The sequence below is a fragment of the Haemaphysalis longicornis genome, unplaced genomic scaffold (genome assembly GCF_048455015.1).
Source record: "Haemaphysalis longicornis isolate Haplotype H1 unplaced genomic scaffold, Haemaphysalis longicornis Haplotype H1 scaffold_8, whole genome shotgun sequence".
Taxonomy (NCBI): domain Eukaryota; kingdom Metazoa; phylum Arthropoda; class Arachnida; order Ixodida; family Ixodidae; genus Haemaphysalis; species Haemaphysalis longicornis.
The window spans coordinates 24869080-24941168 of record NW_027526445.1 but is presented as its reverse complement, the minus strand read 5'-3'; positions in this window follow the sequence as shown (position 1 = coordinate 24941168).

Below are 72089 nucleotides of genomic sequence, written 5' to 3'. Positions count from 1 at the left end.
TCTGAGCAGGCGATTCATGCGACGTTTGCAACGCAGTTGTAAAGACGAGGTCTGGCTTATGCGAAGATTCGCGCCGACTAGGAACTTTGCCCTGAATTTGCTCCACATTGCGAGCAAGAGTTGCGGCCTTTTTCTTCGGGCAAGCTCCAAACGACGCTGGATGTGGGCCATTGCAGTTTGCGCATCGTGGTTGGGCGCGTGAGGTGCAGTCTCTGTATGAGTGAGGCCCAGAGCAAACTTTACATCGTATTGGCCCTCTGCAATTTTTTGCGATATGGTCATGCCTCTGGCATTTGTAACACTGCGTGGCTGCACCAATGTATTCTGTAACGGGAAAGCTATAGAAGCCAAGAAATACTCGCTAGGGAAGTGGCGTGCCCGCCTTGAATTCAAGAATGACTGATCGCCGGCGGGTTTCAGCAACGACACTGTCCTCGCTGCGCGAGTAGGAGACATGCCTGCTGGCAGATAGGACGCCTTGGTCACGTAGGTAGCTCCCAAGTTCCTCATCCGTGTATTCGAGAGGGACCGCTTGAATCCTTCCGTAGGTAGCCATGTAGGATTGTGGAACCCGAGCTTCAACCGCAATCCCAGCAAGGGTTGACACATGGAGGAGACGATTGGCCGCAGAGAGAGAAGGCACGCTGACAACTAGGCTGCCATCCTTGTTCAAGCGATGAGTTAGAACTTTTTCTTGTGCCGCGGCCACAACCTCCGCTGCGACGACGTTGGGGTTGGCTCTCCAGAGACTGCATCCTGCTTCTGTCGGTTGAAACACTACAGGGATTCCCGTGGTTCGCTTTTTCTTGTACGATACAAGAGTGTATGTCTGATCCATTTCTTCCACGTTGGCATCAGGAGCGTCAGCATCACCTGGAGTTCGGTCGATCACACGCTTTTCACCGTGTTGCTGCCGAGCATACTGCCTCAACTTGCTGTGCTTGTCCAAATTCCGAAAACCATGTACAACCAGTGTAAGAAAACGTACAAACATAAAGGTAATAAGTGCAAAACCCCGTTACCGTCTTCGTTAACACTCACTATTCCAGGTAGTACCCCGAATTCGACGCACACTAAAATTTCGCCTTCAGCAAAATGGGGTAATGAATAGCACACGGCTATAAAAAGTACCGAAACAAGTTACACTTGTACAACAACAAGTATTAAAAATTGCCTTATTTTTTTCCATGTGGAGTACTCTGAAAATAGTTTGTGCACGTTATTCAAAATCGGGGCGATATCAGCGAGCTTTGCACTGTTCTTTCAACTTACAATACGGCTAAATGTAGTCGTTACGAACAAAGCACAACACAATGAAGGATGCTCACAATAATGCATAAGACTTAAAGGCAAGGAAGCTGTACGCAACAGTAGCGTGTTTCAGGTTTTAATTGCAGAGCACTTTAGGCGCTCCCTTTGTCCTAGCTCGCTCGCTCGCTGGAAGTATGTAGAGCACCAAGGCGGCGTACCGGGGTAACGCTGTTCTTCACGGCATACCCCAAAGGCTTCGAAAATCAAGCGGTTTATATAGTCATAAGCGTTCGAAACTCGTGAAGCGCTGGCGCTTGTGATGCATCTTACCGTTGTTTAGCGCAAAGAAAACTACAGGTACATTTGACATCATACATACGTAATTACCCTGCAGCGCACGCGTTCGTTTAGTTAAGGAGTACATTTGGGTTGGTTTTTTAACGTAAAATGTGGCATTGCAACGCCGGCATGGGCGGGGAGAAAAGCAATAAGAGAACAGAACTCCCGCTGGCGCAGTTTCAGATAGGGGGCGCGGGAGCACAAGGAAGGCGGGAAATTTGAATTGCATGGGATGGTTGCAGTAAGCGGATAGCGGCGGTACAGTCCATTATGGCGAATCACTGCTTTGCACTCCTGACAGCTTTCACATTTAGTGGAACGGCTTTAGTCGCCGCAGCACGAGCGACCACAGCTGGATGTTTGTCCTACTCCATTGCACAGGGCTCTGTGCGCACGTCGCCTGCCTTGGCCACGCACACTTATGGCTGCGGCGTTGGTGTCCTTGCCTTCCTCCGCACGATGGCGGCACAGGTCCCGTACGCTTCTCCTTTCCCTCCTCCCCTATCTCTCTCCGCCATCGGGCGCTGCTCCAATCCGTGCGCTTGCAAAAGCGGGTGTGGTTTCACCTCTAGCTCTCACAATCAAAATTGGTCACCCCACGAAGACTGCCCGACGTAGCGTACTGTAGCTTCCTCTACAAAAGACAAAATAAATTTGCACCCCAACATCAAGAGCGGTCCCGGATACCTTGTTTCGCGTCGCAGACGCGTGCACGCAGAAGCCTTTTGCCACTCTGGTTTATCTCTTGCCTAGCTCGTGCTGCGGTATTCACTCAGTGATTGGCAGCTCGCTTTTCATCTATCCATTGAGGGGCTCGGAATTTCGCCCCAAAATGTTACTTAGTATCTCTTCCTAGAAGGGAGAGTGGGAGTCGGCGCGGCTCTTTGTGTTACGGAGAAGCTGAATGGAGTCGAATAGCCGAATTTCTTGGTGTCTTTTTGTTAGCCGAATATCAGGCGATCAAAACCAACTTTCCCGCGAAGCCCAGTAGCTCTACATCTAATATAGGTATTTTGAAAGTACCGGTTCTGATGTTTGCCTTTACAACAAGAAGTAGAGCTTCCTTTACTTGTCATAAATACGCAGAAGGTGAAAATAATGAACATAATTGTCGTCATCTCTAAATACATGATTTACAATTTAAACGACTAACTAGCACTGAGAATGTTTATCGTATCAGATATGGTGGGTAATACTTTCACACAAGTGTATTCATAGCAGCTAATAAGTAGCCAGCTTTTACCAGCGGAGCTGTTTATACGCTTAAGTAGTGTTCGTGCAATGCATACCTCACAAAAAGGTGCATAGAAGTGCAGATGAGCACAATTATAGACCAACAATTCTGAGGGGAAGACACGAGCAGGCAAGGATCTGGCGTGCAGGTGTGGCGAACGCGCTTCGCGGCACAGATGTTCCAGTGGGTAGGCGCGCGCCGGGAATTGGGTGGGACTACTGATAACACAAACTCTGACGTGCAGGTATTATCCAAATTTAGAGAGACCGTGTGACAGGGCGGCATCAGTGTCCGATCTGCCGATGACATGAGCAGTCCTAAGAAACCGCCCGCTTCGGCAAGGAATCTGGGAAGCCGATCGTGAGCATGTGAAGCGGTGTCACTTTTAGCTTTGGAAAAACTCGAGTTAATGCCATTGAAGATCAACAGCTCCGCTGTTTCCTCGGTCTTCGCCTCTGCCTTTTGAAGCTGGCTTTATTTTCTTGTAAGCCATTCCAATAGCATGACAAAGATACCCTGAAAAGGTCTGCGGAACTTTTGTCTGCTACGATAAAAGTGTATACCTTCCAGGCTTTATTGGACCGGTAACCAAAACATATGCTAACTGCGAAAAAGGAATCGCCAGGTTTCCTCCACTCTTTAGGATTGTGCCCGTTTTGTGTCCACCACTGGCGTTTTGTGTCCACCACTGGTTTGGGTTCGCGCCCCCACCACGTTCTCAGCGTGGAGTGGGGACGAGGGCTCTGGTGTAGTAAGCGTTGACAAATCTTTTCCTGGGGTAGCTATCCGACACGCAAGGTGAGGGCCGTTTTTTTTACACAAGTGGCCAAAACGCCTGTTCTTAGTGACTACACGATTGGCCGCAGGGCGCGTTCCGTTCACTACAGTAAACGCGCCTGCTTACTGGTTTGTGGTTGCGCAGAGAAGCCCTGGGTATAGCTCCAGTAAAGTAGTAAACACAATTCTGCGGAAGAACAGAACACCGACAAAAACGGACCGTCCCGCTCCGGACATAGACAACGGCACAGCTGTGGATTTGAAAGTAGTAGTGGGGTTAAAATATTTATGCTAGAGGGGATTATTGGAGCTCGTTTTCAGTTCGCACTGCATTCTGATGGTAGCAAAACGCGTGCTTCAATGTAAGCGGCACAAATACGAAGCGCTGATTTTGGCTGGCGTGCTGTTGGCGATTGCGCCGGGTTCGCTCGAGGTGTACGGAGTGCCCCACTATCGCTAGTTTTTCAACCAAAGCAGCTGGAAGCTCGAGGGTAGGCGGAACACGGGCCTTCAGGAATAGAGTCCAGACATTGTTCATCCTTCCATGCACTTCACATGAACGCCGATAAACGACGCCGCGCCTCCATGCCCTGACTGGTCTGGAAGCTGCAGTGGCCATAATGCATGTGCTGGCGGATTGTTGGTTAGAGCGTCGTATATGTGAAGTACGTGAGAAGCTGAAGAAGTCGACGACGAGCGGACTCGATTTGATTGGGCCGTGAATCTGGCAAGAGAAAGAGAAAACGTTTATTGTGAGAGCATTTATGGGGTTCTTGTAAGAGTGGCTCCCTCTTAATAGGAATCCATGGGCTGTCTAGCACCGGCTGCCCTCTCGGTGAGCAGGATCTGGTCCGAGAGGCAGGGGCTGGAGAGCAGTTTTTCCGACTGCACTGGAGGATTGAAATGCGGGGAAGGGGGTGCGGGCATGTTTTTTTTACAGTCTAGACACCCTGCTCAGAGCTCATAAGTCCGTCATCCTCGTCAAAAAGCCCCTGCCTGAAAAGCACCGACTCGGTGCTGACTAACGTGTTGCGTCGAAGCTTGGAAAGATGTTTAGATTGAGTTGCAGTAAATGCACAATGTTGGTATTCGGCATGGAAGACGATGTGGACGGTGCAACAGGACTCATCTCATACCCTACATAAGTGACCTTCCGCAAGACCTTGTAGGCGCCATGATAAGGCGATAGAAGCTTCTTAGAAAGGCCCAAACGTCGAGAAGGAGGCGATGCCAACAAGAGCGTTCCAAGAGTATAATGGACGCTGCGGTGCTTGAGGTCATAACGCCTTTTCTGCAAAACCTGTGAGGCCGAAAGGTGGTCACGGGCAAGAGTTTCGTAGGCATATCCGGTCGGTGGAGGGATCGATGAGGGCACCAAGGTTTCAAGCGGCTAAGTGGGCTCTCATCCATAGTGGAGATTCAAGGGTGAAAAACCAGCCGTATCGTGGCGCGAGGGCATGCAAGGAAAAGTAACGTATGGCAAGGTCAAGTCCCAATCTTTTTGATTTGCGGAGACATACATAGACAGCATGTCCGTAAGGGTGTGGTTAAAATTTTCCGTAAGTCCATTTGTCTGGGGATGGTAAGATGTGGTGAGCTTGTTGTCGTAGAACACAAACGACTCAGAACCAACGACCACTATCTACAAAAAGTGTCGTCCTCGGTCGGTGAGAAGTTGACGTGGAGCGCCATGGTTTAAAATGACTTCGTGAAGAAGGAAGTCAGTGACATCAGTCGCACACCTTGTAGGTAGGGCCCTACATTATTAGGAAAACAGGTAGCGTAGTCCGTTGCCATGGCAATACTCCTGTTTCCAGAGGTTGAGAAAGCGAAGAGACAAAATAGGTGCATCCCTACACGCTAGAACGGTCAGCTGGTCACGTCGAAGGACTCTAAGGAACGATCCGTGGCCGTTGGTAACGTTTTTCGTCATTTGGCAGGCGTCACAGACACTGACGTAGCTTGTAAAAATAATCAGCCGGTTATTCTGGAAAATAGCAGAAATTTTGGCTCCTCAGTATTAAAAAAACACTGTTTTTGGATAACTGGGTTTATAGAGAAAAAGTAAGTGGAAACAAAACGTTTTTGCCCAAACCACTTGAGTCACTTATTCAGTAAGCACCACGTTCGTAATCACCGTGGCCGTAATTTTTGCAGCGTGAGCTACACTGGCCGAGGTTGAGCAGTTTCGCGTGGTGCCTGGATGGCCGTGCTGCGCATACGCCAGGTGCCACGACGTGACACGGCGCAGATAACACTGTTCGCTGTCCGGCGTATCTCACACACCCCACGCTCCCAGCGTCTTCACCGACCCCCGTTCCGCACATGGCATCCCGGTCTATTTCATGATCAGGCGAGTGGTGGCCAAATGTGTCGCAGCCACCCTGGCGTGCGCGTGTCGAACCAAATGAGCTCTCGGGCGATTGGTGACGCTGCGCCGTAGCCGCTTAATAAATATACATGCGTCACATAATGCTTATACCGTGTGTGTGTCATTGAAGCAGCAGGAAGCATGATAATAAACTAATCCTAGACAACCAGGAAAGCTACTAATACCCAGCTGAACATTAGCTCACGTAACGTATATCCTTCTATGGAAGAGCCAAGCCACTGCTAATTTTTTTTCTATTTTAGGCTTTTCAATTATCCTGCCTTGAATATTTTATTGGCGGTTGTGAAGCTCTGTCCGGAAAGTATCTTTGCTTTCTGTCAACCTCTTTTAGCCACTCGGTGCTGGTGTTTCTTCAAGTGTTCAATCAGAATTATGTTGAAATGCCGGCTCCTGCAATGCTACCATCATTAAATGGATGAACAACATCCAATGTTGCAATCTTGAGAGTGTGAATCCCAAAAACACATTTTTTTGGAGAGCGCCTCCAAGCGCAATTGTGGAAAAAATATGCACAGCGTCTTCGCATTGCCTTGGATGAAAAATCAGTTACAGAATTATGGCCAAACAATTTCTAATACAGCTGGTTCCAGGCCTGTGTTTTGATCGGGAGCTGGGAGTTATTCAGAAAAAAATGAAAAATAAAAACCAATCACTTTCTAAAATGGGACGTGGTGAATTACTACTTGCTTACCGAAAACCGTTCTATTAGCGAGAACAACAACCTGCTAAGATAAGGGTGGGTATGGGAAATGTACCCAGGGATGTGAATTCCCCTAATTGCCAACAAAAAGAGTCGGCCTTGTTTAAAATTTCGGCTTACCCTGTGGCCTTAAGGCTGCCGATGTAGAAATATCATGTTTCATATCGTTTGCGCTTTTTCACCTAAATTCCATAGCAGCCCATCCAACCCTCCGCAGTCGTTCGTCTAATGGAATCAACACGAACGACTGAAAGATTTATATTGTCTTCGGTAAAACAAGAATATAATGTACCCCTCTTGGCTTGCACACAAAAAACAAATATAGGAATCAATACGGGGACCCGTCGTAGGTAAATACTACACGCTTCGGCAACAAAACCAATAGTTAGAATGACAGAAACCAAAAACATTTAAAAATACTCCTCAGGGAGGACAACGCGCTGCTTTACACAACACCACAGCCTTAAACCCGACCACTACTAAAGGGCGTAACCAAGAGTTGAATGATAAAACTTCAAAACAACAGCAAACTCATGGGTGGAATGCTGAGTGCACCATATAAAATAACAAACTGAAACATATATTATACCCATATAAATATTTCGAAAATATGCAAAATTTACGTTAACGTTCATAAATAAATACAGCTTCTGGCATTCTTTTTAAAAGTTGCAAAAGAGCTAAGAAATGTGCATTTTTCTCTTGATTTAAAATGCAAAAACAACCGTTGTGTTAAAAAATTACGTTACAAGATTTAAAATAACTTCCTGTCTACACTAAACGCTGTCGCCCAGAGCGATGCTTTGTATAGCGGAGGCTGTTGCGCAAAAGCCTTCAACAGTCTGGTTCACCTATCGTTAGCTTGTGCAGGGTAATCATAAAGTTATCTCTGCTTGATTTCATGTCTCCACGCGTGGCCTAAGAACATTCCTAACGAAATGTCGGTGCTGGAAAAGGGAGAAGTATACTCGGTGACAACGTCAGAACGGCACCGAAAGTTGCCGCTGTGCCTTATCACCGTAGCCGGATGTTTCTCCGCGCGGCGCAAGTAGGGCGTAACTGGGAATATTTTGAACATGGCGTGAGCCGTTCCCGTGATTTTTTGGACTTAAAAGGCTTATGAACGAGTCCGGTGACGACAAACAAACTGCGTGAGACAAGGCAGACGATATTGCGCATTCATAGCAAATCCCTTTCAAACTTCGCGGGCACTGATCCAGCGCTTTGGCGGAGTGATACACTACATGAGGTGGTGCCGTTCTTGAGTTGTAACCGAGTATAGCAGTTGTGTGCTTTGGTGTGCAGAATCGGGATTGGGCTCGAATAAATGAATTTCTTTGGGTTCCTCTTCAGCCCAATATGGAGCTGGAGAAACCAATTTCTGCGTGATGCCCACTAGGTCTTAATCTATTTTAGGCATATTGGAATAATTGATACTGAATTTTGAACTACTAACGCAAGCCGAGGTTCATTAACGAGTCATAGGTACCATGAAGGTGTAAAGAATTACAAATTACTGTCAGCTGTAAATACATGTGGCTGAACGGGAGGCTATACTTACCAATAACTAACGCAACCCATGTTTTATCGGCACGAGTCCAAAACAAATGATGTGACGCTTTGCTGCCCAACCGACGACCCAGCCGTGAGAATTCTTTCTCTGCAAATGTTGTGAAGAATAGATTCACTGGAATAAATGATTCGGATAACACGTAGACGGATTTTTACTCATTCGAGCAGCATCGTGAATGTACCGTGAGAAAGGCAGGCCAAGGTTTGTCTGCAATGCTAAACATGTAGCCCTATCAAGTTTTACTACCTCACTAACCAAAACGAATGCCTATTGCAAGAAAACTTCCGGGCTTTGTTTCCTGCACTTGTTAGGACTGCGCCCTAGGCAATATCGTTTTGGTTTTTGCACTGGTGTTACTTGGCTAGCCACCTCGTTCTGAGCGTTAATTCTGCATCTAGCCATCACCATCATCATCATCCTAATGATATGCACGGCCACCCCAGCGCAAATGACTCTCCCATAGATCCCCAATTACAACGTCCCCTGACAACTGCGACCAATTTATCCCGGAGAATTGCTCAATCTCATCTGCTCATCTAACTTTCAGCCACTCCCTGCCACGCTTGCCATTTCTAGGGATCCGCAGTGTTACCCTTAATGACCAACTCTCATCTTGCCTTCGCATTACATGGCCTGCCTACACCCATTTCTTAATTTCTACTAATTCGTCCATAACACGCGTTTGTTCCATGGCCAACTCTGCACTCTTCTTGTGCGGTAATGTTACACTTATCATCTTCTTTATTTCTTCATTCGTTACTTGCCGCATGTCCATTTCATCTGAACAACTTTCTCATAAGGTATTACCTGGCTTGTCGCGGCTACTATACAGATCTCTATAGAACTCTTCGGCAGTATAATTATGCGGCCCTACTTGTGATGACATTGCCTTGCTTGTCTTTTAGTACCTAGATGGAAATACCTGGAGGGGAACTTACAATACCATAAATTTCGTTTTTTTAGTTGGCCGCTGGGGCTTTTCCATTTTCATTTCGTGTTTTTTTATTTGCGTAAGAACGCTTATAATAATATCTGTTTATTTTCACCGAAAAATCCTTGAGAATTCCGAATATCTACTGCAATGTTTCTCTCTGGACTTCTGTACACCTGATTGTCTGCTACTTTTGGGTTTTGTCCACTCCTTTCGTGTTTCGTGTTGCGTACGGTCTGCTTTCTTTACTGAGTTTACAGCCTCGTGAAACTGCCAAGGCCATTCATCGTAGCTGTATGTTTTTACCTGACTTGAACCTTCAGTTGAGTCCGAGCCCAATGGCCGCGTTCCTTTCGCAATCGATGAGTAATTTCGCCAAAATATCTCCCACGTATTCCTAATCGAAAATCTGACCCTAAACTTCCTTCTTTCCGAATACCCATGATAAACATGTGCCCCCTATTGAACTCCTTGAATTTCCGATCTGGTTTAATCCGACGTAATCGTATGATACCCTACTTACGTCCTGAGTGCTCCTCTAAAAGCAAAGCGAAGCAGCCCCTGTTCAACAGAGCACGAGCGTTAAATGTTTTGTTCCAAGCTTTACCGCATAGACCCTAGCCCCTTATGCGGTTTCGTTTACCTGACCACATCGTTTGTTAGGTGTTGTACAAGAGGTTGGGAGTGATGATCATATTGTGTCTTTGCTCATTGGCAGGCTATGGCGGTATACTACAAATGTGTGCCCGGGTTTTGTTTAGGGAGATAGCGCTATTTGTTTGATTGAGCCTTCAAGTAGGGATGTATCTACTCCGTATATTCGCAGTGCATCCCTGCTTGTATGTTTTACACAACCAGGCAGCCCTGCAAACATGAAGACGTACTATCGACCCTCATTATCATGGCTGGCCTTACAAAGCATTGCATCAATCACCGATATGCTAAAATGCTCACATTGTAGCCACTCTCAAAGGTATAGCGATCGGGACATTATTCGCAGCAATACACCCTTTCAGTTCCTCATGAAGCAGGAGGAAATGTCGGAGGTAGCGCAAGCAGCTTCCATAAAGTGAAAAGATGCATAACCCGGATTGCCGTGACAATTAGTCTATATTTTCTTTGAGAAAAAACACGTTTTTAAAGGGACACCGAAGTGGGTCTGTTTAGGTTCTATTTTTTTTTCACCGGGCAGACCGGCTGAAATAAATACCTTTTTCATTTGTTATCCGGGCAATAACGATATATTTATTTTACAAAGCCTGATAGAAGAAAAACTACCATGCGCGCTCTGTGGCGACCGCACCAACTAACACCGTTGACCTCAACACAACAAGCTACCTGATTGACGATGTCTAAGATCAGAATTCAAACTAGTTTCGGGTTCGGTTATGTAGAACTACATCCTTGGCATCCGAAATTAGCGTTGGATAGGCATTCGTGGTATCTCAGTAGTCCGCATGCAGCGCTTCTGCGGTGTTGTCAGCTGTAAAATGCGTCATATCATCATCATCATCACCAGCCTATCTACGCCCACTGCAGGGCAAAGGCCTCTCCCATTATTCTCCAATTGCCTCGGTCCTGTGCAAACTGTAACCAATTTATTCCTGCAAACTTCTTGATCTCATCTGCCCATCTAACTTTCTGCCGCCCCCTGCAACACTTGCCTTCTCTGGGGATCCACTCTGTTACCCTTAATGACCAGCGGTTATCTTGCCTTCGCATTACATGCCCTGCCCACGTCCATTTCTTCTTCTTAATTTCTACTAATATGTCTGTAACTCTAGTTTGCTCCCTGACCCACTCCGCTCTCTTCTTGTCCCTTAATGTTACACCTATCATTTTCCGCTCCATTGCCCGCTGAGTCGTTCTCAATTTAAGTTGAACCCTCTTAGTGAGCCTCCAAGTTTCTACCCCGTGGGTGAGTGTGTCATATACCCAAGTCAAATGCGTCATATAGGCAAGCCTAAAAGCTCTTTTTGGAATTGTAACAATCACTAGCCGAGGCGTGTTCAGCGGATGAACGCCTTCCGCATAACTGCACATGCTCAAATGCGATGTGCTTTCCCCCCTCTCTGGAAGTTGCCTAGCTCGCGTCTTTATACTATGCGTGTTCGCTCCAGGCCAAGCCTCAGATGATTTGGCACAGTGTCCACCAGAAGTCACTGCTTATCGCAACACAGCCAACGAGAACTCGCCAGCGCGTCAGTCTGCACGCGTTGTGCGCACATGCTCGTGGAGAAATAAACGTAACAGCGCAAGAATGGCGAATTCAGTTTAAAAATATTTCCCCCCATCAAATACTCAATTTAAAAAACGTGCGTCATTAGGGATTCGAATTTGCGAATTGCCTAAAATATATATAGAGGTCAAGATCGCTTGGTGATTAGCTAGGGTGGCCAGGGGCGGAATTATAAAGTATACATGTATAGCCTCTTTAGATTTTTACTTAGTGTTAGCATTTAAAGCAGCTTACATCACTATTTTGGTGTATCGATTGTGCAGTGTCCCCAAATTCACAATATATCTCATGTCTAGCTATTGCCTTGCTTAAGCGGAAAAGCGTTCGCGGGTGGGTGGTCTTGCTGCTTATCGCTGGTCTAGTTTCCTAATAGCAATAAGTGCTTTGGAAACCTTCGTTCTATGTTGTACGGAAAAAAGTGCAACTGATTTTAATCCGTAGTACTTATATTAACTTCCATGACTCTCGTCCTGCGTTGAAATAGCCTTAGAGCTTTTTACTAGGTTACCTGTCAATGAAGCGTCGCATGGGCGCTTGTGTGGAGCTACTTTAACAAAATTTATTCGAACGTTTTCATGGAAATCGGCCATTTTCTTCATTGAAAAACTACGGTCCCTGGTCGAAATGTCAACAAAAATATTGTTCATACATTGTATAAACTAACAAACAAAAGGCACATTCTTCATTGCACAATCGCATTGTGCCGCGGTTTCAAATGAGCGAAAGAGTTGCGATGACCCCCCGGCTGGCTATATGGTGGGTGGGCTGATTCTGTCGGAGTGTAGTCGAGCCGTGCATAGCGCCTCAAACCAAGTTATCTTGTTTTGACGTCACAAGAAACATCTTAGGAAACAAGCAAGGATGATAGAGAGGGGTGTACAGTATTTTCTAATTGGTTTTTCTACTGAATAAAGTCCCGTAAACGCATCGAGAGTGAGTGAAACGTGGCCTCGAAAATACAAACAACAATTTCCGGTAGTAATCCCAGAATGTTAACAAATTATTTCAATTTCCCTGTAACGCCTACTATGTAATACCTATTTCAGATAAGCCCGCGCGCCAACGCGCCCTTCCCCCTCCCTGCTTGCCTTCCTTGTAGAAGGGAACTCAAAACGTAGGAAAGAGGTAATTTCGGAACCTAAATATTACCTATGCAACATGACCTAGCCATGTATTCAGGCCGCATCTTTCCTCACATACAGGATAATCGGGTCCTTACGCAGGTCACCCGATTTTCATTCCAGGTAATGAGCTTGAGTGTATGCACCCACTTTCTTCCTCGTTGTGAGTAGAAGGAAATAGAGAAATTATTTATGTTGTTAGCACTCTATGAAACATGTCAATAAGCTGCGACGGTACAACCCTTCCTGAATTATTTCATGTTTTTTTTTCATAGAAGAAGGGGCTTCTTGCCACAGCTGGCATAAATGAGCATTGAAAATTGAAACTTATCTTTTTCAGAAATGCAGGAGGTATCACAAGAGTTTGATGGTTAGAGTAGCTCGGCATACTTTTAATTCTAATGACTTTATTGTTCCATAACAATTGAATAAGTACATTTTAGTGTGGGAGTCATAACTGCTATTTTCAAATTTCAATTAAGGGAGCGCTGAACTCAGTAATTTCTCTGTAGCTTTGACGCAGGGAAGCAGTTTCGAATTTCGCGCAAAATCCTGCCTAATAAATGTAGCAACGAGCAGAACATAAAACAATTTGCACAAAAAAACTATACTATGATTTATCTTACGGTAAGGGGATGATTAAAACCGCAGTGTTAACACATGCTGCTCCCGTTGTAAACATTCCGAGAGACAGTGCAATACACGCTATATAACAGAGATAGGACAACGTGTATATAAACGTATTGAATTATGCCCAAGGTTGTTCACATGAAACACCGAGTAGGTCGCTTCTCAGCGCATGCAACGGAGTCAAATAGCCGCAGAGTGTTAAGAACCCCCAGTACTACACTGTGAATGATTGAAAGCCCTTCATTGGATTTTCTTGCGGAAAGCGGCTTACGTTTCTTACTTTTGACTTGCAAAAAATCTCAGGGCACTTATTCTGTCAAAAGAAGATTACGAACAATCTGTTCACGTCACCTCCGCACCCCGCATGGCTACACCCGTTATTTTGTTTCTGGCCTCCCTTGGAGCACATGGCGCAATTACCACCCCAATTTTGGTGTGCAACTTTGAAGTACCTAAAGTCATGATCACCCAGGAATGTACACTTTCAGTATAAATTTTCTAGTTCATGGCTCGCGTGACCGGAGCAAGCGCGCGGCATAGCAGGGGCGCTGCGGTCGCCGCTGCCAGCTGGTTGCACTGCTAAAGAGATTGTGGAGGACGTTCTTTCTTGTTTTCGTTATGTAGCAGGCGCGTAAAACATGTGCAATGGGCTAAAATGTATCAGCGCACTGCGCAGCGCACAGCACAGGCACGGCGTAGCATTTGGCGCCGTTGAGGACTCAGGATAAATTTGGAACCAGGCTGTTTTATGAACAGCCGTGCACGGTCGAAGCGTTTTAATTTAGTTTTATTTCAGGTGGGAACGTTTTTTGCGGAGCCTGGGCAGTTGATTTTTGAAGGTATTTTTTTACTGGCATGAAATATCCATCGCCGGATCTACCTTTTTTGTGCATGCACATCCCCAACATACTATGAAACAAGTAATGCAGAGCTTATCCGGTCATGTTCTAGAGGCGCGTATATTATCGGCTAGCCTACCTAGCCTACCTAGATACTTACTAGCTTACCTAGCCTACCTACTAGACCTAGCCTACTAGACCTAGCCTACCTAGAAATCGGCTAGCCTACCTAGATACTTAGGCTACCTGGCTAGGATGCCTTCAGAATAAAATTCAACCCGGAACTCCAGTGTTATATACAATAAAAGCGAAATTCCAGTTGGAGGAAACACGCAGGCGATAATTTTGAAAATGTAGCAAAGACTAAAATCCCCATTGTATCCTTTTAGTTTGCGGGCTGTGGAGTTGCCTGTTCCAAATCTAGTCAGATAAGCAATGCATATTTTTGTGAGGTAAAACAAATCCCTGTAAGCACTACAAAACTTTTTGTGACAATCTACTCATCTAGAAAGTGAGAAATTTAAACTCCAGTTGGAGCCTCTTCTGACAACACACGATTTTATAATATGTCATACGTCGTGAGTAATGACGAAGAAAAATTCCACAATCTTCCCATAGGGGAACCCTGAGTAGTATGCGAAGCAGCCATGGGGCTGATTGAAGTTCCCATTAGTTTTCAGCTCGATCGCGGCGTTGCGGGAGGAGAATGGGGGAAGCACAAAGCGCGCGCGCGTCATGTAAACCGCGGAGCTTCAGTGGCGCGCCAGTATGCAGCGGCTACCGTCGCGTCTCTAACCCTAAGCTGATTCGCATTATCGCTCGCGGAGCCGCTGGTGTTGCCATTCGTTGCGCAATCCTGGAGAAGAGAGGAGCTTCGGAGAGGAGAGGAGGAATGCCGGCTAGGAGAGTAGCGTCTGAGAGGAGAGGAGGAATGCCTCGCAGTCTACTCAGGGTTCCCCTACGGGAAGATGACGACGGTGGCAGAACGCGAGCTATCTCGTGAAGGATTCTTTGGTTGGCCAATCCCTAGAGGCATCCTGTCACAATATCATCAGCGGTGCCTGGCCAGGCATGCGCAGTGGGGGTGTCGTACTCGGGGTTCTCCTACGTGAAGATGACGATGGTGGTTGAACGCGAAGCTATCTCGTGATAGATTCTTTGGTTGGCTAATCCCTAGGGGCATCCTGCTACAATCAAGCGGTGCCTGGCAGGCATGCGCAGGGGGTCGACTGACGTTACCATTAGTTTTCACTTCGTTCGTTTCCGTTGACGTTCAGCTTCGCGTGCCTTCGTTCTATCAGTAGCTTCTCGATGTAGTTTGAACGAGTAAAGGGCATAAGGCGCCTTCATAGCACATGTCCCCGTATCGGTTTGTAGCGCAGTGGGAAGAGCACCACGTACCTCTTGCTGCGGCCAGAGAGTCGTGGGATCAAAACCGGGGCCACCGAACAATTTCTTTTTATAGTCGACTGCGCTGACGTCAGCCCAAATGCTGACAGGGCTTAAGAGACGCGCATGCGCAGTAGAGTGCGACGGCGGATAACGACAAAGATGGAGGGAGGGACACAGCCCAGAACATGAGATGCTTCGCAACTAAAAGTAACTTGGTAAAGTAAGTGTCTCATCAAAATGATCACTTTCTTCATTTGCAGTCGTAGTAATTGAGCGAAAGGTATTTTCTACCTCTAAATATGATTTCCGAAAATGAATTTATTTCGTGCAGTGATTTGCGAGCATGATAAGGCCCTAACTCTTTGAGAGCAGTCGACTGAGGAAATAAAATAATTACAACCACGCGAAATCAACAAGCACGCATAATGAAATGATATTGGTTGGGTATTACAATTATACTGAGTGAGAATTATTCCAGCATGCTGAAACTTTTGTGCTCCCGGCACGTTTTATTTGGCATATTGTTCAGGTAAATGTTTTCTGTCCGTACTGCGGTCATTTCCAATTTGGTTTTGTTCTCCATCTAGTGTCTTTAAAATCTGACGTAATAGCTAGTGCCTTCTCGGAAGGGGAAATCTTCAATGCGCGGCTAGCAGTAATAGTGACACACCGCGGCCGTTCCATGGCGACACCGTCGAAGAAGTCGAGGACTGGCTCGATCATTTCGATCGGGTCGCTGCGTTCAATGAGTGGGATCCTGCAGTCACTGCGTTCAATGAGCACCTAAGCTCAGAAGCGTTTACTGCTCAGTCAGATAGTTAACACAGACGTGGTACGAAAACCACTAGCCTACATTTACAAGCTTGTTGGAGTTTCGGCGGCAATTGCTCGAAGACTTCAAAAATAGCGAGCAGAAGGAAAATGCCGAAATTGCTCTACAGTCCAGGGCGCAAAATCGACACGAGAGCGTCTCTATGTTCATCGAGGACATGACTCTCTTGTTTCGGCGATCGGAACCTGGTATGAGTAAAGCAAAGAACGTGCGCCACCTGATGCGCGGTATGAAGGAACAGTTATTCGCTATCCTTGTAGCAGCCCGCCAACCACGGTTCCTGACATCGTTCTGGAAGCCACCTCAATGGAGCGGGCCCTGAAGCAGCGCACCATGCAGTAGGGGCATCAAGCCAGTGTGGCCGCCTACGCTTCAGAGGTCAATGAGGAACACGCTCTGCGGCAGTTCGTGAGGAGCGTCTTTCGTGAACAAATGCGGGTTCTGCATCAGGGGTGACTTTCGGACAACATCTGCTTCATTTATCGACGTCGTTCGAGACGAAGTTCAGCGAGCAATGGAACCCACGGCACCTGCCGATGTTGCAAGCGCTGTTCGAGCGTGCACAGATGTGCATCCTATGCCGGCTCCCACAGTAGAACGTAACATTTACACGGACGTGCTACGCACGCCGACCTCGCCACAACGCCAGGTTTTGTCAACTGTGCCACAGCCGTTCGGACGCCTATTGAACCCGGCCACATGGTATGAACCAACACGTCTCGAACGGAAAGCGACCGTGTTGCGCACATTAGACAATCGGCCCCTGTGCTACCGTTGCGGTGAAATGCCTGTCTACAGTCACTCAACTATCCACAGTAATTCACTCTATTGCTTCCACACTAGATAAGCGCGGCCAGGCTGTCGTCATGTTTCTTGATTTGAGCAAGGCCTTCGATTGCGTTCCACGTGACAAAATAATTATTATGCTACGTGTAATAGGGATTCCTCCTTTCATTGTGGCATGGGTTTCTTAATGTCTCACTAACCGTAAGCAGTATGTGAGTTTTAATGACCACTTTTCTGATGCCCTCGCAGTTTCATCTGGTGTTACACAGGCTAGCGTACTTGGGCCCCTACTTTTTCTTATCTATTATAATGATATTGTTGATGCTGTTGCTGAACCGGTAAAAAACGTCTTTTCACCGATGATTGCATTCTGTTTAATAACATCCACTCTCTAGATGACCAGACCGCCCTAAATTCTTCTCTTAACAGTATTCTTTCGTGGGGCACGCAATGGGGTATGAGAATTAATTACGAGAAATCAGTTTTTTTAGAATTACCAATAAAACTCATCCCTCAAGTTCTCCTACCTAATTTCAAACAATCCCTTAGCTGAGGTTCATGAATACAAGTACCTCGGTGTTACAATTACTAACAACTTAAGCTGGAATACTCATATCAGGAACATTTGCGCTTCAGCGTTCCGTAAGTTAGGTCAACTGAGGCATAAACTTAAAGATGCTCCCTCTCATGTTAAATACCTGGCCTACACAACCCTCATAAGACCTAAAGTAGAATATGCTTGCACAGTTTAGGATCCCCACACCAAAGTTAACATTAGCAATCTCGAGAAAATCCAAAGAGCTGTGCGTTTCATCTATTCCAAATATATCCGCCTTGATTCCGTATCTCAACTAATGAACACAAATAACATCCACACTCTTGATCTAAGTAGCAAATTTTTTTGTTTGAAGTTTCTGCACCAACTGGTTATTAAAAAGCTGGGATCAGATAGTTGTTTGTATGTGAAACCACTCGCAACCCGATCCCATCACACCCATGACAAATCTCTAACCTTATTTTTTGCTAGGACTAACATTTTCAAATTTTCATTTTTTCCCGGAACTTTCGAAGAATGGAATTCGTTACCCGTTTCCGCACTTTCTACTGCTGAATCCCTCGAAGCCTATTTTTGCCCAAATGCCAGTGTGCTGAGCTGATGCGTCAACGTTGTTAAAGACATTTTTTTATCTTTATACCTTGTATTGTTAATTACAATTGCGACTCAAGTATTCTTGTATTTTGTACGTTTCTTGTCCACTCCTGCTTGGGCTGCCAAGCCTGCAGTATTTAATAAATAAAATAAATAAATAAAAAGAAGGCGACGTGTTCCGTCACTGCCCTTACAACCACCTGGGACTTCGCGGGTTCTCGCCAAACGCACCTCGACCGCGCTACGGGGAACGACCCCGAGAAATAGAGGAGTACCTTACCGCCCACGAACTGACGTCAACTTCGCCCGCTACTCATTAGCCCCGAGCCTACCAGTCGCACGTACTCATCACCAAGCCATCCCGACTCTCCTCGATCTGGCGGAAACCGGTCTCCGAGCCCACACCGGGGAAACTAAACCCAGCGACCTCCGGGGGGGAGGAGCAGGCCGCTGCGCAAAAAGATCAAGAACCTCAACCGACGCAACTACATCCGCATGACGACATCCAAAACCGAACATTTTTTTAAGCAAACGAACTTCTTCCTGCCGACAATCCGGTGCTTGCCGACCACCACCCCGTAACTGCTCTCGTCGATACCTTCGCTGACTATTCTGTTAATATATGGTCCCTCGCGTCGAAGCTGCATAACGTAACGACGCCATGGTGTGGACGGCCAATCCACACAGCTGGTGGCAACCTTGTTGCGGTGACTGGTGTGTGCACCGCCTGAATTCAAATATAAAATTCAACTCTCCCGCATGTTTGCCGTGCTGCGGGAGTGTTCGAAACAACTAATACAGGGTTTGTAATTTCTCCTAGAATACGGGGCCGTTATCGACATGCGGGATCTTTTGCTTACATTTTCGAACCCTGTGTCAGTCGACGACGAGATGGACCTGTCCAGGCCTGCGCTGCGTATTGGTGACGAGATTGCTAATGTACCTCTCTGAAGCAGTGTGTTCGTTACGGTTGAGTGAGAGAAATCACCTGTAATTTGCGTTATCGCCGAATACAATGTTCCTTGCTGCTCGACCGTCAGGTCTTCGCAGCCTGTGGCCTCGTCGGCATGAGCAACCGACGAACAGAAATACTGCTTACGAACTTCAGCCTGAAACACCAGCATATATCACACAGAGGAGCAGTTCCATACCTGGACGCAGTTAGCGGCGAAGAAAGGAGTTTGTTCCAGGAGTCTTTTCCACGCAGAAGGAATCGGAGAAGTTTGCCAAAATTGACGTAAACCATGACCTGCCGATGTCGCAACCGTAACAGCTTCGCGATGTTCTAGACTCGTTTAGTGACTGCTTTACTGTAAAGTCTAATGTACGACAAACAACCATCGCTAAGCATCGCATCATCACCGACGAAGGCGAGCGACCCATTCACCCACACCCTTACCGAGTTTCAACGAAAGAACTCGAGACTATTCATGGCCAAGTGAAATATTCTCCGATACGACGCCATCCAGCCGTCGACAAGTCCTTAGGCCTCTCCGGTCATCCTTGTTGAGAAGAAAGGCGGCACTCTTCGTTTTTGCGTAGACTACCGCAAGTTTAACAAAGTGACGAAGAAAGACGACTACCCTTTGCCGCGTATTGATGACTCGTTGGATCGGTTTCGCCATGCTAGACTTTTAGCATATTTTGATTCGCGCAGCTGGTATTGGCAAATTGAAGCACATGAACGAGACCACGAAAAAACAGATTTCGTTAGTCCAGATGGCCTCTATGAATTTAAAGTACTGCCGTTTGGTTTGTGCTCTGCTCTCACCACTTTCCAGCGGCTGATGGACACTGTTCTACCTGGACTAAAGTGGCAGACGTGCGTTGTATATTTGGACGACGTGGTAGTGTTCTAGAACGTTCGAAGAGCACCTACTGCGTCTGAGAGCTGTTCTTGAGGGCATCCCGTCCTCCCAACTGTCGTTAAAACCAGAGAAGTGCCACTGTGGGCACTAAAAACCTGACGTTCTTGGGCCCCCTGGGCAGCTTCCAAGGCGTCAGCCCTGACCCCTACAAGACGGCTGCTGTCGCCGCTTCCCCACCACCAAAAGAGAAAAACACCGTACGCCGTTTTCTCGGCCTCTGCGCATACTCTCGGCGCTTTGTAGAGAACGTTTCCAACATAGCGGAGCCGTTAACTCGCCTAACAAAGAATGACGTGCAGTTTAGTTGGGGCCCAAAAGAGTGTGCAGCGTTCGGCGAACTGAAAAGTCGGTTGCAGAGTCCACCTGCGCTCGTCCACTTTGACGAGGACGCTGACACTGAAATGCATAACGATGCAAGCAACATCGGGTTAGGTGCAGTAATTGTACAGTGCAAAGATGGTGTAGATGGGTTATCGCTTATGCAAGCTGTACTCTGTCACGCGCCGAAGCCAGGTACTCTGTAGCCGAGAAGGAATGCTTGGCTATCATTTGGGCCGTCACCAAATTTAGACCATATGTATATGGACGACAGTTCAAGGTGGCTACTGACCATCAGACGCTGTGCTGGTTTGCCAACCTGAAAGACCTCCTGGACGACTCGCTGCCTGGTGTCTCAGGCTACAGGAGTTTGACGTGAGTTTTCTTTACAACTCCGGCCGTAAACACAGCGACTCAGATTGCCTCTCCCGAGCCCAAATTGATAAAATCTCTACCGAAGAAGACGATGATGGCGCCTTTATTGGAGCCGTCACTCGTGACCTCATCCAAGACCAACAAAAGAACACCGAGCTTCACAAGTCATCGAATACCTCGAGGATTGTGACTCTCAGCTACCCAGATCTTTCGCATGCGGCCGTACATCATTTTTTCTACGTAACAACATACTGTATAAAAAATTTCGATCACACAAAAACAACATTCTTGCTCGTTCCACCAATAAAACTACGAACGGAAATTCTGCAGGCCTGTTACGATGAAATGTCTTCCAGACATCTCGGCTTCGCCCGTACCTTAGCTCGTATACGTCTACGGTATTACTGCCCGAAGCTTGCGGTTGATGTCAAGCAGTAAGTACAAACTTGCCGAGACTGCCAGAGGCGGGAAACTCCGCCCGAAAAACCCGCCGGGCCAGCCCAACCAGTTGACACTCCAAAAAGGTACCGTTTTAGCAGATCGGTATGGATCTTCTGGGGCATTTTCCTTTGTTATCCTCTGGCAACAGATGGATCGTCGTCGTTACGGACTACCTAACGCGTTACTTTGAAACAAAGGCCTTTCCCCGAAGCACAGCCACACAAGTCACCAAGTTCATTATCGAGAACATCGTGCTTCCTCCCGGTTATCACGGACGTGGGAGCTATGTTCACAGCACAACTTCTTAAAGTAGTGTTACATATCAGCTGAACCAGCCACCGGAGGACAACCGCCTACCAACCGCATGCGAGTGGACTAATGGAGCGGCTAAACAAGACTATTGATGACATGCTCTCTATGTGCGTTGACGTCGACAACCGGTACTCCGATGCCATACTACCATATGTCACCTTCGCGTACAATACGGCGGTGCAGGAAACAACACGGCTTACCCCGTTTCGCTTGGTGCATGGTCGAGACGCACTGGCAATGTTGGACTCCATTCTTTTACCTGATGAGAGCACTGTCGTCACCACAGACGGCGAAGAAGTCGCACAGCGTGCAGGGACGACAGGGCTCACCAGCGCATTCGATACCAGCAAGTAAACGATGCCCGGAAGTTTAATGCGCGTCACAGCAAGGTTACATATCGACCAGGAGACCTCGTGGGGGTGTGGAGCCCTGTTCACCGGAAGGGTTACTCCAAAAAATTGATGCGTCGCTACTTTGGAACTTACAAGGTTCTGCGCCAGACAAGCGACATGAAGTTTGAAGTTCTTCCTGAGGGCACCGTACATTCTCCTCGCACCACGTCCCAGGCTGACGTCGTTCACGTAGCACGAATGAAGCCGTACTACACCCGCTTGACTGAATCGTGAACGGCTGTGTTTGCCGTGCGACTCTCTGGACCATCAATCGGCACAATGCATGGGGATGATGCATTCTTAGGGGAGGGGGTAATGCCGCATGCCTGGGACATTCTCCCTGTTTGGGTAAGTTCCTCTTTCGGAAACTTGAGGGTGAGAAGAACAGGCTAAGGTGCTTGGAACCAAAACTCTTTCCAACTGGTTTAAATTATCTTTTCTAAGCGTCTCGTAATTAGTTAAGAATTACAGTTATTGTAAGCGTCCCTTGTTGATTGGCCGATCCCCTGATTGGGTATGTGGCATATCTAAAGGCGCAGCAACCACAACACCATCATCAGCTACCACGGCAGCTCTGGTTGTGCGTCAGCTTCGGTGTCGTCTGTAGGTCTTTTAAACACAGCAAATACTGCTTTTCTACCTTTATTTGTGACGATATCTACAAATGAATTATTCAGCAGTGAGCAAGCACCTGCGGCTGTTTCGTGTAACTGCTGCCCTTCAAGCCAACCGAGCGTTCTCGTAGCAATTTTTGCGGTAGTTGTTGCTGCTTTACCCATCTCCATGAAATGACAGTATTCGGCCCTGGTGTCGTTTATTTAAGATATTACCAAAATTTCTAATTGCGCGTCGAAAACAAAAGCAAAACAGCCAGTTCATGGGACGTATTTCTTCAAGGATGCCTCTTCCGATACGTATCGACGTTCCTACTTTTTCTCTACAGCTGAACGCTGCGAAGAGGACGGCGTTGTAGTGATGACCAGGCTTACGTAGGAAGGACCCCAAGGCCCGAATTCCTAGTTTGATGGCATTTGCTGTGTATCTCAAAATACTTGGATTCAGAATTTTCTTCTGAGTGTGGGCACAAGGCTAGTCAAAGTATAAGAAAACAAGAAAAACACGTAGTTCGCTGGAAATAAACTATAAGTACAGTGGAACAACGATAATACGGCTTTCAAGAGATCCCGAGGAAGTGTCGTATGACGGGCGTGCTGGTAACTGCCGGCCTGATAAACGTTCTAAAGCGACAGATGATCTAAAAACGCATATAAACTGCTTTATTTAGCGCGGCATTGCCATACATGGTGGAGACTCCTTTTGACCGGTCCAGTGCCATCGCTATTGGGTCAAAGTGCAGAACACATAGCTGTTATTATTTCCAACAGCACCCACCAATGCAGGACCCACCAACAGGAGGCACACGCAAGGAGGTCGGTTCTGGAATCATATTATCTATTGATAATATGATTCAGACTTGCCGAGTGAACCATGCTGCAGCGAAAATTATAACCCGGCCTTGCTACAGATGCTCTACTCTACTCTAGAAAGAAAGGAGCTGAGTGACAACGCGGCTTTGCAAGACAACGCGGGGGACGTATCACTGATAAACAGAGTGGAGGGATGTAGGGCATTGTGAAACGAAGAAACTTGGATCGAGCGGGCGGGGGAAGTGGCGGTTCGGTCGTCGCGTTGGTATTGCGCCGTATGTGTTTTCGCTTTCGTTGGCAGCTCGACGGTATCTTGAAATTCACGATCCGTATTTCACCGGAACTTCGACGTATTGGGGTCTGGGCGTTGGCTTACTGCTGCCGCGTGGAGCTGTCGCAGTTAACTCCCGCTCGTCAGTACCCGCCTGGTTGCTTGCGTCTGTTCAGCGAGTGGTCTGGCCCACCGGTGGACATTTGCATATCAAGCAGCGTCAAACGGGGGTTAAGAATAGAGATGGTCGGGACGAGGCGTTGAAGCGGTGTAAAATATCGGAAAACCTCCGCTCCAGGGTCCGTCGTATGAAGCTGACCGCGTGCACCCGACCTTCATATCATCGGGGTTTTTAACGCATTGTTTCTATGGGTAGTTTTCCGGGACCGCAGTGATCCGTCCTAAGAACCCTGTCGTGGTAAGTCCGGAGGATGTATCACCGGGGTTTCACTGTACCTGTTTACGTGTTTAAATATAATGCCCGTGAATCGCTAATTGCTCGCACAACAAGGATAATTTTTCTGTGTAATCTCATTCGTCCCAGAAAATTATGGAAACCAACAATTAACTGTTTTAGTATAAAAAATTATATTGCTGATACGTTTAATAGTCCTGAACGAAGAGCGGCAAATCTGTAAAGAAAAGTTTGGAATCAGAAGTGGGGTCCACGTTTTGCGCGCACCGTGGGCAAGGTTTCACACTCAGTAGGTTTTACCAAAGAGCAATACTTATCCAAGCTGTTCTAGTAAGCGAAGGTACAAGATTCGCGATGCTATTACCGCATGACATGGAGCTGACACAGAGTTTTGAATACAGGTGCGAATGTATTTATGGTTAAATACAGATCCAAAAAACGAAATTCGGCGTAATCTTAGAGTCGCACAAGCGGCAAATTATCTTATATTTTTGTTGTTAAAGGTGTGAGAAACGAGAGTTACGTAAGAGTGCTGTAGCTCTAATTATCAATTCCTATCAACTTCTACTGGCAATTGGATACAAAATTACCTGAGTAACCGCTCACAACTCGTCCAAGTCAACAAAGATATGTTTGCGCCTACTCAAGTCACGTCTGGTGTCCGGCAGGGCTGCGTTATGGCTCCAGGCTTGTTTCTAATATTCATTAGTGCCAACATGGATGCCAACTAATTCATTAATGCCATTAATATTCATTAATGCCTACAAACATAAATACCAACATCAGGCTCTTCACACACGACTGCAGTCTTTATAGGGAGATAAACTTAGCCGAAGATCACAAAGTGTTAAATATAGCCTTGAGAAGAGTGTCACAATGGTCTAGAGACTGGCAGGTGGCGCTAAACGTGAAAAAAGTGTGGTTTTAACCTTTAGGAGAAAGAAACAGCCATCTACCTTTACATACAATATAAGTGATATCCCCCTGGCTAGAGTTAAAGAGCACAAATACCCAGGCCTAATCATTACTCACGACTTTAGGTGGGACACCCACGTAAAGCAAGTCGCGTCCTCCGCCTACGGGTGGCTCATCTCCCTCAAAAGACGCATCGGTTGCGCCCCATCACATATCAAGTTGTTAGCATATCAAACTATTGTCCCATCGGTCCTTGAATACGCGAGCGCCATCTGGTTTCCGTATACCAACCAAGTTCAAACTAAAATAGAACGTATTCAAAGAAAAGCAATTAGATTCATCTTTAATAAATATAAGAGAACCGACTCTCACTAGGAACTACAATGGAACGCAAGCATACCCACTCTTCAAAATCGAGCGCTAGCCGTTAAACTAAAACTTACGTACCAATTTATCCACAACCAGCTAAATATCGACCCTTCCTAATATTTCTCCCTTTCAAAATCCAGAGATACACGTCAGACGCACTTATTAACTCTAACTGAACACCAATTTCGCACCGACTGCCATAAGGGAGTGGAACAGCCTTGATGCATTGATGACTTGCAGTTCATCACTCCATCAATCTTTGGAATTAGTAGAAATACACTTAAACCCAACAAAACAAGTTAGATGCGCCTGTTTTGAACTGCTTCCTGAGCTTACTGTGGCAACGTTTTTATACTTTTTACGTATTTGACACGTTTTTACACGTTTTTATGAAAGCTTTGTTGTTGAACTCAGCTACCTCATGTGAAATGTGTTAATGTTCGCCTACTGCTCGTATTCTGCATAACCTGGTTTAAACAACTCAAGGGTGTTCTGTAACAATGCTGGATGCAGTTTCTTTTGTTTGACTAACTGATGTATGTATTTGACTGTGTTGCCTTTCTGCGATAATCCTAATTGGATTGGCAGTATGTACAAATAAATAAATTCCTCCAACAACGGCTATGACTGGATAGACAAAAAATTCTTTTATATTTTTACTACACTGTGAAATATTAATAAAAAGTAATTAACATTCCACGTAATGATCAATTTACGGGAGTTTTCAATTATGATTTATTCCAGTTATCTGAGTTTCCAATCATCATTTGTTGCAAACGGTTTATTGAAGCAATTGTTATAGTCAGTTTCTGTATTCGTACAGCTCGTGTTGATGCCTGTGAATTGAGAGAGTGTGAGAATTCCGTTGCTTTTACATCTTCACTGTGAACTAGCATGTCAGATACAATTGCATGGAACTGCCAGCAATGATGGAGTAGTCTGAGCGGCCAATTGTCCTACAATTAATTGTGGGGAAGCTTAATAAAAAGTGGCTGCTGTTTTGTGCAGAGCGAAAAACTTTGGTTTTTGTCCAGACCTCTTTTTTCGCTCAAGCCCATCAAAAATGCCGAGAATACTAGCCACGTATAATATTTCGCTTTAACAGAGGCAGGCACAAGCGCTGATAATTCGAAAGAACATAAACACCGAGATACAACGAAAAGCACTGTTGGCGGGCTGAGCCACCAGATGGGGGATTTTACAGATTCGTACATTCGGTAATATGCACCATTTGGTGGCGCAGCCCGCCACGAGATCTTTTCGTTGTATCTCGGTGTGTATGTTGTTTCAAATTATCAGCGCCTGTGACTGCCTCTGTTAAAGCGAAATATTATACGTGGCTAGTATTCTGGGCATTTTCGGCATGAATGTTCCAACAATTTAAACACGATATTTTTTCTTGGGCAATGTAAATAAAAAAAATGCTCGCGCAAATCTACCCTTTTAATGTGGTTGGAAAGAAAAGCTCTAAACAGCAACCACAACGACTACTCATGAAACGTCACTTAAATTCACTAACGTCGCTCCGCAAATACTGAAACCAGAGATAAGTTAAATTCTCTTAATCACACCCTTTATTACTTCAAAGAGATATTCGTGGTAACCTTAACTAGATGCATGATGCATGAACGGTGGTTGGTTAAGTTGCATTGATGTAGCACATGAGCGCAGTCATTTATGTATATAAATTAAGGGACGCTCAGATTTGGTCTTGAAGGGTCTAACGTCTCCGTCTCTGCCGCTGCGGACGGAGGCGACGAGATTGGCCTTCGAGGTGACGGAGTAGGAGTAGGAGGAGAAGCAGGACGAGGAGGAGAAGGAGGAGGAGGAGGAAATACTCCTATTCAGATCTCTGTAGGGCACTGAGTGAGGCCCAGGGGAGTGGTGCCTTCTTCACTGGAGCCCATATGCTTCCCGCACCGCCTGAGCTCTGACCACCAACTGAAGCTGGGTGGGCAGAAAGGGGCTGGACAGCAGCATGTTTCATTGCTCTTGTTGGGTAGTTTATGGAGAGAGAGGAGAGTGCTCAGGGCTAACGTCGAACACCCCGATTATGTGGCGGAGGGTTCCTACTTCTCAGCAAAATTTACATAAGGCGTCGTAGGGATTCGGGTGTATTAAGTGAAGATGCGTCGGATGTGGGAAGGAGCCAGATTGTATGAGACGTGGGATAGTTAGGTGTTCTCTGGAAAGGTCAAGGCAAGGCGAGGTTGGGTCTGTCTCTGAAGGCGATATTGCTGGGTTATGTCCCTGATCGAGACAAGCGGGTGGCTGTCGTGGTGCAGCCCCATTGTAGGGTGCGTAAAAGCGCAGGCTTTTTGGTGGGCGTATTCGTTGGCCTCCATAAAAGCGTGAGCGGGTGTCCAGATGAGCTGAATGGAATCGTATGGGGAGTGGTTTATTAGCACACGCATTTCAGTTCGGGACACCCAACTCGAATTGTATATCCAGTCAGCTTGTTGGGAAGCGGTGACTACCTTCCAAACTCCTGGTTGAGTGAGAACCAAGGCGATGGCTGCCTCTTTTGCTGCCGTCATGTCTTGGGTCTTGAGTGAGGCACACGCAAGGAGGTTGGTTCTGGAAGTAGCCACGATGATGGTGTACTGCTGCAGTCGATGTTGTGAGGCGTCTGTGTAGATAACTGCAGGATCGCCACCGAGGGTGCTGTTGAGCGCTTGAGCCTGTGCATATAGGCGACCCTCTTCGTTTGAGGTGTTCATATTTCTATGCAAAGGGAGAATCTTTACTTGTCGCCAAGAGTCCGGGAGTACATCAAGCGAGGTGACATTGTGTGCTGCCCAGCCAATCTGGTGAAGGATGCGGGGTTCTGCTGCAGTTTTGCTCATTCGTAGCTTCTGGTGAGACAGATGGCGCTCTACCAGCTCGGCCACCGTGTGGTGGAGCCGTGTGCTAAGCAGCCTCGCTGTGGACGCACTCATAGGAAGACCAATGACCTGCTCAACCGCCTTTCTAATCATTATATAAAGCATGTTGATGTCTTCCTTGCTGAGAAGAAGACAGGAGGTTGACGTAAGTGATTCTCGAGGGGACGAAAGCTTGAAATAATCGATTGGTATCGGATTTCTGGAAGCCCACTCCTTGGTGGCACCTCGCCTGATCAGGTGTATGATTTATTGATGCGGTGTTTGCGGCGCTACAAGGATACGTCACTCTTGGGGTTAGCCTGGAGAAGTAAGCCCAGGATCTTGAAGCTGGGGCTTGGAGTGATGGCCTGGCCATCAATCAGTATTTGAATGTGTTCCTTGATGTGTCGTTTGGCGTGAGGGCGGTCGACAAGGAGCTGTAATTTTTGATGTGAACACTTGAGGCCACAGGCTTTTTAGCACTGGTGTACTAGAGGCGAGATGCCATGCGTTGGTGGAAGGTTCCTTCAATTTTTGTAACCCCTAGCACACGCGCTAACGCGCACAGGGCCGCTAGACATGCCGTGGGCGGAGCGCATAGCAGCACTAGAGGTCGTGTAATGGTATCATGTGGCATTCAGCGTGAAGGCAGGGGGTAAACCCGTGGATGCGCTTGGTGAGTGCACCTCCGGTCTTCCCCGTCCCCGCGTGGGCTCGTAGATAAATCAGTAAGACAACGGGCTCTCACTTTGTTACTCTATTATTTCCAGGTTCAAGTCCTGGCGGTACCAGCATATTCTTTTTTTTGTAGACGGGAGTTTTATGTTGACCCCAACGGTCGCGAAATAATTTTTCGGGGGTAGAGGTCACAAGCTTTGCTTTAAAACGTTGGCCTGTTTCTCTCGCTACGCCTCCATTGAGCCATCGGGTCAAACATGACACATATTCAGAAGCGAGCTAGAAGTTTCCAACATGTTAAACACGATAGTTTTTCTAGGGCTGTCTAACCCGGAAAACGTTGCCCTCTTTGTCTCTGTACCCCTCCCTTGAGCCACCGGGTCAAACCTGACACGTATTTAGAAGCGAGCGAAAAGTCTATATAGGCCAAGCCATTTCAAAACCACTGAATCTGGTAACCTCGAAACGTCCTCCAAATCTCCTCAGCACCTTCTCATACTTGTCAACCTTGTTGAGAAAGAAACGATAAGGAGGCGTGTTTAGGGCTAAACATTAATGCGTAAGTGGTATTAGTAGTGTACGTGCAATCAAAGATAAATGTACGCTGCATATTTCTGGTAGCAAATTACCATTTGTGTTGAGATGACTTTTTACTCAAAAAGTATAACATTAGTTCGCCCCAGAGCCTAAACATTGCGGCAGGTATCAAAGTGAACACTAACTAGTGGTTTCACTAGGTGGCGCACATGGAGTGGAACGCGGGAAAATCGCTTTAACTTGAGGAAGCCTCCACTGCGCCCATCATTGGAAGCGCGAGACGGATGGGAGTAACGTTTAGTGGTGGGCGGGCGACAGAGGTGAGGCGTGTACATGGCAGGGACGGAACAATACTATTGTCTTTCAAAGAAATTTGTAGGACCGTGAACGGACAGTTGGCAATTTTTTCTGCATTATATTTCCCTGTCATTTACCACTCATGCATTTTTGAGATGTGACCATAATCCGAAGCATAATACTGCGCAGCAGTAACTGTGTAATCCCCCCCCTAGTTTTCAATACGGTGAACCAGCTTTACTCGGGGAACTTCGGTGTTTCTTCTCGCCAAAGCCAGCTCCGTTTCCCAACAATTATTTCTTTAACCCCCACCGATGCCTCTTCCACAATGTCGGCATCAGCTTACAACGGTGCCAGCGCCGGTATCAGATGGTTGCAGAGAATCAACAGGAGCGCGAACGGTCCTAAAGAAGACCAAATAGCACTACCTCCGAACATGTAACCTCCGTGTTGCCGCCCCAAATTCGATCTAGCTGAATAGCGGTGAAAACCCCCCTTTGAAATAACAGCTTGTCCAGTTGGAACGCCTACGCGAGCCTATAATTCTTCGTCAGCTTGAAAGGCTTCCCGAGTGACATTTTCGCTAGTGTATTTCACGCCTAAGTATGCGCCAATCAGTGGTTACTATTTAAGCATGCATTGATGGGGGTGAGAAGGAGGCGGCATGCACGGACAGCCGAGCTTCATTCTGAAGGTCACCAAATAAAATGAAGTTACATCGAATGTAAGCCGAATAAAACAAGGCACCAGGCTTGGGACTAAAGCATGCACATTACTGCATTTGTGGCACTCGCCGAAGCATGTTCAAAGCTGACTCGTAGACGTCGTCTTTGGCGACATCGCTGTCGTGTTTGTTGTTAGGCTCTTCCCACAGCGCACTGTCCCCACTTCCGTCCCGCGCTTTCGAGACGCTGCAGTTATGGAAGGCCCACACAATTAGCTCGGCCGGAATTTTGCCCCATTATTCAGTTATCTTAGTTTGCTACTTGGCTGAGTGAAGCGCGCTTGATTCACTTGGTATGTGTGAGTTGGTGGTATTGCAGCGTCAACCAGTCATTGTAACACTTCCACAGCCTGTCCCTAAATGGCTTGTTGATGGCGACGTCAAGCACTTGTAGCTGGCTTATCATACTCTTTATATTACCACAATGTCTGTACCACCTTCTGAAAGCACAGAGTTAACAGCTGTCAGGTAACCACGGCAGGAGGGACTCCTTAAACAGTAAAGCCCACGGCGTTTCCAGTCTTCACCAAATCTTTGATGATTGCTCTACTCATCCACCCATTATCATGATCTCACTCGATAACGTTTTTAGGATAAACATTCCCAGCTGGAAAACTTCCCCTTAAAATAATGGAGGGGAGCTTGCACCCATCAGCTGTGCAACATAACGCCACCGTGGTGCGTGGGTTCTCGTCGCCCGCAGTTTTCACTTTCAGTTGTTTAGCGCCCTTCTCCTTTACTGTGTAGGCCCAAGCCATGTGAATATACATTGGTGTCACATCGGGGTTACTGATCTGTCCCACTCTTTCCGGCTGCGTCATAACAACAAAGGGCTAGATAGCGGCTAGCCTCTCTTTAATGTTAGGAGCTAGGTTTTGTCCCACAGACGACCGCCGTCATAGGCTGAACCTGACCTGCTTCATTAAACGAGTTACCGAGCTCTTGCTTACGTTGAGCTGAGTCCATTCGACACCTCGAATGTTTTTAATGTCCCCTCCCTCCACCGGTATTATCTTCATCGTGTCAGGCATTCCACCTTCTCTTGCTGCCAGATAAAGTCGGCGAGATCCATCTCCACCCTGTGGTGGCGACCTTTTTGAGGTGTTGGGAAGGTCATTTGCTTGGCAGCGCAGTTGAAAAGTTCGTTCCACTGAGTCCGCCATCGGTGCACATTCTCCTCATGCATGCTGAGGTCATGCTGTGCTTGGAGGGCTGAACTTCGTTTTGCCTTCGGAACTACCTGCCGCTTCAAAACCCCAGTGTAGTGTCAGCGCTTGGTGGGTGCCATTGGGCGGTGAACAGAGGTGTTTCTCGAGGTCACTCGGCAATGTGCACAACAAAGCACGCAACATTGACAGCTGTGTCCACAACGTTTGAATTAGCGAAATTAATCCTTTAAACCTGCAAGCTGCAAGCCTGTGGCTGCAAGATGGTGTTGAATGTAAAAGAAATAAAGGAAAGTCGCAGTCTTAAATCTAAGACCACCCCCGACTTTACTAAACCTTTTAAAAAACTACCGTTCGACGTTCGAGTGAGTAGGGTAATATTTGTCCATAGTATACCATATTAGTGTAAGAAAAAGGTTTTGGCAGTGTCATTTCAGTCTGCTGGTATGCTTTTTTATGGTGCGTTTAGTTTTGTGCCTCTCTGCGTATTTAACCCATTTGAAGTCTGGAAAATTTATCCACTTTCCAGCTACTCAACTTCAAACAAATTTTGCCAGTTTATGGCGCTGCGATGAAACACTCGCCGCACAACACCTTAGTGACTGTGACAGCGTGGTGGGCCATTTTTTCAGCTGTATTGTATAAATCCTGTGAAAGGGAGCATCGGGTACAACCTTTCCAGAGTGAGAAGTATAATTGTTTATGGCAGCATGCGGTGGGGCTCAGTTAACAAATATTATATGCTCAGGAATTCTTCCTATTCACATTGTATTCAGTGCCAAGGACCAGTGGACAATGTCGACGGTGAAGATTTTTTCGAGGATGGAAAGTTGCTTTCTAGTAAGGGACATGGAGCAAGTGAAACAAGCTTCGTTACTTTATTAACCTGAGAAAAGTGTATTGGTGACGTTTAAACTTGTTTCGTTCAACTGATTGTGTGTTAACTGGCCATGGACTCACAGTGGTCCTCTCGGCATGTGCAATGTTCTCTCAACCAAGTTGACTGGTGACAGATTCGGCAAAAATTCAACCACGCTTTTATGAATGCTCACGAAATTGAAGTCCCTTGGCTGCCAAGTCACTGCAGAGTCGTCGCCAACATTTTAGCTCGTGGAGCTCTGTGGATAGGTGATGACAGTGAATGCTCTTAGTCAGCTGGAGAGTTATCCCACTCCTGCTCCTGTTCCTCGAGGCTGTAAATTATTTAGGCGGCGATCGACCATTCAATTTGCCGTTCAATATCTGGTGGGCTCAGGGGCGCTCCCAGAGGGGGGTTTTAGCGGTTCGAACCCCTCCCAAAATCTTTTCCAGGTAGCACGTAAGCAATACTTGATGTTACTTTCAGCAAAACAACCCCCTTCCCAAAATCCATAACCCCACACCCCGAAAAAAATTTGTCGCTACGGCCCTGAGTGGGCTGATAGGCACCCATAACAGTGAACAAACGTAGCAGAAAAGTTTCGTGTCTGTACTCTTTTAAGGTAAGCTTGGAAGTTAGATGTGTTTATTTGGAGGCAGGAGTACATCACATTCTCTTGCTGCAGAGACTGATCTTGAGTAAACTACTGATGTAGCACAATGGCGACTAAAAACCTTTTAGTGCCGTAAAGAAGCAAATGTCATATTGTTTAAGCTTGTTAGCTCAAAATATGTAACTTAAAATTAGTTACTCCAAAATAATTTCCATGTCCCAATTCGACACTGCATTTCAGTGGGGGAAAACGCCCGATAATTCGAATGGGACGGTATTCACACGAGTCAGTTCGAACTAGCAGCCCCTGGCTTACACTGCTGTTTGGATATGTAAACATTGGCCCATAGTGAATACAATGCATTGGAAAACCAAACAACATTTACTAGACACCCAGTAAAATGAGTGAGAAGCACAAGCAGGTGTGCCCATAGTGCTAAGTTCTGGCTGAGCCAGCGCACCAGCAGTCTGGTTTATGCCGTAGCATGTTTTTACTTCCACAGCAGCTGCTGCCATTGGTCTTCTCGAGCTGCTGCACGATCAGCTACAGTTGCAGAATAGGCTGGAAAAAGGTGAACTTTCATTCCTAGCGCCCGCTTTCCAATTCGAACTGCACTTAACGTGAACTATATTTTGTTCCCCTTTAGGTACAAATTAACGAGCGTCTACTGTATTTCGTGATCATCATCATCAGCCCGGTTTTGTCCACTGCAGGACAATGGCCTTTCTCCAAGGCCTCCAGCCCGTTATTTGCACCTAACGTAATGCAGCACTGTTGCATTCTTCATTTAATCTAAACTTTATAGCAAAGCTGGTCTATATGCTCTTGTTACTACACCAAATTGTTGCAGTAATTTTAGGTACTTCTTACCATGGTGTCTGCCTTGTGTTTTATTCGACTTACTCTTAAAATTTTGAGGATGTCTTTACGTAAACTGTTTTTGGATCTCACTGAGTATTCTGTTTGTGTTGCTTTTTGTGTAGGAAAGTTCGGCTCGCACCCTACCTGCAGTTTTCTAATGATGCTGTTGGCGTAGATGCATATGACCAGCTTTGTTTTCTCGCTCCCTTACTGTTTACATGACTGTGGGGATTTTTTTAGCATTGTTTGGATATATAATCTGAAATACCCCAGGATGACCAGCATTTTTTAGGGTTTTTTTATCATGCTTCAGGACTTGCAAGTACCGAGATATTTGGCAGGACCTTAGATATAATCACATTTTGTACGGTCAGTTGTGCGGTTGCCTTGTCAAGCTATAAAATCAAGCTATAAATTTTAAAAAATCTCAAAAGTAGTGCTAGTTACGCTTTGTTTTAATTTATTACCTTATATACCTTTGTGTGCAATGACAATTTTTTAAATATTTTATATGGTCATCACCCAAAAATAAATTTGTGTTAAGATCGTCGCAACCATTTTTTTTCTTGCATCATAATTTCTACCTTTCATAGGGTATGAGTGTACGATTGTAGCAATCGAGCATGTATTAATTTTTTTCTTTAAAACCGTAAATATGCTGTAGGTAACGCACCGGTTGATTATTACTGACGCTTTATTTTTGTATAAATTAAACAAGGGTCTTCGGGTGTAGTTCGGTGTATCTGCATAGTACGTTTATTTCCACAGTCTTGTGAAATTCACATGGTTTTGTGCAATTTGCATATTTGTATGAAATTTACATGCATTTCTGTGTCTCATGAATTTTCTACTGCTCGCCTAGTATAAGGGGATCTCCCAATCAAGCCGAGCCACGGCATTTTATTGCGCCCCCAGCATCGAGAACTGTTGTGGTTGTTGATGTTTGAATAAAGATTTGATTTAACCGAAGAAAAGAAGAGAAACCAAGTAGTTCATTCCAAGCTTTCATAAATCGATCGTTCCACTTCGAAATACCATCCCAATTGTTAACCTTTCATTAAAACTCGTTATTGGTGATTAACATACTGCTTTTTTGAAGTAAAGGCCCCAAAACGTTTTGTGAGCGCAAAAAGAAAAGAAATACTTTGCTATACTCAAAACCCATTTGGGGGGCAAAAACCTCCCTTTGGGTTTCTAAAAGACTCCCAAAAAAGCATTAAAATGCTCTCATCAGCTCCCTGAACCTCGGTAAAACACCACTAAAAAGAATAAAATGCTCCCCTGAAAACCTTCTAAAACATCCAACAAGTTATACAAATGCTCCCGAAGGGAGCAAACAGACTCCTAGCCAACCACCTGAAAATTCCATTAAAATCACTAAAAATGCCATGGAGGAAGTAAAAAAATACTCAATTTTAACCTCAATAAATTCCGCCCTAGCATTTCTTCGACACTATCTAAATACCACCTTCCTATCTCCTAAAACACCCTGTCTTGAGGAGGTCCTCTAGCCCATGTTCTAAAAAAACTCCTAGAAGGAGGATCACTAGAGGACAGGTGATTTATAACTTCTAGGGAGTATAAGGGAGGTTGTATTTTTTGGAGTGATTTTGCTGGATATTTATTTCGCGCTCAGTAGTGCGGACATGTATCGGCGATGACTGCCGTAATTTTGCACTGAAGCAAAACATACGCACCTGAATGTTTGCCTGCGGCAAGTAGTTGGCACCACCGACAGTACGAGAGGCACATAAAACTTACAGCTAAAGATTGCCGCAGGTAAAAATTGTGCATCTTCCTGTGGAGAACCCTGATGAGGATGCGAATCATCATGAGGGTTCCCTGTGGCTCCATTGTGCTGCCGTTATGTTGAGTGGTCTGGTGTTTAATAGCGCCAGAGGGAATTCCGCGCCTGGGTCCACACTGGTGGCAAAGGCACGCAAGTACTGTTGTGTGACCGTGAGTAGGCGCTGGTTCTCGAGGCACCGAAACTCGTCAATCATCTTCTTGTAGGTGTTGTCGTCGCTGTGGTAGAATCGGTATTCTCCGTCAGCGTTGATGAGGTCAACGTTGATGAGGTCAATGTTGTTGACGTTGTTGCAACGGCTCAGAGCAACCTACACGCCCTCCTTTTCGCAGCTTTGTCTTCTTCTCCTCCTTCTTCTTCTTCAGGGGTTCCCCTACTAGAAGATGACAACGGTGGTTAACGCGAAGCTTTCTCGTGATGGATTAGCAACGTACGCGCCCTCCTTTTCGCAGCTTTGTCTTGTTCTGCTTGTTCTTCTTCAGCGGTTCCCCTACAGGAAGATGACGACGGTGGTTGAACCGGATGCTATCTCGTGATAGATTCTTTGGTTGGCCAGTCCATAGGGGCATCCTGCCACAATCATCATCAGAGGCGCTGCGGACGGGGCACAGACAAGTGACGTGCTCTCCAGCAAGAGATGCTTTTCATCCAAGCGTTGGTGAGATAAAGGTTGTTGAGTGGGTGCACCGGCTGAAAGCAACGTACACGCCCTCCTGTTCGCAGCTTTGTCTTCTTCTCCTTCTTCTTATTCAGCGGTTTCATACGGGAAGATGACGATGGTTGTTAAACGCGAAGCTATCTTGTGATGAATTTTTTCGTTGGCCAATTCCTAGGGGCTCCCGCTACAATCATCATCAGAGGAGCTGCGGAGGGGGACGGACAAGTGCATCCCCCCGAGCAAGAGATTCTCTGCATCTAAAACATCATGTTTGATACGCTTGCGGCTTTTACCCTAAGTTCCGGTGCAGCACATCCAACAATCCGTCGATTACAATAGACATGTACGACCGAAAGTTTTCTTTCGTCTTTGGTAACACATGGGTAGGTTGTGCTCATCTTTGGTTACAGCCGAAAAATAAATATCCTTATAACCAATACATTGTCTCACCGTAAGTAAAATAACAATAGTCACAAAAAATAAAACTAGTTCGATGCGTCTTTGGTAACACATGGGTAGGTTGTGCTCATCTTTGGTTACAGCCGAAAAATAAATATCCTTATAACCAATACATTGTCTCACCGTAAGTAAAATAACAATAGTCACAAAAAATAAAACTAGTTCGATGCACCATTTTACTGCATTCAAGCAATCAACGAAATGCATGAGCTAAAACGAATAATGATGAACGTAACTGAATACAAAGTTGAATGAAGTACAAATTCTATACAATATGGTTTTACCAATTACAAAACTTATGCTATGTTACATAATTTTTAAACAACGTTTGCGTATTGTTTAAATGCAGTAATATTGCTAATAAGCTGCGCATTGGTCTTTTATTTGACAATGCAAAAAACAATTTTTGTTGCAAAACTATTACACCAAAGGCCAAAAAAATTGAAACTGCTACCACTAGCGTAGTACCGGGAGTGACGATTCGCGTTTGCGACGTGGATACTCGAGGTCTTTTGACAGCTTTATCAGGGGTCTTGTGTGTGCTGTTGAAGTCGCTCATTGATCGGCATCTCAACTATAATGTATCCCCAGCTTGACGTGCAAACTTCCGTCTTCTGTTCGGAAAAGGTGCAGTATGAGGTGCTGGGTCGTTCTTTGTGCTACAGAGAAGCTGAATGGCAATTCGGAATGCGGCATTTCTTGGTGTCTCTCTGTAAGCCCAATATCGTGCGAGGAAAACCAGCTTGTTCGCAAAGACCAGTATCTCTTATTCTATTGTAGGTAAATTGGAAGAAGTGATACTGAATTGTGCGACGACAACAGTCAGTCCAGTTTTATTTAGTCGTCATAAGCACCGCAAGGTTAGAAGAAATAGATATTACCGTCGGCCGTAAATACATTGGCGTGGACAGGAGGTGTATAGTTACAAATAATTCATGTAACCCATGTTGTATAGGCGCTAAACCGACAGAAATAGTATGACGTTTTATTGCTCAAACAACGACACTGCCGCGAGAACTCTTTCGCTGCCAATATTGAGTATAATATTATACTTCGAATAATTAATTCAGAAATTGCAGCTGGCTTTTTCAGTCGTTCCAGCAGCATACCACCGTGAAGGCACCGTGACGACGGCAGTCCAAAGTTTGTCTGCTATGGTAAAAGTATGGACCTCCCAAATTTTACTCGCTCTCTAACAAAAATATAAGCGAAATGCAAAAAACAAACTTCTGGGCTTTTTCGTTGGGACTGCGCCCTAATCAATCTCATTTTGTACCATTCACTCGTTGACCGCGCTCGCCACCCAGCTATGAGCGTGGATTGGGGCCAACGGCTGGCATATAATAAGCGTTGCGAAATCTCCCCATCGAGAAGGTATCCGCGCATTATTGTGCTTCGGAAGACAAGGTGGGAGGAGTATTTCAAACCAGCGGTTAAAACGCCAGCGATTATAGGCAGCGGTCGCTGCTCAGAGGGCGTGACGAATACCGTACACCCAGCGCCGCCGCGCGGAAGCATGAGCTAACTTTGGGTCGGGGACAGCCAGATGGCCGGTGCGCGTTCATAAATTCAGCACCTCTCGGTTATTTGTTTCTGCGATTCTGCGATTAATTTTGGAAGGCGTCTCGTGCTTGAAAGCTGTTCTTGCAAATAGTTTCTCTATGTCTCAAGTGCATCTGTGATATTTACGGTCAATTACGGGGCTGGACTACTACTGGCGGCCTCGCATGCGCGAGAAGAGACAGAGATTGTACAATCCCGCGCGCGCGTGTGTGCCGTGAAAGAAATTGATGGAACAGACATCTTTGCGAAGTCTCATTCTCAGCAAGGAAAGCTTATTTACACCGTCAATTAAGGTCAGTAACAACTTCTTTTTGTTTTAGAGCCTAATAAAGTGAACCCAGCGTATACGACGATCCACGACGGAAGCGTGCTTGTGTTGTTTCCTCTGTTCGCGCAACCACACTGCAGTTACTTTTCTAGTTGCCCTTCTTCAGCACGGTTGGTGTTGTCACTAATTTACAACGCATTCCAAAGGTTATTAGCTGATGACAACATAAATGCAGTTCCACACAGTTGGAAAACTGCTGCGGAGGTTCGGTTGCCTTTACGAAGATTCCGTTTAGTTTAGGCTTCTATCTTGCGAGTAATGTTAGAGTCGTCTTAGTAGCTAATTGTGATACAGTTTGTTCATGCCATTCAGAATTCTCAAAAAAAGCATTTCCTCCTCCTGCGCATCCTCTGCGTAAACAATACTAACCTCAACGTTCAGGGTACGCAAAATGCATTAAAGAAGTCAGCGCGAGTGAATGCAACCTTGCCTTTCATAGCTTGGCACGCTCTCGGCTGGAATGCGTGGCCGGAGTTTGTACACTTCAGAGAACAAAGTATGGGAGTAATCGCGGTGCGTGTTGACCATCTTGACAATGCTTTGACATCACCCGCGGAGTGCTGTGAATGCATATTCTTGTGCCGCCTTTTGGTATCCATTCGGTGCCGTTAATGTCGCTAAAAAAAGGTTACTGCTGATAAAACAATAGTGGCGGAAGCCGTAATACTACGACGGCATTCGATTCATCGCAGCGCGCGATGTGTATAGAACCCTGAAAGCAAACGTTTTAGTTTTACGGCCCTTCGTGTCTGCGCTGCGGCTAAAGAGTAATAGTACTCATAATTTTACTCCTTGCAGTGACAAAAAATGTCATGGCTTTCTTACTGCTGAAATCAATTTCTGGCGACGCCTATTCTACAGGGCTCCAATAGAAGCCTGTACAGAACGATGGCAGGCTGCCTTTTGGGATTGTAGCAGTCCTTCACGAAGGAGTAGCGGCGTGGCCACTAATTCTTTCCTGCAGCATTTTGATCATTTCGGACCCTGCAACTTGCAATTACAACTATGTTTCTTAAAAACCTTCCGCCACACAACGTCGAACCGCACGCAGCGCGCGTGTTTTTACGTGCGCTGAACGGCCGGTCGCGACATCCACCCACCCACATTTGCTAAGCGACGGCGAGAGATGGCACTGCAGTCACGCGCAAACTTCATTGTCCAGTGCCTATAGACTACCAGTGAGCACTGTCAGATGCGGAGTGATAATTAACGGTACTTATGAGGGAACGCATTTTTCGCAGCTGGTTGGTATGTATCCAGGCAAAACCGATTATTATTTGTATTCGTATTAGCGAGAACGCTGGTACTTTTTACGTTTTTTGCCTCACATAAGCCTGAGCTGTCCTCTGCGCTGTTGAGCGTTGACGTGCGGCGATCACGCGGAAAGTTCTTTTTAAGCGAAGCGAATAGATGCGTGGCCAATTTTCTGAACTAGTGGCATAGACGACGATCGGTCAACTCCATTGAGCCGAGAAGAAGAATTAAAATAAAGTCACTGGCCTATCCTATGTTCTGAATGCCGCAAGTGACTGCTGTTTTTTATAACCCTGGATATCAGACTTTTCTGAGTTCGAGAGGACAGCGTGTTAGGCCGCACTCCGACAGCTTCGGGGGAAGAAAGGGGGTTTTGGTGGACGGAATGTTCCCATAAGAGATGGTACGTACTATTGTGTCTATAGGAGGTATGGAAATTGTCAGGGTATGGGAGAATATGTGATGAAGTATAGGGAACTGAAATGTGTTGGCGCCTTCAGGATACGCCGTAGTGGGGCGTCGCAAGTGTTCTGCAAGAGATGAGAAGGTGCGTAATGGCGGCGGCTCTGACAGTAGTGGTGCAGTATATCGGTGTAGCTAATGAGAATGGAAAGGCTGGAGGGGGGTGCTGCCGAGCGGCGTACCCCAATGGGAATACCCGGCATGACCTGGGGTGCATACGATTTGAATGAGGGGAGGGTCGTGAGGAAGGAGGTGAAAGGCAAGGTGTAGGAAAGTTTCGGAAAGCTTGCTGCGAGTCCGTAAGTATCGTTGCATTGCCGGTAGGGGCTGTGCTTGCGGCGAGACTGTATGGCTATCTCTTATGCGGTAGTGGTGTTGGTATCAACTGTGAGGATGGATGCCAAGATGTATGCTTGGCAGTTGAGGGGAGCCATCGATTGGACTAGTTTCTCTATGAGAAGAATGCATACTTGTCTTGGGCCTATGTTGTAAGTAGGGTGCATATGGCGCGGAACAGTTGAGGCCTCGATGTGGGGGTTCTTATTAAGATACATAAAAATTTCCTTGACAGTTACACTAAACGGAGCTACATAAATCAGTATTCTAGAAGGCTGATATTTATTGCGTTATTTTTGGTTTAACTTGGAAATATTGAGGCCACATGAAACGTTTTTTTTTGTCCAGTCGACAGTTGAGTAGTGGTTCGCTGTGAGAAATGATAAATAATTATGGCTGTTCTTACTGATTTTAGTACAATGGTGTGACTGGCTTTAAAAACGATCCGAAAAATCACATCTAGCGTTTTTTACTTCTTAGTTTTATGAGAAATTAAAATATATTTGAGGATTTTTGTTGTGCCTTCCACATGAATGAGGTTGCCAATTTCAGGGAATCTCGTTATAGCCTTGCATTCGCTGTGTCGGAAGCCCATATTTCACGTTTCTGGCACTCCCGCATTGCACAATATTAGTAACGTACTCCATTTACAATGAATTAACCGTGCTGCCGGTACCGATAATTTTGTACCTGCGGTCTCCGCAGTCAAGGGTGTATTTTGGTCCTATCTGCTACATGCCAAGTTTTAACTGAAGAAATTGTTTTTTTTTTGTAATATTGTGCCATTCTGGCTCCCTTTCATAGTAAATGCATTGGCTCCCTAAAAATATTCTTTCTAGTTCTTAGAAACAGAACGTTTATTCCCACTACAAATTCGGTCTACCTTTACTTGGGACAAATATGTTATCCGAAAGGCTCAGCATGCTAGATTCGAGGAAATTTTAAGCGTCGAGAAGCTCGGCCAGAAGCTTCGCTCATGCGTTTTGGCAAACCTCTCCCCCGAAGGTAAGTGACACTACTCGCAGCAGAGGCAAATAAGTGTTTTACGTGCGTCGGAATGTCCATAAAGACTACGATCACTATCTGCGCGACCACAGTCATGACTCTGCTCATGTATACTTAGGGTTGGCCAATATCATGTCACAGTTTGAAGAGCAAGCAAAAATATATGCTCTACTAAAGTACATAGGTAATGGTAGTTTTAATAACAAACGTCAGTCCTTTGAGATGCAGAACAGCTCATACATGTTAATAAAGTGGCTATTCTCTGCATGCCGATTTGACAAACGTTCATGCGACAATGTGTGGGGCCTACTGAAGCATACAGCTACTTTGCAGTAGTTGCGTTGACGTTATGGCGGAGGCACATTTGAAATCAAATAAATCTAGTTTCAGAACCCATGACCGGGACAATCGCTGGTCAAAGATTTTCAGTACCAGCAGCGTGGTTACTTGCTTGTAAATAAGGTTAATTACTAATATAGTGCGATTACGCAGTGCCGGACAAGTAAATTATTGGTTTCTGACACATTTAAAGCGGGGCTATAAAGTAATATCATAAAAATGGTTACCATACCCTTGCAGAAGGTACAAGCATAAAACCTAAAAATACGTTTACTGCCTTTCACCAGCAACAAATTTAAAATGATTAAATATGAAATCTCTGATCGAGTTTCTTTAACCAGTGTATTTATTATTGTAAAAGCTATAAAAAAGCCGTAATGATTAATCTTCGATCACTGGGAACTGCTATTCGACTGTTGATTGGATTTGGACAATAAATGTGTTTAATTTCGCCTCAATCTAAGAGGGATGATCCTTAGGAAGTAGTAATTTTTGTGTCCGGAGATAAAAAAATACCAATACCAAGAAATTTCCGAGCGCGCACACTTGAGCGCGGGCACTTCAGTAACCGCCTGGCGGTTAGCAAAACCAAGAAATGTCTATCGCTCGTGTGTGCGTGCCTCGCTACGACCTCCAGGGTCCCTGGAGCACCTTTGTCAAGCCAAGCACACTGACTTAGGTAGTTAGGCCAAGTTCGCGTCGATCACCTGGCAGTTAAACAAAACCACAAAAATGCGAGCGTTCGTGTGTGCGCGCCTCACGGCGACCGCCCAGCCTCATCGGCGCACGTTTGCAAGCCAAGCATACCCACTTGGGATATTTGCCAAAACTTGTAAAAAAAGAAAAACTCTAGCCTCCACCGTGAGTGGCAAAACTCGCTGGGAACGAGAAAAAGAGGTCATAGCGTAGGTTCGTGCACGGGGCTGTCCAATCATTATTAATTCAAAAAAACGGAGGAATCTCACACAGATGGCAACAATTACGAGGTAAAGGTTACTGCAGCAGCAGCCTCAGCGAAGGTTTTCGGCTGCAGTCGGGGTCTTAAACTCTTTTTTTCGCGAGAGTTTGGCTTACAGCCTTACAACATCACATTGGTTTCACACAGACACGTCAGCAGAGACCGGTACAGAGGGCCCCGTATTCACCATTGTACATCAGGCTCCATCCTGTACACCAGGATGGAGCTCTGTGTCCCGGAGGTATTGCAGGCGAGAGGTGTGAAGGGCAGGGCAGGTCCATAGAAGGGGGTTCGTGTCGGCTTCAGACGCAGGGACCGTACAAAAGAGACAGGTGTCCGCAAACTGTGCGTGATAACGGGCAGGCCAAGCGTGGGTCACTGCTGGGGATAAGGCCACACCAACTCGAAGCCTCCGCAGCAGGACGTCTTCGCTGCGAGCGAGCCCACTGGGGAGGTCAGTTCCACGCGGGGGAAATTACGCACGCGTGGCGAGGCAGAGGTTCTCCTTTTCCACAAGCAGTTCTAAGGGCGGACACCGGAAGAAGTGGTAGCGGTCGTAGAAGGTCTACACGGCGACAAGCGCGATCTTTCCGCTATGTGCGCAGGAAGCATGTCCCCGCCAACCCACAAAACACACACGGGTAATGGGTATGTGTTCAGGATTGCGTGAATATGTGCCGACCCGTGGTGCTACGCGCAACGCGACATAGATCACGTATCGCTGTCATTGAGTCTGTGTAAATGTCCAGTTTCACGCCGGTAGTTACTCTCGATGCAAGTCCTTGGAGACTATCTCGAATAGCAGTAATTCGGCCAACAGGCTGGGTAGGGGGCGGAGGGTCTCGTAGGCGCAGCATTGGTTTCAGGTTGGCTGAGAGCGACAACCAAGGCTGTGGTTACGAGGGAGCGGTGTGCACCGGCGTCCATGAAAGCCTGCATGACTCGTGGCCGCGTCGCCGGCGCCCAGTGACTGACATGAAGGAGGGCTGCATCCGGATGTTGATGAAGGCCATAGATTCGGACATGTAGCGTTGCCCGAGGCTTGTTGTCGGTTACCTAATAGTAGAGCCAGGGCGGTCTAGCCGCAGAAAAGGCTGGCATCGTATCAGGCACCTGGCCCATATATGCAGCGAGAGCTGCTGCCTCTGGTACATATCCACGCTTTAGCAGGTGAGCGGAACGACGCCGATGAATAATCTCATCTAGCGTGTTTAGCTGGGCTTCGCCTTGTAGGGGTGGAATTGGTGTTTTGCGAGGGAGGCCAGTAATTTTGCGTATGCTGGTCCTGTTGATGGCCTCAAGCCGAACCCAGTCCGCTTGTTTCATGTTCTGGTACTGGGCCTGATGCACAAGCTGTGGCTGTAGTACGGCACGCACTAGGAGACAGGCAATTGTCTAGCAGGCCCTGCCAGACTTCTGAGCCATGCGGCGAACGAGGTGGAGCATCTGTCCGGCTTTCTGTAAAGAAAATAGGACCCACTAAGCTGCTGACCCTGATGCCGATATTTCCAGTCCAAGGACCCGAAGACGGTCAACTGTGGGTATGTCTTTGCCATTAAGTTGCTGTGAAATGGGAGATGCCGTAAGAAGGTTGCGGCCCAAAGCGTTGGCCACAGGAACCAAGGCAGCCTTCTCTTGCGACAGTGAGGCCCGCATACTCGGAGCATCTCTGGCAGTAGGTTAGTTCTTCCTGGAGGCACTCGGCTTGTCGTGACAGGTCTGGATGCAATGACCACACCGTAATTTTATCCGCGTACATGAGTAACTATACATCGGGGTTACAAGCAGGGTGCCAAGCTAGCGGTAACATGATGATGTTGAAAAGAAGCGAGACAGAACAGACCCTTGTGGTACGCCCCGTACTGGTGTAAAGTGAACGAAACTTGCTCCGTTGATGCGAAAAGAAAAAGCACGCTGTTGAAGGAAGCATCAGACGAAATCGCAGACTTTGTCTGGAAGGTGGAGGCCATTTAAAAATTGTAGGATGGCAGCGTGACTAACGTTGTCATACGCCTTGCATACGTCAATGGCGAGCACAGATCCCACACGGCGGGATCGGGCTCCAACTAAAACCAGAGATGAGAGATATTCCAACCCATCCTCAGTACCAAGATAGGGCCCGAATCCAATTTGAGCCGGGTGATTCCATTGGAAGGTGTCAAACCACCACTGAATCCGTGTTGCAAGCATTCGCTCTCACAACGTGCACAGCGTCGATGCCAGGGCTATGGGGCGCAAGTTCTGAAGTGCATGGGGTGGTTTCACTGGCTTCAGAATGGGAACAGCAGGTAGTTGGCCGGAGAGCAATACCTTATTAACCGAGTCCAAAAGCAGAACGAGGGCTGGCTCACCACGGTACTTGTACACCTTTTAAGTTATGCCGTCGGGACCCGGAGCGGTCCGCTGTTTAGCGTGATCGATCGCTGCCAGGAATTCAGCCATTGTGAATGGCGCATGAGTTCCCCAAACGGCTTCATGAGTAGGCCGTAATTCAACATCGTTAGGCAAGGGCAACGGAGACGGCATGGCCGCGGGCACAACGTCAAATGTAGGAAACAAGGCCCGAGCAACGTCGGGCGAGTTGTGCCGGATCCTTGCTTGACGCAATACAAGTGCTAGCAGCGGCATCCGAAGGCCGACTGCGCGATTCCAAGGCACGAAACGTGGGCCAGACAGGCGCCATTGAGGGAGATGGGCCTAGAGAGGCGCACTAGTTAAGCCAGCGCTGCTTTGACAGTCTTTTTTCGTGTCGTCTGGCAGCAGCGGTAAGGCGCTGATACTAAAGACTGGCTGGTATGGATGAAGGATGCCGTGCAGAAGTTACTTCAGCTTGCTTGCGCTGACCCCAAATCTGCAGGAGCCGAAGATCAGACTTTGGACGGGACTCCTCCACCCACGTGTGTTGAGAGGTGTCCATGAGGACACGCCGACAAAGTGCGGTGGGGTCCGAGAATGGCGCCGAGGATGAATTCAGTGTGGAACGGAAGGTGTCTCAGTTCACCGCCGTGCAACGGCGACAAAGGGGACCTGTCGACTCTTGAATAAGTCCCCGACGAATGGGGTGATGGTCGCTTCCCCAGCAGTCAGCTTCAGGATGCCAGGATACCGTTTGTGCACTCAGCCACCACAAGTCCCGTGAGTAGAGGGCATCCGTACGTGGGTACACCGGCGTGGTGGGCTACTAATGCCATTCAAATGTGTAAAGCTGGCTTCGGTGAAGTCCTCTAAGACTACCCGACCACACTCACGTGAAGAGGGATATCCTTAGTCACAGTGCTCAGCATTGAAGTCCCCGCCACAACAATGGGACACCCAGGGTTACCTCGCGTAGTTGGGTAAGCCAACCCAACCTCAGGCGGGGAGCACGACCACTATAAGGGTGCACGTAGCACGACACCGGTATTACCGCACAACGCGGGAGCTGCACTTTTACCTTTACCGCTTCCTGCCGGTCTGTACACCACAAGTTTAGAGGGATAGCGTTTTTAAAAAACCGAGATAGACCATAAACGGCCGCCTTGCCCGGAGGAGTAGAGCTTGAGCTGCAACGCCGATCAGGAAGGGAGGGCTCAGAATGTGCCGTAAATTGAAGGAAGCAGGGCAGGGAGTTCGTCTCCTGAAGCGAGAAAGCTCAGGCATGGAGCTTCCCCAGACGTAGCCTTTCACGGATTTCTCTAATTTTTCTAGAGAGACCCCGAGAGTTCCACTTAACCATATATTGGTGTGATTCAGGAGGGTAACGGACTGTTTAGCGACGTTGGGTGGCTAGTACGGAAGCCAGTGTATGTTGCTGATGCACCACAAACTGGAGGAGCTCCTTGGTGGTCAGAGTCGAGGGGGCAGGCTGTGAGGGAAGGTCAGTCGTAGACCGGGCGTGCTGATGAGCCTTGGAGAATGCACTAGGCAGACGTAGTGGGTCTTCAGTGGATTGATGCAAGTTCTGCCGCCGGCGTGTTAAGACCTTCGCGTGTTGAGTTTCTTCATTTCAACTTCGATCAAAGCCAGCTGTTGGTCTACGGCCACAAGCACATCATCCGCAGGAGACTGGGGCATCTCAGAGACAGCGTTCCGGTGACTGCGCAAACCACGAACAGCGTATCGATATGTTGGCTGCGAGGGAGTCTCCGTAGCTTCCACCTCCTTTGAGGTTGTGTGTGGCTGGGAACGAGCACGCTATGCACATCGCTTCGCATGCGTAGCCTTGCTCTTGGTAGGGCAGACTTTATCTGTAGTCTCATGGTCGTCAGAGCGACAAAGACCACACCTAAACTTTGGCTGTTGAGGTAGAGTAGTTTCGATCTGATTGGGATCCGGTGTTGGGCACGGACATGAAGAGCTCATGTGGCCACGGCGAAAGCAACATTGCAGTGCACTACCCCTGCTTGGAAGGGACGGAGCCTGAAGACCAACCATTGAAAAAAGCCGGTTTGGGGGCTCCAGCGGCCCCCGTAACGTCACGAGGCAGCTGCTGCCGGACCCCATATACCGCACGAGAAACACTTCATGTGTGTCACATCTGATGTCGCGAAGGTAGTCCGGATCCTCCCCGGGGTTAACGCCAATGACAACATAACGGTGGATGTCAGTTCTAGATACCAGGTACGCTAGCCCTTTGAGAATTGTGTCTGCAGAAAGAGATATGTGCTGTTAGGAGCACAACTTAGCCACTGCATTTAGAGATGTCACCCACACTGACGCAGTGTTCGTAGCTTGGGGATAAGCGTATCCAGTAAATCCAGTTGTCCCAAAGCAGTCATCAAGCAATTTCTGGAAAGCCTTCATCGGTAGACTCAGGTTGTTGAAATTCTACCGAGGCTTGATGGCAACTTTGTACCTGGCTTATGGCAAGGAGCTCTGCTGGGTAGGGTTCGTGGGAGCTTTCGCGAGAGTTGGAGTATAAGCAGTGTTCTCGGTGTTGCCAGCGGCACAAGCCCACTTTGCAGTAGGCGGCGCAGTCCCTCCTTCTTTAACACCAGTGTGTGGCTCGGCTGCAGATGGCTTCGTGGACGGGTCGGCAGTTACCTCCATCAGTGAAGGAAAGACGTCAGGGGTTCGAACAGCAACATCAGTCGGAGAAGACGCTCCTGGCAGCTGTGTTGTTTTGGTCGGTGGTATCTAGGCCAGCCCATCTGCCATGGCAGGGCCGGGTCTTGGTTGCAAGGAGCTCAGATGCTGCTGGGCTAAGCCTAGCGGCCGAGGGTAGAGATCCGAGCTTGTGGACGACCCCGCGGGGTCATCCTTCCACTTTCCGCTGTGCCATATCGGTGCCAGGAATACTACCGGAATGCTAGAAACAAGCAGGAGTGATGAAACAAAGGAATGGAGCCCGTGGAGACTAATACAAGCAGTAGCCGGAGAACAGCAAATGCTCCACGGTCTTGAATATAGTGATGGTCATGAAGGTCATGGAGCCCGTTGTGGCTAAAACAAGCAGTAGCCGGAGAACACCAACCGCTCCACGGTCTTGAGCTGTAGTGATGGTCGTGAAGATCGCTTACAGCCTCGCTACGTTCACGTTTCACGCATAAGTGCAAGCTTCCTTCATTTTTTCCTACTCAAAACTAAAATATTGTAATACAATTTTGTTTTCAAGAATATTGATTTATCAAGTGCCTTTTCGTGCTAGTATCTAGAATTTTGATATACATCGTCTTTCAGAAAGTAAGTCGAAGGGCGACCATTTTTAGAGAATTTCTTTTTTTGGCGTATTTGACGAAGCAGTATTTGGAAGAGTTTGTTTCCTGGACGAAGGAACAGGGTACGAAGGTCTGAGCAGCTCCTGGCACACAAAGCACACAATGTACTTTTAAGGCGATGGACAAATAAAAACAATAATTTAAAAGTGCGCCTTTGAATGACGTTGATTTCGCTAATAATTTTGAGAAATTTATTTTCAAAAACTAAGACTTCTGAAGTCAATAACTCTGAATACATTTCGAAAATTTGCAAATATTTTGCCGATAATTGATAAAGATATACAACAATTTACGCGGTCGCCAAAGGTGCTCGCCATGCATTGTGGAAAGTAGACCTGCCCGATAGCGTCGTAAATATTTTTTGATAAACAAACTCCGGTGTTTCTGACTAAACTTTTTTCAGTTATATGGTAAGGATGCAGTATTCTACAGAAGATTAAAACATCATCACAAACGAAAAAGGTAATGGCAACACCCATTGGCTGTTCTTATCTGGACACACACAGAGGTTGCTGCCATGCAGCCTGAAAATTGTGCACCATAAAACACCGCAGTTGGTATAATCATTTGAGGTAAACTCTACAGAATACCTCATTCGTCGCAACGATGATTTGGCAGATCGAGAGGGTCTTTATCTCAATAGTTAGCCATTGGAGACCTAGAAAAATTGTAGATCCTTAATCAAGGGCTGCTGGTTCTCCATTGTCCTTGTCACAGCCAAACGCCACACGCGGGTAGCGAAGTTTCTGATGCTTCGCGTACCCGAATCAATGTCTTTTTTTATTTTGAACAGAGTGTTTCTTCAATCTTCTGGTCAATTTGCCACGTGAAAGGTTCATAGGCTGGTGCTATGCTGTCTATGGTTGTCGGCTCCGAATCGTACGAAGGAGTTTTCGAAACTGGTTGTTGGTTTACTTGTCTTCTCAGCAGGTGCGGGAGTATTTGGTTTTGTTTGGTGTATGGAGAGGGCCTGTACGTGGCGTATATTTAAGTCCGAGATTTGAAGCCAACACCTGATTGGGTGCGTGAATCTCGATGTCAGCTGTCACTGGGCGTGAATGAGTGTGAAGCCAAGCATTATTTTGCGTACCATATTTGCAGCATTGGTCTACTGTATGCGGCAAGAGGTAACGGTTTTTTGACGGTATGGATGCCATATTTTTCTAGGACGTTTTACGAAGATCGCAATAACAATAACATTGGCATTACAGCTTCCTCTATATAATGTGCATTGATTACAATGCACAGTGCACCATTCTCCTGTATGTCATTACTTTTTTGAAGTTTTTGAGTGCCTCGACTGGAATATTCCTATAGAGCTAGTTGACCACTGATGCCATCTCCTAAACACAGGCTCGGGAACATTGCGCTAGTAGACTTTTCCAACAATACAGCTCTGGTTCTCTTTTTACTGTTGGTGAGTGCCTGAATTGCAATATACTCTACCTGTGTGCTTTGTGTTCTTGACAGAAGCTTCATTCAATCTCAACGCAATGCTGTTTTTCGGTGTGTATGTGTATATAGGTTCGCATGAGTTTGAAATTCAGAGTTAATTGGTCTTCAGAAAGGATTGGGTTGATCGCCAAATGGGGTGACTATAATGAATGGTCCTCAGAAGAATATGTGCACTAGTGAATGCATCAAGAGGAGAAACTTGCGCACCACCCAAGTGCGTCTACGCTACTACGCTTCTTCGGGAAAGACATCGGGAAACTACTACGATTCTTCGGGAAAGACATCATGTGGCGGTACCGCCCGAATCACTTTGTCTTGTATCCAGGGATTCTGATCCATGTATCATGCGCGTGTAAAGACATATCGCCTCTTGTTCATGTCCTGGTCAGCGCATGAGCAAGGGAAGACATGGTGACGTCAATTACCCTCGGTGATAGAATATGTCTCCTGGATACGCCTTGCACAACACTGTTCATAGATTTCTCATAAAAGTACGGTAAACAACAGCTAATTCCTGTTGGTGATAAGTATCCATTAGGCAAAGAAACACCTCTGAATCTAGAGTTTCAGCAGGCGGCACACTCATGGTAACACCAGTGCTACGGTGATAAACCTTTCTACGCGAGTACAACCCGCCGCCGTACTTGAACTTCACGCCAAAAGTTCCGTACCCGCCTTTATGGATACAATGTGTAGAACCAGCTTACAGAAACACTAACGTAGAAAGACATATACAGTTATAGAGCAGTTACCTTTAGCGACGTTGATGTTTCGGCATCAAGAGTTACCGATCTCTCTTACAGTAAATTTACGTGGCTTGTCATGTGGGGAAAAACAAAAGAACGATCGCAACAACAAAAGAAACAACAATACGCACGAGCGAATCTGCAACCCATTTCTTTTACTGATAGTCAAGTCATAAGTTCATATTTTTTTATCAAAATAAATGAGTTCGTAGTCTACACTGGTGCGCCTTCTTTTTTTTGTATTGCGATGATGTTTGTGCTATCATCCGACAATGCTCAGAAGGCGTACCTGGCATTCAGCTTATTGGAGCTGTTTTGTGTATTTGTGTGCTCCAAAAGAATGCCCAAGATAAAATTATTTCCTACGTTCAATAATATGTGGTTGATCAAATATAAAACACACGGCTTATAATATGATGTGGGAAGCTGCCAAAACTAGGAACACTTAGGTGACACACCACAGACGAGACAAAACTAATGAAATCTCCAGGAATCCGATATGCCTTCCTTTTGCTGGCGGAATTGCTGCTATACGTCCTCATAATAAGAATTACAATCTAAAAAACACTAAATATTCTGTAACGCGTGCAATGTTGTACCGCTGGGGCCCTATTCTCAGGCAGATTTTATATACTAGAGTAGCGAACTGATGTTGGACAGAATTTAAAGTTTGCCAGTTTGATTCCTGGGTGCAATTTCAGGGTTGTGCAGGAGAATAAACAATGTTAGGTGGCAATGTACGCCATGCACGTAAAATAAGGGATTTGGCAGCTGTATATACACTGATGAACATGTGACCAGGAAAATATTAAGAAAGTAGTTTAAGAAAAAAAATATATGTGAAAGTGATTTATGAGATGGCCTTTATATTCTATAGAGAACAATAAATATAACACCAATTATGCTATATAGGAGAAGTTGCAGACAACGGCTGCAATGCAAGGTTAGCTTGTCAGCAGCTTCGAATGAAACAAACTTGTCCGGGTCCTCGTTTCCATAAGGAAAATCTTTCCAGTCTAGTGATTACAATGTATCCAGTTTTGTGTTACAAGCGAAGCCATGACCACGTTACTCTTTTGTCGCACAAGCTAGATTGTTTTTTTTTTAACTTAAGCAGCACGGCAATACATTTCACTGAATAATTTTTATTTGCTGTGCAGGGCTAATGATGTTCTTTGTTTATGTACCATCCGGAGTGCCATAGAAAGGAATTAACGTTTATAGGACAGCGTTGCCCTGCTCCAAGTGCGTTCTGAGCAGAACGTAGACCCTATCAAGTGGAACCTTTCGCAACTGTTGCGGCTTGATTTCTTGAGATGCCGCCAGAAGCTGAAGTAGCGCAGCTGACAGCAGGCGACGGAGTGAATTTTTTCCTGCCTTGGATGTAGTGTTTGTTTTCGTAAAAATCAAGAATCTATGATTTTTATAAACGAACACTAAAAATATCACTTATGTATTAATGTTCGGTCCTATATTTGTATAATGTCTTGTTCTTGTTCAGCAATGTTGACATGTAGTCCATTAACACCGGATTTGAAAGTTTAGTTTGGGGTGTGAGTATATAATAATACTGCGCAGGGTGGCTGAATGTAGTTACAGACAGCCAGACAGGCAAACCGACAGACAGACAGACAGACAGACAGACAGACAGACAGACAGACAGACAGACAGACAGACAGACAGACAGACAGACAGACAGACAGACAAACAGAAATTTCTGGGTTTAAATAGCCCGAGAAAGACTATCGTCTTCTATAACAAAAAGAACAGAAATCTTGTACGCAGCCTTTATGTTTATCTGAGACTTCCGGTACGACCTAACAATGCAGGTGTGCTGCTCTGCTCTCCGCAGTAACTTTTTGCGCAAATTGGAGGGCGTGAAAATCCCCAAACCTTAACTCCCAACCAACGTTCTCTGATGATCTGCAAATTCCTATCTTCCAGATGAAAAAGTTTGGCGAAGAAGAATAATACTGCGAGCACCCTACGTGCATCCTGAACTGCTTCGCTTCCTTGCGACTCTAACTTCGGGGGCAAGAAACGACCAACCTTGTAATTTCCATTCGTGCGAAACCTGACGCGAAAGTACGGGTTCAATAATTGTCGACGAAGTGTTGACACGACATCTGCCGCAAAAGTTGTAAGGTTACAAAACGTGGAGCGTAAATTTCGTACTGTATCCTCCCCACACGTCCTCTTCATATTCCGTTCAAAATTAAAGGCATCATGCGTCTACAATGAAAACAGAACTGCAGGAACATACTTTGGCATGACTCAGTGTTATTCTTTTCTTGTAAAAAGCGGCTAGTCGTAGCTCCACATTTTTTCCAGGAGTGTTGTTGCCAAGTCCTCTTTCAGGCTTAGCCATGACTGAATGTGCCCGCATGAACGCCGATGCATCGTTTAGGTATGGGATACCTGGCGCACTTTGTATTCTAAAAAATACTGGTACATAGATTTCAATCCCATGGGTGTGGTTATGACTAGCCATTTTAGAAATTAAGGGATAAAAGTAAATTTGGAATAAATAATCTTTCATGGTATTTACATGCAATCCCCTGTTTATCGGGGGGTGCGCGGATGCTTGAAGAAAAGATTCAGTAATGGCATAAGAAAATCTTAATCGAAATCACAATAGAAACGAAGACATCGCCTGTAATTTTATTTAGCCAAGCTGTGGGTTTATAAGCTCATCTGAAATTGGCGTAACAGTAATGAGGTAGATGTGCATAATTACCCCTGACACGTTCTCAGGACTGATTCGGAGGAGCAAATTGAAGTTACACGTAAAAATAAGACGGGATGGAATACACACAAGAACACTACCCCGTAATGAAAGGTTCTGAACGCTATCCCTAAACAGATCAAATTTAGCTCCGGTGTCACATACAGGCCAAAACTTCGTATTTTACGAAGCATCTTTATTAAGAGCTAAGGAGAACTGAAAGGTCTATATAAAGAATGAGGCTGATAAGTGTAACTTTTATTGATTGGAATCGTGCGTAATGACGAAGAAAGAAGTTGGTGTACGTGACACCCAGTAATGTCGTCGAAATAGGTTGGTCTTCTGACGTTCTGCCGCTTAACTCCTTGTCCTCTCGCTGTTACCCCTCATGTTGCGCCCCGTCTTTTTTGCTCCTGCCGTGATGAATGCGCTGACTGAATGATGATAAATGCAATGAATGCTAAATTCAAATAAAATCTTGCACGTTCGCACTACGTCCGCGCTGTCTGTTGAGATAGCACGCGTTTATCTCCAAGCTCTTCTGCACCGTTTTGATCGAGTCGATTGTTTTCAATGCAGAGCTGCTGAAGCTTTAGGTTGCGCCGTCTGGCGATCGGATAACCTTGTACCACGTAAGGGGATCGCAAAAAACAAGAAAAATTCCGAGTGCCCGTGAGCATAGAGTTTCATACTAATGAAACTAGAGGGGACACTGGCGCTGCAATCGTTCAACCCCCATGGAGCTGATTGTGTGACGTAGCCTCGTGATTTTCGAACTTGGCTTAACTTGAGGCTTGACGATTGTTATATGTACTAGGCTTCGTACTTTTCCGCTCCGTCAGTTTCGGTTTCGGCGTCGAAAGCGTCGGTGGGTCATTCCGGAGCAGAATTGCTGTTGGCGTTCGATTCCAGCGGCTGCGGTGCGCAAGTACTGCACGGCTGGAATGAATGGATACGGGAAGCACTCCGCGCCGGGTAGTGCGTTCCATCCTAGCCACGTTCATGACTACGCTTGCGATTATAACACGAGCACGGTAGCGCCGAAGACAAATAAAAATCTTTTATCAGCAGTATTTTTTAATGTTGCGGGAGCGTCCACCAGCGGGTCGGTCGGCACCTTATCGTGGGAGAAAGCGGCGAAACAAGTGAGGGTAGGCCGCTTGCATAGGACGATTCCGCCAGTGCAACCGTCGTCTGCTAGGCTGTTCCCGCAAGCACAACACAGCCGACACAGTCCCTTTCCGTTGCTAATCAGCTGCGTGTATTCACCGGTGTAACCAAGGCTCACGCGCAATCACTGTGACCGCCCGCAACCATGGACGCATATGGGGTGTTTGAAGCTGAAGGTAAAAACAATGTAATGAAATGAATACTCTGTATATGCAGTGCAGTATCAGACAGGGGAAGAAAATGTACCTCTGCAACGGTAGAATGGCTTTACCTATCGCAACAGAACGTGGCCAAATGATTGTCTGGGGCCTACCAGTACTTTTGGGCCGTAAACTATGGCTTACATAGCTATGTACTGGTGAAGCCATATGAGGCGATCACCGGCATGCATGCTTGCTATTCAATGAAGTCGCTGTGAGTCTACATTGGTCACAGTGTTCCCCATCCAGTGGCAGGTGTTGCTGTAGCAACTGTTTGCGTTAGTGGAACCCTGGCTCAGCGCCTGGAGACAGGCATATTGAGCACAGAGAAAAAGTTGGCGACTGCACTAGGCGAGTACTGTGTGAATTTATTGTGCCAACAGCAAAGTGCAGAATTTCGTTTCACTCATTTATAAAAAAGCCCTCACCACAGTCATACTCTGTAACACTAATAAAAAAAGCACAGCATTGCTTAATACATCAAAAGCAAGAGTGCAAGCTTACCTTGAGGAAGTTGTTTTGAACTTTTGAAGGCTGGTAAACAGCAAACATGCAAACTATGCAGCGAAAATGAGTGAAGGCATAAGCATGTCGCATCAATGTATTTATTGTCCCATCCAAGAGACAGCATTGCTTAATACAACAAAAGCAAGAGTGCAAGCTTACCTTGAGGAAGTTGTTTTAAAAATTTGAAGGCTGGTGAACAGCAAACACGCAAATATGCAGTGAAAATGAGTGAAGGCATAAGCATGTCGCATCAATGTATTTATTGTCCCATCCAAGAGCCACTGTGAAGATATTGGTACCAGGATTTAGTTTGTAGCTACCTACCAGCCTTGCCATTTTCGCAGCCAGCATACTGATGTACGCAGGCTGCTTTATGCAGGAATCAACAAAATGGTTACTGTATATGGCGAACAAATGCGACGTTAGGTTACGGTAAAAAGATTGCATGAAAGGAACCCTAGAAAAGCTTATAGCTGTAGAGCAGAAGTGTTTCGATCAGCATCTGCCAGCACAGTAGAAGCAGGGCAACAATATCTGATCAACGAACAAAACAAGGGTCCTTAAACAGCGTACACTCGGCATGACAATATACAGCTACAGTGAACAGCAGTGGGTGGATACAATCTGCAACTTGATAACAGCCAGGAGTAGGTGAGGCAGCCTTCTAACCCACTGATCAGAACCTTTTGAGCCGTACTAACAACAATGCAAGATGGGAAAGGGTAGCTTAACATTTTTCAATCCATTATTTGGACATACATCACAGGTGCATAGACAAAACACTGCAGCCACAACGTATAATGTAAGTTTTAACTGGCATTCACGGGGTGAAAGCTTATCCCCTACGTCACACCTTCATGGATATGTTGCTGGAGGAAGTGGCCGAGCCACAAAAAGTTTGTGAAAGGTGCACAATAGAACCTGGCTTCAATGGAGATTTACATGGGCAGTGAGGACGTGCCAGCTCTCTCACAGTCATTGGCACCACGCACATTCCTGCTCAGCAGGGTCCCTCAAGTGAATTACACTTTGGAACACAGTGGGCTAAAATACCACGCAGAATACTTCCACTTCATTCTTTTTATTCAATAAGCACGTACACAAGTCTTCAAATGGCTGCTCATAGTAGTTAAATGAAGTTGGTTTCATGCTGTGCCAAGGCTATCGCCAATGAAGCCACTGCTATAAGTCACATTTATGCATACAATGGATGGTTTCGAACAACTAATTTTCTTGCACCCGAGAAAAATAGTTTGAATCTTGAGTGCCTAACAAGCAAGATTCAAAGAACATCTTCCATGCACTACAAGGCTATTTCCTCACCACTTGTTTTTCTCTTTATTGTGCAGCTGAATGTACAGGATTGTTTTTACTATTCACATATCGTAGGCTGCAATCAACCTCTCCCCAAGCCCTTTTGCTTTTTCAACGGTGGCCCTTGCTAGAATTTTTGTGTTTTTGGCAGCTTGGCGGCATGCCTGCCTTGTCTTGCGCTGCTGATGACCCATCCAATGATCCTGACTTGGAAACTGGTTGCATGCCTGGTGCACCTTCTTGTGTTGCCTGCTGGTCGGCTCCTTGTACTGCTGACACAGCTGGGACCTGTATCGAACTGGATGGTATCATTGAAGGTTTTGCAAGGCTTTTGTACAGATATTTAGAGCACAAGTATGTACTCTTAAAATCCAGCACACTAGCATGCTTATTTACAAAAAGGATTCCAGCAACATAACATATTCAATGATTCTGGCTTTCTCATAAAAACCCACAGTTACGATCAGCTGCGCGCTGCCGTGTTGACACTGAAGTAATTACTTAAACCAAAGAGAAGGCACATACAATGAACTCACAGGACGCCAACACTGTTTTCAGAGGTCGTGCTTTAGAGAGAGAGAGAGAGAAAAAAAACTTTATTTCTGGTCAGATTAAGTCCTATGCGTCGTACTCTTCCGCAAGAAGAATCATGGCTCGCTGGTCAACGAGGGCCGCCGACGCCAACCACACTCGCCAGTTCGGGGGAGGGGGGTTAGGGTAATGAGGTGACAGCTGGGCAGCGGGGCAGGAGAAAAGGATGTGCTCGACATTTGCGTACGTAGCGGGACAGTTGGGACAGTATGGGTCGGAGCTATAGCCGTAGTGGTAAAGACGTGCCGGAGTGGTGAGGGTGTTCAGCTGGATTGCCCGAAGGGTGTGCACTTGTGCAATGGATAGGGTAATGTGTGGTGGCATAAGAGTCTGTAGCGAGTGCCGGAGGTGTTGGTAGTGCTCTTTGAGGGTTTTCTTGTAGAAATATATGCCTCGTCCACAATGGGAGGAAAAGGCCAAGGGATCACCGGCGCCCGGTTAGTAATCTCGCGGGCCAGCTGGTGAGCCAGCTGATTGCCAATAATCCCTGAGTGGCCGGGCACCCACACCACAGCGACCGAGGCAGGGGAGAGGAGCGAGAGAGTTTCAGAGAGGTCGTCATGCAGATCTTCGGCAATTCGGTTGTCGCGAAGAGCTCGAATAGCCGCCATGGAGTCGGAGCATATGCGGTAGCGGGGGGAAGGGGGTAGGGAAGTTAGTTCTCTAGTTGCATGAACGATCGCCGCGAGTTCGAGACCTAAGGGAGAAGTCGGATGGGAGTAAGGGCCTGCTGTGGAGGTTATTGGGGTGTCTTAACAATACATGACTTTAGCAGTTGGATTATTCAAGACTGAACAACCACACAGAATGAGTAAATGTTTTGAACTTATTGTGGAACAGCTACGGAACAACGAATGCATGAAGGCAGCTTGTGTATTGTGGAAATGGTACCCCAGAGGCACTATTTAGTTGCTATTTAGGCAAGCACCGTCTGATCAGCAACATTTACGCTTTTTGACACCTTCGCACGTAATTTCAAACTGTTCCTGCGCTTCGGCACGCTTGTATAGAGGCACTGGAAAAAATAGAGAGCCTTCAATTTCACACGTGTACCTGGTTATATCTGGGCGTGAGACCTCGGTTAGACAGGTGATGATTGGTACTTGTGGGTGTGTAATGTACACACACGGTGCTTAGATATATCAGTGCGCGTTATTGGTCATCTAATAGAAACATTCTACACGGGAATTTTCACAAAATTAGGAACTCCCGTAAAATGCAGCCCACTGCTCCAGAACGCCCTGCATGCCTGCCGCTCTTAGCAAGACGAGGCCGTCTTCTGGAAGGTTAACACGAATGAAGTACGAGAATTTTTTCGCTGTGTGGCGTGATAAGATACCCTGTTTCCTACGTTTGTCGCTCTCAACATATAAAATTAACATTTGGTCACAGAAACAGCTCTACAGTGCGTCAAGACATCAAGAATACACGAATAGTACAACAAAGAAAGAACCCGACTAACAATCCGGTCAATAAAACATCGTCTGCGTGTTAGCGACGAAGAGAGGTGATATGGTCGAGTTCCGTGGTCGAGTTGGCCTTTATGGCTTGTTTAAGGCACCAAAGCAAACGATCAGCTGTTACTCAGCGTCCTTTCACGATTTTGTCAGCATGCCGACCGCACGTCGGGTAAGGCGACAACAGTTACACTTATGAGTGGAAATGAACAACAACCGTGTATACTTACTTGGGGTTACTCGTAGTCTTCCAGAACGAAATTTAACGCTGTACAGCGGCCCTTCAGCAGACACATGCCACCGCCGACTCGCAAGCAAAAAAAAAAAAACGAAAAAAAAATACGCTTCGCCGAAGAGTCACCGGCTCCGCTAAACTCAGCCGCGTATGCCGTTCAGAAATCACTTCCCCTCTTATAAAAGAGTACTTCTAAACCTTGATTAAAACTTAACGTATAGTACAAGTTGTTTATGCGACTAATAATTTATACTGTAATAAACATTAGTTGTAGCTTTTCAATTTAAAAAATAGATATTTCGAGTCAAGTCGAGATGTTGGCATAGTCAAGCCAAGTTCGAAAATCACACGTCTATCTGGCATGGCCGCCCTCATGGGGGTTGAAGCAGACGATCAACGGCTCGCATAGACACTAGCGCCAGTGTCCCCTCTAGTGTATATTAGTATGAAACTCTATGCCCGTGAGCGCGCGCCTCGTGAGGAGTGCCCAGCGTTGCCCAGCTTGATCTGGGGCAACAGTCCACCCACCAGCCGTGGCGTGGCCTCTTGCGTGCTGTACTCATGAGCAGTTCTGGTGCATTCGCACCTCAAGTGGGAAGCACAGCCCATGAGTTCACGCTAGGGACGCCTTATTCGCGAAGCCGGTAGGCACCGGTTCTAGCGCGTGCTAACGTGGTACACGTTGGTTGAAATGTGAAAGATGTGAAAAACGATCTGGTCCCGCCAGTCACGCAGAACTTTCAGTGACACGTACGGATATTCATCTGAGGGGCACAAGGCGTGCCTTAGTCGGCGGGAGAGGGCACCGGCTCTGCTGTTTCCAAAGCCTTGCACCACTAGTGCAATCTGCGGCATTTTGTTTTTCATTACGTTTGGTTAACCAGAACCCGAATTGAACTTTTAAAAGGGCGTTGGTCCTGTTGGTTAGGTATCTGTTTTTGGGACAGGTGGAGTTCTTGTGCAGTGAAGCAAAAAATACACCCCGATTTCTTCACTACGGCAGTAAGTTGAAACCAGTGACAGAACGGTAGGCATACCAAAATTTTAGCTGAAGGTCGCCGAAGGAAAACCGCAATGTATCATATCGCTGCGGCTTTTCACCTGTGTCCAATTGCAGCGCAACTCACATTACTTTGTCGTCCATTGCAAGGCACATGTACAGTCGGCAAAAGGTTTGTTTATAACGCTCGAGTAGGCGTGCTCTGGGCTGCACGGGTGACCCCTAGTGATAACGCCTGGTTTGAGATAGGTAGGATGATGGTGTGCGCGGCCCGTATCAGAGCGATGGCTGCGTTCCTCCTCGCAGTTCCCGTCGCCTTGGCTTCCACACTTACTTTGAGCGTAATATGCGGTGCATGCCGGTGCTTCCGGGCCGGGAAACAAAAGCGGAGATCACCCGCCTTAGCGCGCTCTGTGCGAGCTTTTCTTTGCTTTAGCTTTGGCGCACAGCTACTAAGTGGGTCATCGTTCTGCCAATAGGCTGCATATGTACCGCACGCACCCCTGTCCGGTTTTGGTTCTCGGCTTTGCACGTCAGTGCGAACGAGCTAACACCACAATACTTAATGGAATGTGTGATCGATCACGGATCGTTATCTAGTCACTCCAGAACACTAGCATCGATGCGTTATCGGCGATTGTTAATTGTTTTCTCGCCTACAAAAAAAAAACACTGTAAATTTCGTCAAGCGCCTCGAAAATAGGCGTTGCACATAATTAAACGCAACCAGCGCTGTTCTAACAAAAGCTAATCTTCGCTATTGTTTCCCGGCCGGGCGAAGCAGGCAGCGCTTTCCACTGTGAAAGAAAGTAGGGACGGCAAAGCGACGGGCACAGCGTAAAGGGAAACAGCTATCACGCTTGTGCGGGTCGCGCATGCTCACGCTCTACCGGTCTGATACCAGGCGTTATCACTATACTCGGTTACAACTGAAGAACGGCACCACCTCATGTAGTGTATCTCTCCGCCAAAGCGCCGGACCCATGACGTCAGTGCGCGCGCGTTTTGAAAGGGGTTTGCTATGAATGCGTCATATCATCTTCCTTGTCTCACGCAGTTTGTTTGTCGTCACTGGAGCCGTTTATAAGCATATTAAGTACGAAAAAATCACGGGAACGGCTCACGCCATGTTCAAAATATTCCCAGTAACGCCCTACTTGCGCCGCCCGGAGAAACATTAAGCTACTTGTGATAAGGCACAGCGGCAACTTCCGGTGCCGTTCTTAAGTTGTCACCCATGTATAGATGTTTCCAGCGCAGTCCGGAGGGTGACAACAACATCTACAACTAGGGCAGTACGGAAAGTGACAATTTGTTTTACGTACGCCACAACGTACGTACTTATGGCAGATTTGTTTATCTAGTGTCCAGCGATTGGCAGATTGCTTTTCATGTGTCCACGGCGTTGCCTGGGAATTTCCCGAAATGTCCCTAAATTGGACTCGCCTAGCTGAATTTCTTTGCGACCCTCCGCCAGCCCAATACGTGATGGAAAATGTACGGTCCCGCGATTCCCAGCAGCGTCTACTCTATTGTACATATCAAAAAAAGTATCGCTGAATATTGCTCCTAATGAATGACTAAATAAATAAATAAATGAAGCCGAGTTTCATTTATTTTTCATAGGTACCATCAAGGTGTAAAGAATTAGAAACTACTTCCGGCTGTAAATACACGTACGTGAACTGGAGGGGTATACTTGAAATGACTTATGTAACTTATATTTTATCAGCACGATCCCCAAACAAATCATGTGACGTTTACTGCTCAAACTGCAACCAAGCCGCGAAAAATTTTTCAAAGCAAGTTTTGTGCAAATACTGTCACTCCTATGATTAATTCAGACAACCAGTAACCGGATTTGTAAGCCATTTCTGCAGGATCAAGAAGGTACTACGAAAAGGGAAGCCCAACGTTCGTCTGCTTTGGGAAGAGTGTACACCTTTGACGTTTTTCTAGCTCACTAACCAAAACATGTGCAAAGCACAAAAAAACAAACGTCAGGGCTTTGCTTTATGTACTTGTTTTGACCGCGCCCTAGTCAATCTCGTTTTCTTTCTTGGAGTCGTTTGACTTCGCTCCCCAGAATGTGCTTAGCGTGGATTGGGGGCGAAGCTGATGTTTACGAAGCGTTGCCAAATCTCCTTCTCGGGCAGGTGGTCGAGTATCAATTCGCACCGGAACTCATGGTGGGAGCAGTATTTTTACAACAGCGGTTAAAACGCTAGCGCTTACAGACTACCCGTGGTGACTGTCAGTTATAAAGCGCTAATAATGGGTACATATGAGCGAACGCATTTCTAGAGTCTGGTTTGTTTAACAATGAACAACCGGGTCAAACTTTATTCGCCTATAAAAAACGCAGGGACTTTCGGTTACGTAGTCTGCCTCACATAGCTGAAGGGTCGTCTGCGCTGCACAGCGTTGACATGCAGGGATCGCGTCATAAGTTCAATTTCAGTGAAGCGAATATTTGCGTGGACAGCTTTCTTGCACACTAGCAACAGGTAGAAGAGTTTAGGGGCAGAAAACTTTGTTGAGACGGCAAAACTAAAGTAAAAAAAATGAATGACCTCTTATAAGTTCACGGAGGTCCTCGTGACTGCACTTGCTATATGAGGCGTTCCTAAGTCTGAGGTGAGAGCGGGTCAGCCCCCACTCCTAATGCTCTGGGTGGGAGGGAAAAGAAAGGGGTTTTGGGTGATGGTGGTATGTCCACAGGAGATGGTACGTCATATGGCGAGTACAGCAGCTTAGGATGTTGAAAGGGTATCGAAGCGTATTATATTATATGAATGATAGGGTGTTGAAATATGTTTGCCTCTAGAGCCTACGCCATAGTCGGGCGTCGCACGTACTGAGCAAGAGGTGCGAAGGTGCGTAATGGCGGCGGCTCTGCGGGTAGTGGTGCAGTGTATCGCTATATGGCTCTTGCGCTGCCCAGAGGATGCGGGGAAACCAGCTTCCGGAAAGAACTTCCGGGTAGTACAAAGCTACGGGGGTCCCATGGCATCCCGTGTTGACACAAGCAAAATGAGCTTGATACTGCCAATTGTTTTGCTACACTGCCTCCAGTCCATCCCCGACGCGTCCTATCTCGCCCGGCGATTAACTTGGCATTAGAGGAATAAAGCTTTCCAGCCCTAAATATGTTTATAGCGTCGACGAAAGTGCTGGGACGGTGACGGCGCTCTGCCACTCGCAGATTCACCGATCGATGGTCGCATGAAATGAAATTTGAAGTGAAAGCTTTTTGTTTATACTAATACGCTTTGAGACAAGGACTTTCAACAGCAGCCGATTAAACCAGAAGGGTAACGTAATCGGCGATGATCGCGCGTAAAAGCGAACGAGTATCGCCGACCGCAGGCTCGTCCCCTCCGGTGAGCCGCACTTTTGCATACCTGCGCATTTATGCGTGCATTTGCAATACACACTGCTGGTTTGCATCACCGTTACGTAAGTTCTGGCAATTTAAGTTTTGTATTCAAAGGAGTCACGCTAGCATATCGGGAGTAGTCCCGCTAGCATATCGGGACTATGAGTGCAAAAATGCATTGGCGAGTTTGTCTAGGAGGCGAATGCGTGCCTGTCTCGGACTGATGTTTTAGTTAGGGTGCATGTGGGGCGGAATATCTGAGACCTTCATGTGGGTGCGGATATGGGGGGCATTCGTTCTCACACGTCCGATGAAGTAAAAACGGAACCACCGAGGTTTGACAAAGCGGTGCGTTCCGTGGGGGGGCGTCTCCCTTATTTACACGGGCTGAATTTCGCTGCTTGTAAGAGTACAGACAGCGAACTGTGGAGGCCTAATCGGAGTAGGTGTGTGGTAGGCGGAAATGCAGGGAGCCCAAGAGAAATGATTGATGACCGTGAGAGATAAAAAAACGGCCACATTCGCAGTTGAGATGCGAAGCCTGAGATAACAGCAAAGCTGTGATCTTCACGTGCTTTAACTTAGCTTTTCTTAGGTCCGCCCCCTTTTTAAGGGCACAGGCTAAGCACTATACTTCCCGTGCATTTTTGGCCATGTTGAAGTACATTTGTCTGGACATCTAATAAAGGTATCTACATAACGTATATATCATTTTCTTTCACATTTTGTATTCTTTTCACTGAACTAGAATTACGGACATTCTTCGAAAATTCAGCTCTTTATAATTTTTTGTCCATTACTTCCCAAATTTTGGCATTATTTTGGTATTAGAAGTTGTGTAAAAACTGTTGCGTGCAAATTTTCAATTCTAGTTCAGCAGGTGTGACAAGTTATGCAAATGACAGGGAAAAAATCAGCTGGTTGTCCTGGAAGATATTCCAATTGTGGTAACTCTATAATAAAAAACATTGTTTTGAGACAATCCAGTTTAAAGTAAAAAAAGAGGTGAAAACAGGACTTTTCTGCCAAAACAACACTCACCATTTATTTAAAGAGCACTAGCTTCGTAATCACCGTTGAAGTCATTTTTGTGCTTTTCAGCTCGTAGTCTTTCTTTTCTTGAGAATTTTTGTGCACCATCGTACAGGTCCGTTCACAAAGTATATCGCTTGTGGTCAACATCTTTAAGCCACTTGATGGTGGTGTTGCGCCCAGGTTTTGGTCTGAATGATTTCAAAAGGCTGGTTCATGCGTTGCTATCGTCATTTAATGAAATAACAGCATTCAATGTTGCAATCATGAGAGTGTTGTGATGAAAAAAAATGACAATAAACACTGAGAACATTCTTAAAGAGGATGTTGGCACATATTACTCGCTTAAGGAAAAGCTGTTTTTTTGCGAGAAATAAGGCCTTTTAATGCAAGTGTGAATATGAAAAATGTGCACAAGGAAATTAGCTTCCATAATTGGAAAGAAAAAAAAGTCACTTTTTGAAACTTTCGCCTTACCCTTTGCCGTTAAGAGATGGTTACAAAGAGAAGCTTTCTGTATAGCAAAATCTAAACTACCAGACTTCAAAGCCAAAGACCACTTCAGTTAAGCCAAAGTCCAAAGTGAACGTTCTCGCAACGCAGCCAAAGCAAAGGCTGAGCACCCCAATGCGATGATAGCGCAATTAGATAGACGTCGGTTTTATTGGCGGTGAGCGCGACCACTGGCGGCGCCGCGAAGCGCGCCTCCGTGACGTCAGCTTGGGGACACTTGCATTTGTCGTCTGTTTGACTCGGGCTCGCTCTCCCTGATGTTTCTCTGCACTCGGTTGACGTCTGATGATTGTTCGCAAGAGATTTTTCGTGTGCTTCACTTTTATCATAACAAAACACTTTAAATCGCATACGCCAGATGAAGGCGCTATTTAAAGTATAGTTTTTGATACCGCTCCGAAAGAAACATTGCCGGCGCCGCCCCAATTGTTGCGAAGCCGGCCCTGCGCGGAGCGCGAAGAGTCCGAGCTAGGCGTCAACTTCAGTGTTCAGAAATCTTTAGAACAAAGGGAGCCGCCAACTGCTAACAACCGACAACAGCCAAATTGCAAGAACAAAATAAATACCAGGCCTTCGGGGATGTCGGATCGGGCTGAAGGCAATACCATTCCCGGTAGTCATATGAAAGAAAACAAAAACCATTTTTGCAACCTCGCCGAACGATTGAATGTATTATATCTCGTAACTTTACGTTGTAATGGCATGAAAGTATGCCGACATGCACTATGGGCAGCAAAACCTTAAGGTTGAGTTACAGATAACCCACTGTGTTTTGGTTTTATAGTAGGCTTCTAACCTGTATGGCGGTTTATTGAGCAAAACGTGTAACGTCTACGGTAAAGATACAGTAACACCGTGTTTGTTCAGACCTGGAGAGAAATGCGGCACATTTCCCGCAGCCTTATCTCCGCAATATTAAAATATACGTCATAGGAAAACTGCGCTCAACAGGAAAAGGAGTAGCAGTAGTAGTAGTAGTATTAGTAGTACGAGGAGGAGAGGAGCAGAAGTAGGAGGAGAGGAGAAGGAGGAGGAGAGAAAACTTAAGTTAACAGTAAAATTGAACTTATTAGTGTGCCGCTTCCCCGGTCCAGGACAAGAGAGAAAGAGTAATTTTCTTCAATTCCTAGAACGCCATCCCGAGTAGAGTAGTATTTGTTTCTTACGCCTGGAAGGGGTGGCAAGCAATAAAGAGATTTTTTGGAAATATTCATCGGTTTCAATTCTTGCATTTATGCACGTATATTATTCATTGCGTTGGTTAGCTAGTATATCACACCTTTAACACCGTAATCATGTCATAATTATTTGGGTTGAGAGTCAGCTCGTTATGATAACGATGGTTACGGTAGAAATTCGGAGCACAAAAGCCGCCTTCGTGTATCCTGGACAACTTACATGGTCTGCAGCGCCATCGCGGTGGCGTAGCACAAACCATCTCATTCTATTTGCATGTGAATAAACAACGTACGCAGAGAATATGCACCTTCTTGCACGCAGCCATAAGACAATCGAATTTGTGAAGAAGGGAATGTATGGTATACAGCCTGAAGAAAATATCCACGCGATCTTTGTCAACCTCCCCAGCATCCCAAAACCTACTATGAAACGTTTGTGACAGTGCGGAAAAATAAATGCGTTGAGCACATAAAAAACAAAAGAAACCATCAACCTGATACAAGTCAACAACAAAACAAATAAACAGCCGCTTTATTTCCTGCAATGCAATGCACGTGCAGGGGCCCTCTTCTTGGCACGTTGCATTAGACTGTTCAGTCATCATAAAAGCATCCCAAACATACTGTATGCACGCCTACTATTTTGAATAATTGTCGAGGAGCTCTGAGAGCTGAACCTCGCGTATACGCCTCGAGCTTCGCGATCGCTGCGCCGCCTGCCGCCGCTTTTCTGCGGCGCTTACGGGATGTCCGCTGCGCAGCTGTTAGCGGCTCATGCAGTGTTTTGATTCTCTTTCCCTTCTTTTTGCCTTTCCGCGCCATAACCATCTTGTTATGGTGATGTACGTAGGGAAATAGTACGTTTAGGGCACTTCAGAAAACTGCTGCGTCCTGATTAGAGTGCTCGAACGCCAACAAGAGCTAACCGGGCACGCGGTACTGCGCGCTTCTTCGACCGCTCTTACGGGCCTCGGCGACGGGAGTGGCATATCGCCACTGTCACCTCCGAGTATCTCAGGCGCAAGTGAATTCTATTGACGCCTCGTTTTGACGAAATATTGGCACAGTAAGAGGTTGGTTTCGTTTTGCAGCGCGGACAATGAATTCGGCCTTGTTTTGAATGTATACGTCGTGGAAAAATATCATTCGGGGAGGTGATTACCTAATACCTAACAATAACTTGTGCCTTTTATAGAAATAGAGGTGACGCGAACATGTTAAGTATATTCCAAGTCTGTGGGTCGTTAAATATGTGTCCACTCCCGCCTGATAGCATGGACCTGGAGAGTTAATGAAACCACGGGAAAAGAAATAGTCTGCAAGTCCGGAAGCAATGTGATACCTAGAGCGGGAAAGAAAAAACCCAGTGCAGCTTCGGAAATCCTAGAGACGTTCGTCTTACCTTAAGCAAGGTTGAACCCACTAGACCAACTAGATGCGAAATGCAGTGATATTTTCCAAGACAAGGAGATGGAGGAGGGGGCGCTTAACTATCGCTGTGTACAAATGCGGAGCTAAATGAAAGAATGACCGTTTCAGTAATCACACGCAAGCTGCGTGTAGACCTTTATTTTGTTTTTCGACTTTAACGAGCAGCTGATCACTCGGCGGACACATTTTTTAAAGTATACAGCAAGGGAGTTCTTAAGCGATAAAATGTGTCTTTGGAAGATTGTGTTATCTGATAAGGCCCTCGGATTTGACGTTTGTGGTAAATTCTGGGCTCCCTCCGTCATATGATGACGTTTCAAAAAAGTGTTTAGTCACGGCCGCGGATACAAGCGGAGGGTATATGTAACCGATCACTGTTTGGGAAACCTCACCTCGCGACAAGACGACCCAGCAGTAAATTCTTTGTGCTGACTGCCGCATGTAATTCTGCATTATCCATCTTACTTATTGCGCAGAATGTCCGTGAAATTTATGCCACATTGGCTTGTTAAGGGTAGTGATTAATATCTGAGGTATGAAGCGTAACTGGCAGGCTGTCAGGTATGAGTGCTTCGCTAGAATATGAAAGCACACGAAACCGGTTGAAATCGCAGTGAGCATCTGAACGAACGCTACTTACGGAGGTACTCTTAGTAAACTTCAGGGCAATAAAATTACAATCATCTCCATGTACATATGCCGGTTTCGTGCCACCCGCTTGTGACACACAACTGGCGCTTATGCGGACCGAATGTACTTACCACAGTAAGATCGCGTCCGAAGCATTTACACTCTCGTAAATACACCACATTTGCGAACAGAGTGACTGCCCCACATAAATATGTATTTCCAACGCATACAAACGGAAAATATCACTCGCGAAGGTGCCTCAAAATCAAAAGCAACGGCGACAATGGTGAGCGAGCCGGCGACTCCCGCGACTGCATTGAGTTAATACTACTGACTGTAGAGGAAAAGCTGCCCGGCCAGTCCGTGCATTGAAACCGTGCTACAACCGGCCGCAGACATGATGCCATCCTCACAGCGTTGCCCGCTGTCTTTTTGCCTACTAGAGTTGGCAGTAGTAGTGGACATTGACCTAGCAACCAAAGCATTCCATCATGGCAACCACCATTGCTGTGAGTGTGCCGTGACACTTTGCTGTGCAGAAACGTTGTGTGCAGTTTTTCCTGTGGTAGGTAGCGAACGTTTGTGCCATGCTGCCGCGTTAGATGCAGTTTTGCATTCTCCGTCACTGAGAATGGTAGCGCGTAGATTAGCGGGTGCTTCGTACGCTCAGAGAGGTAGCTTTTGCTGGTGCGTCAGGGGAGCTCGTTCGTCGCTTCGAAGTTGAGCGGACGTGTTTTTTCGTGCTCCTGTGCTTCGGAGGGGTTTCATATCGGCGGCCCATTGCAACCGCGGGCCGTTGGATGTCGCCCGGCTTTCGCTCTGCTGGTGTGGGCGGTCGAGTGCCAGGTCCCGTCCCCCCATTTCCCGTCCGTCGACCGCACTCCAATCCAGCGAACTCCGAAGCGGTCGGGACCGCCGCAGACTTCTCTCTTCGTCGCACCAAGCTCCTCCGTGCTTGCTTCTATATGCGTATCGCATTCCCATAACGCATTCCTTCCTTTTATCTAGTGTATACAGCTGAAGAACGACTCCAGGTGGCCCTGGCTGAACCGATACGTGCAGATGTTACTGTCGCAAATAATGAAATTGATAGTTAAACTTATTGTCGGCTTTCTTAATGACTGTCATATGCAATACACATTAAGTGTCTGAATACCCTATATTAGCGATTGATAGTCTCATGCTAGGCAGTATGATTCCCCTGCAATAGGTATGTTTGACAGCTGTTTCAAAATTAACCAGTATGATTGAACTAATGAGGGGCAATAACAATTTATAGGTACACACAAATTAATTTACTTTTCAAGGGAGGCGTATATCCTTCGTCGACTTCACCTTGCACAAAATACATGACGGTCCCATCGCGACCCAAGAAACCGCATATGTGTGTTACCTCAACATGCTTCCTAGGCGGTTTCTGTTGACAGACAGACTTCCGGGCGAACCCGCAGGCATTTCAGGCAAAACCGCCTGCAGGCGGGGTGGTCCTGATAATTAGGCGTGAACAGAATTGGCCGTTTCCGTTCATTTGCGAAGGCACTCAGGGAAGGAGAGAATAATTTTTCTTAATGCCCCACCGCACGGGCGCCAGTCCCACATGAATGAAGTTTACTCCTTCCCTTCCTCCTTTGTGCAGGTACTAACATGGGCCATATGGCAGTAGAGGTGCAAGTAGACACAATTAAACAACGTCGCTGATCCACCGAGTTTGAGAAATGTGTCATGCAAAGCATCAAATATATTCTCGAAAATTTCAGATTGCATGTTTCAGCGATCGCAGTAGCATGCACCAATCGCACACACGCATACAGGAGATTTCTGCACCTACATTCGAGATTACCTTTCGGCTTCGCCTTGTCCTCCCCTAGAAAACCACCTTATTGGGCAAATAAAGTTATCATTATTATTATTAGTTGGCGGTTGTTTTATCTCTCACTCAAGTGAAACACCGTTCAGTGAAAGTATAACAGCACTTGTAAACAAGTGCCTATATTATACGCTAGGCATGGCAAAGTGTTTCGTACATTTGGATGTTTTTAATTTACGAATCATATACGGCCAAAAGAAGCCGATCTGCCCAGCAATGTCTCGCGTAACATGATATGACCGGCTGACGGCGCGTTCAAATCGGCAGCAGCCACTACGGACATGTAGAGAAGGTGTCCTTGAAGATATGCGGCGGCGGCTTTATTCTGTATCGTCCGCAGTCTTCGCAAGCTTTTCTTTGCAAGCAACGAAGTGACACAGCAGACACTAAGGCGTGTTAGAGTGAACCTTTGTAAATTACCCCCATGTGACTGACGCTCCTCACAATCTACCGAAACTGAATTTGGCACCTCAGCCCCACATCCTCTTTTTGCTTAATACTTAATTAGTTTTGTTCGTCAAGCATGAAGGCTTCGAGGAAACTGATAAAAGGCATACAAACTCATAAAAAAACTCAGTTATTGCCATAAAAGTTGCATAAATTTAGCTTAGGGCACTAAATTTGTGCCTCATTTTCAAGAAAAATTGTTAGCCATATCTTCAACTACTGATCTGATAACTACAGCGTGGCATCATGGCGGCATCCATGTTTAGACACATTTTTAATCCAGCTTTACCCGCCTGCGCGACTGCTTTCGAAACGGGCCGCTAAGGGGATTTTAGTGGCGCCCTACAGGCAGCGCTCGAGGCGTATGGACATGCTATCCGCACGTACTCGGATTGATATTGTGCGGCCGTAAGGTGCTCCGCACCTAACAGTTCGAATTGTCGAAATGGAACACAATTAAAAATGTTTTTCATGCAGCAAACCACCCACCCAACAAACTGCGTCACATCACTCCAGGAAAGCATTTACTATAGCGCACCAGATCACCACTCCATGTCAACACAGCTTAAATGTAAGCGTGAGTGAATCACTTAATTGTTGCAGCAAGAAGGTACCGAGCCCAGAAAAGCACCGTACATAAGAAAAACTTTTAAAAATTGCCCTATTTATATCAACATAGTTGTACTTAAAGTAGTTTTTTTTCATTTCTCCGAAAGGTTACCAAGTTGACAACAACGTGTGCATTGTTGTTTGAACTTACATTACGAAAAAGACACTTCCTCTGAAAAGACCGAAACTACTTTAAAAAAAGTTACACAGCTACTTGAAGCACTGTACCGGGAGGGAAATTTTACGTCATGACCTCTCGTACGCGGAAGGCTTTTGACTGCTTTGTTTCGATCGGGTCTAGCGTGTGCTTGTGGTATTTCCTCAGTGATCGGAACTCGCTTATCATGTGCTTACCGCATGTCCCGGGAACATTATTCCCCAAAACATTGCGTAGGCTTCTCTGCAGAAAAGAGTCAGAAGGGGTTGCTGTGCAGTTTATGTGTTTAAGAGAAGCTAATTGTGGCTCGGACCGGGGAGTTACTTGGGTCCTTCCGTAAGCTTAATAGCGTGCGAAAAAAGCTAACTTTCCCGCGATGCACAATTTCAGTTAATCTATTGTAGTTATCGTGGAAGACGCAATACTGAATTTTCCTTAACGACCCGAAGCCGAGTTTTATTCACGCATCAGAAGCACCAACAATGAATGTGTAAAGAATTAGAAATTACCGTCTCCTGTAAATACATGTGCGTGAAAGGGAGGAATACACTTAAAAATTACTGATGTAAGTCATGTTTTATCGGCCCGGTTTCGATACAACTCACGGCGCTTTACTGCTGAAACGACTAACGTGCCACGAAAACATTTTCGCACCGAATATTGTTTCTAATACTATCATTCGTATAATTAATT